The sequence below is a fragment of the Diadema setosum genome, chromosome 11, assembly GCF_964275005.1.
Source record: "Diadema setosum chromosome 11, eeDiaSeto1, whole genome shotgun sequence".
NCBI lineage: Eukaryota > Metazoa > Echinodermata > Echinoidea > Diadematoida > Diadematidae > Diadema > Diadema setosum.
In genome coordinates this window covers 14,926,505-14,998,593 of record NC_092695.1, presented here as the reverse complement: position 1 = coordinate 14,998,593, position 72,089 = coordinate 14,926,505, and the positions used below count along the sequence as shown (strand labels likewise).

At 38.2% G+C, this 72,089-nt stretch overlaps 2 protein-coding genes across 2 annotated transcripts; one reads left to right on the top strand and one right to left on the bottom strand.

The window, feature by feature from the left end:
- Positions 1-16,546: 16,546 nt before the first annotated feature.
- On the top strand, positions 16,547-68,039 carry LOC140235301 (prokineticin receptor 2-like). Its single transcript, XM_072315329.1, has 2 exons — positions 16,547-17,079; positions 67,295-68,039. The coding sequence occupies exons 1-2, from the start codon at positions 16,547-16,549 to the stop codon at positions 68,037-68,039; spliced, it is 1,278 nt and encodes a 425-aa protein (XP_072171430.1).
- Positions 40,696-41,196, bottom strand: LOC140234879 (uncharacterized). Its single transcript, XM_072314925.1, has one exon. It carries the CDS (start codon positions 41,194-41,196, stop codon positions 40,696-40,698), a length of 501 nt encoding a protein of 166 aa, XP_072171026.1.
- Positions 68,040-72,089: the final 4,050 nt, after the last annotated feature.

Below are 72,089 nucleotides of genomic sequence, written 5' to 3'. Positions count from 1 at the left end.
TTTTGCACCCCTAGACATGTTGTTTTTGATTTGTCTGAATAAAATACAATACCCTTAACATACGTCAGTAACAGGTCGAAGAATTTTGCACTTTATTCAGAAAGAAAAGTTTTGTGAAATTCTCTTTTTATTTTCCTTATATCGTTGTACGCGTGTGACGTCATACACTGTAGTAGTCTTCTTAAATATCCAGCAGTGACTGCGCAGATACTTCAAAAATTCATAAGTTTTGAACGGATTGTCCGATTTTCCTCAAACTTTCACTGATGTGTTCTACTAATATTGCTGCATTCTCTCAATCCTTATGTATATGAAGGTGGACTTGTCCTTTAATAAGTACCTTTTATTGATCCATTCCGAAGACTGAGAGCGAATGTACTGATTGACTGATGTGATAGATGGTCTCAATTGGCACTGCATATGAACTGAAATTGCAGTCTTTGAACGATAAGTATGACAAATTTTAGAATTTAGAAAATAAGAGAGCGAACAGAACAAGGGGAGGGGAGGAGGACGAAGAGAAGAAAATATTGCATCTACGAAGGAAAGAAGAAAGTGAAGTATGGAGACTCAGAAGTTTTGAGATAACCATTATCCCACTTACTATTTGTGTGTGTGTGTGTTTGTCTGTGTGACATTTTATGACCATGACGACTCTTATAGTGGCTTGCGCATGATGTTACCGATAAGTCCACCTTCGAATGAAACTTAGTTTTCTTTTTTTCTTTTTTTTTTTTGGGGGGGGGGGTGCTGCTTTCACAGTGTTATGCGTTGGTGTTACATAACAAAGAGAACATGGCGAGGGTGTTTATACCAACAATATACACACCGTCCATATTGACAATTTTTCACTTTCGTTACCTCAGTACCCATTGCAATGTATCGTTATTGTAAGTTTTCAATTATTGTTGTTTTCTCTGTACAAATTTAAAGGCATTATTTCTGTCAGTGAAAAAAGTGAGATTTACGTTTATATATCATTTCATTGTGTAAAAACGAAATAGATTTGAACTTGAACAATACGTGCACTACAAAGGTGTTTATGTGTTGAAAGTCCAGCGTAGCATTAGCGAGTGATTAAAAACAAAACTACAAAACTATCTCTTCATTATTAATTGAATTTGGTTTTGTTATATTTGGCAGAAATATAATATACTGTTTGAGATGGCCAAATAAGTGGACTTTCCTTCACAGATTTCTACTCTTCTACTTTTCTGCAGAGGGATACGTCTACACCCCTTCCCTTTATTTTTGGCTTGCTCATAGATTTTTTTTTTGGTTTTTTTGTTTTTTTGTTTTTTTGAAAGAAGTCAGTAGAACTAGAAGATCTGTAAAGCTTCATCACCACAAAAGGAAACACATGGCGTCTTCTTGTCACCAGGGAGATGAGACTCAAGACAGGAAAAAGAAAATGGTAAGACAACGCACGGTTGAGAGCTGACCGAATCCCGTCAACACGTCTGGATGTATCAATAAAGTGACATATTAATCAGAGGGGGCCACACGTTGCTTAGCAACTACAAGTCACGCTTCCATGCAACAATGGAATTGATGCTGAAGATGAGACGTAGCACCATCGGATATCCACACGCAGGTATTCGTTCTGTTTTAGAAGAGAAATATTCGTTCATATATTTGACAAAATGTCATGTCGCCTCCTGTTTCAAAGGTCATTAAAGGTGGAGTCACTTAAGCAAACACCAAATTACAAGTACTTCCTTACTGAACGGAATATAGATGTGAAACGTTCAGATGTTTTGCCGCATAATTCTTATACAACATTGATTCAATCAAATTCTTGGTAATTATCGTTGTGCATTGCATTTTGGCTTTGCTTTAAGACATAGCATGATATGGCTATCAGCTAACAAATTGATTTCTCAGGGAATTCTACCGTGAATTCATTTGCGGAGAGAGAATCTGGGATAGAATTGTCCGCTGGTCAACACTTAGCGTTATGCCTTGCTGGCCTCTTGGGGCATTTCAATTCAATTCAATTCAATTCAATTTAATTATTTCTTTTCATAAGAGGTTATATTGAAAATAACATAAGCACAAACCATTGTACTTCGTCAGTTATAAACAAACAAATATATACATATACACAATAGTCCTTATGGTAATTTGTCAATATTGAAATTTCGGTGAGTGTACAAATAATAGCAAAATGTAACGCGACCTAGTTACCTAAAGGCAAGTTTGCATGGCTGTAAGCCCCGAATAATCGGTGGTTGTGAAGAAAAAAAGGAGAGGCTGATTTTTTTTATTTTTTTTTTTTAGTTTAGACCAGATTGAAGAATAATAGCCAATTGAAATAATGATATTTACTGAAATTAATGATTATATACGTATATCATGTATATAAAATATAGGTGAACCTGTGTGACCTAGCTGTCATTTGCATTCAGAATCAGATTATTGTATATCTATGTAGGCTACTTTGGCATACATGTTATTCAACAAAACTATTACAAGTATTCAGTATAAACACCAAAAAGTTGAATGTGCATGCTAGCATCGAGCTTTCAAGGGCCGGTCGTCGCGCTCTCGGTAGAGAGAGAAAGAGGAAAAATAGCTGTAGCTTTGCAAATGATGAATTCTGAGAGCACGAAGGCAAGGTCCAGATTGCGCTCACCGGCGTAATGACAAGTCATGAACAGTAGGACACCAATTATTAATATAATACTTAAAACACTGCAAACCTATTCATTGTCTACTACATATCCATTCAGTAAAACTCTTTTAATGTGCGTTTAACCAAGGCATCATTCAATATCGGCAGGAGTTACTTCAAGGTGATCATTCAGTTTGGTACCGCGATATCGTAACCAGAATTGTCACCGTTACTCAATGTTGGTTTTGAAATTCACTGACGTGTAGCAAGAAAGGAGACTTGCAGCAACAGCCTTTATTTCTACAGGCTTATTTCCATTCCATGCGAATGACATGACCGCGTTCGAAGCGACTCTGCTCCCCACAGCCCCTCCCTTTTCCTAACAAACGAGGACTATTAAGTCTGGATTTCAATCCAAGTCTCGTTCGGGGACCCACTTTTAGTCCACTTCCCTTCCCCTGGGCAAATCGTAACAGGCTTACCCCGAATCGTCTGTCTGTGCACTTTATCCTCTCTACCTGTCACTCATCGATATTCCCCTTCCCGCCCTGCCCATGGCTTTTTGGTGGGGAAGGAAATTCAGCTAGAAAAAGAAACAAAAGAAAAGAAAAGAAATCTCCCCGTACAACCTACCTGCATTTTTCTTGCTTGTGTGTTTGTTATTTTTGTTATTGTTTTTTTTTTCGATCTGTTCGAAGCCAATCAAAAAACGTTTTCTAAACGATCTAATTCGGTGGTACGTGTCCTGCATGTCGCTGAGTATGGTTTCCAAGGTCAGTTTCGCACTGTCCATTATACATTTCACTCTTTGGTCTTTCGTTACTGCAATATAAAAAAGTTGACTGCATTTTCTAAATGTTGATTTACTGTCTGAATCAGGGAGGTGGAAGAGGTCTCTCTTCCACCTCCCTGGTCTGAATGCACCCGTAATTGCCTCAGCAATACATCCGATATCTAAACGTTTCATTATTATGATCATCATGATGTGACATGGAAATTTAGTAATTATTCTCCAAAGTATGTATTTGATATTATCTCCGGCTTCTTTGTTTGTTTGTTTTTTTGTTTACCTATGGCTCTTTTCTTCGTCGTCGTAGTCATCATCATCATCACCATCATCATCATCGCGTAGACCGTTTCTTTTCGATCGATCGATCGAGAAAGAGAGAGAGAGAGAGAAAAAAGGCAAAGAGATAGAAACTACGAAAATGACCCAAAAATTAAATTTTGAGGTAGAAAATAACTACGAAAATGGCCCCCCCCCCAAAAAAAAAAAAAAATTATTAACGTCATGATCATCTTATTCTCCTTAGTCAAGAACCAATATCACAGGGTCCCACAGGGTCAGCCTGTTCACAAAGCAGTAAAATCATCAAGGTCAGCTGAATGTTGTTCATCGTGAAAAGAATGCACGATTTATGATAATCTTAGTTATGCACAGTAGATCGTATGCAATGAACCTCAGTGTTACCATCGTTCGAATCCTTGAACTTATTTCTCAGACCAAAATGGAGGAAGTATATGGCAAGGAAGTCATTTCGATAAAAATTGAATGATTCTAAAACAAAATACAGAATTGATTAGCTTCTGGAGCAGTCTTGGCAATGAATCAGCAGATGACTTTCAGGGACTTGGTGATGGGAATCACGTGTCATATTGCATGGTTTGGTGTTGCCATATCTCACGAGAGTTAGGTGTTGGTCGAACCAGTGAGGAAACCTCAACCGAGGAGTGGATCAAGAGCACCTGCCATACGGGGTCAAGATCATGGACAGTTTCGGGGAAAGTGTCGAGTGGAATTAATTCTTGATAACTTGTGACATGGGCTGATCCAAGATGTCCGCTTAAGCCCGAATAAGCCAGTGAAGCCTTTCGAAAATCTTAGCATTTACATTTTCTCATTCATTCCCTTATAGAAACAAACCGAAACAAACAAACACACACACACACACAAAAAAAAAAAAACCAACACACGCATCCATCTGGTCACTCTTTAAAAGGGAATTTAAAATAAAAATTACTGAAACAAATTAATCGACGGACAGGTCAATATTGCATGGTTTAAACGTTGTGATATGTGATTGAAAGTTGTCAGGGTAGTGTTGTAAGTTTACTTGACAAAACGTCGTATTCTTTCTTATTTTATTGACATATTCGACCTTTTTATATCATGATAGTTCCTATTTTTATTAAAAGCACCCTTACCTTGATTTTTCATCATAACATTTGCAATTGCTTTAAGTGGTATGTTATCATTACAACGTCTGCTTCTAATGCTGTCATGATGATGGCTATGAGCAAGATGAGAATAATATTATGATTATGATAATCAATTAACAATTGCCGTTTTCAAAGGCATTATCATCATTATCATCATTATCTTGTCTCACAGGTATAGTATTATTTCGGAACAAAATAATGAGACCATATAAAAGACTGCAGGTCAAGACAGGTTCAATCCAAATATCTCAAAAAATGTTGATTTTAATAATCAGAGATGAAAGAATGTCACTTTAAGTAGACATGCTTTAATGATTTTATTCCTCTTATGATTTGTTGAAAAAAGAAATGTTCTAGAATACAATCAATATTCGCACACATCACCCATCCCCACCTTTGGACACACATGTTTTTATACTATCCTTCGCTGTCTGGAATTTGCCGTATTAGTTAGTGCTCGCAAGACTGACTGCGTTTGAACTTGAGAACCGTGTTTGGTATTACTGTCTTTCCCTGCTGGCTGGCTCTCTCAACATATCATAATTTTGAAAATAAAATGGAATATTGATACATATCATTAGAAAACTTAATGTCTACAGATGTTCCTCTGCAAGGGAATATCATTATGATATACATAGGTTGCTTTTTTTATATGTATATATATACATTTTTTCTCTTTTTTTTTTAATATGACGTGCAGAAAGAACCTGACATAGCCTGTGTTAAAAAGTTACGCTGAGAGGTTTGGTAGTCCGCCAGTCTCTACAAGGTATGAAACATATGAAACATTTGAGTATGAAAACGTAATTCACGTGCTTTCGTCACTCCGTGTGTGTATCCTTGGCGAAGTACCTTCTTCCTGTCTCCGTAGATGTGATGAGTGTTGTTGGGTATCCACCGGCGGACTAGCCATACACGTCTCGGCAGAGCTTCCTTCAGTCTCCACCCCCCCCCCCCTTCTCACCCCCTCTCTCTCTCTCTCTACTTTTCTATCTCTCGTGCTACAGTACGCCAAAGCGGCCGTTCACACTGTGCATCTGACACTGGTTTATTTTTACATATAGAAGGTGATATGCGTTTAATGCTATATAAATGACAGCAACGAGCTCGTATATCTCTGGTTTCGTGGTAATTTGATTCGCTGCAGCTCACTTCAGCTCCCTGCTGCCACACTGGAGGGGATTCCTCTCCTCTCTCATTAAGTCCAGAAAGTAGCCAGACTGTAGACAGACAAATATCTCAAATTGATTGTTACTTATCAATTCACTCCAAGTCCTCTATCATAGTATTACCATAAATAATTTCGGCGCAATTCCCCGCTGTCTTCTAAGCCGTCGCTAGTCCTAATCTATTCCTGTATGTATTGTTGAACCATCCCAATGTCCACTCAGCGGACTGCTGCTTGCCTAATAAAGGTTTCTGATGTAATGTAACGCAAAATTGTACCAGTGTGCTTCGAATCACCGTTCAACGCTTCGTTCATTCTCGCCGATCGCTTCCCGATAAATACTGCAATAGGATCCCTCGGAGAGTACTCCTCGAGTCACTCGCTCACACACAGGCCGCGCCACTCTCCAAGGTGAAGATAAATGTTATCGATTGACGTTTGCAAAGCGGTAGGATCGGCGGAGATGGAAAGCGAGAGATGGCGGTGGCGGAATTAACCTATTATCTGGATCGAGACTTTCAAAAGAGCCTTGGCATCTCATCTGGAATGGTTGTAGAATAGCGTCTGGAAGTAACAGAGTTAATTTACGAAACGGCGTGGAGAAGCCCATTTATTGTGCGTCTTGGCGGGTTGCATTAAACCCTGAAATGATGGTATCCATTACACCACTTTAACATGACCCAGGGTTGAGAAGCAATACGAGGATCTTGAAACGTAACGGTAGAGTTTTCCAATGTCTTATGATGGATGCTCACAAATATTCTTTCGTTTGGTTAAAAAGGTCGCAGAAGGTCACAGAGAGAGAGAGGAAATTTGGATGGTGTGCCGATAAATCGAAGGAGACAGCATATCAACAAATATGTCATGGGTAAATGGAGGGTGGTTTTTTTTTGTTTTGTTTTCTGCCTAATCGTTTTATGGTTTGCCATGTACACCTTATAAGAAACTTTGAACCAACCTTTTACAGTATTATACTTAGTGCTAGAAAGCCTGTTTTTATCATCCAAACCCTAAAGGGAGGGTATATTATCGGTGGAGATGAGGATTGGGGTTTTAAAGTTTTTTGCGAGATACTAAGAAACCACTTATAAAATAGCACAGAGCATACCATTCTAAGAGGAATTCAAAGTTTATATGATAAAAATCGGTTTTGGAATGGCTGAAATATCCAAAAACAAAGTGAAACACAGAGACTGTAATAATTGATAAATGGTCCCACCTTTTATTAGGATCACTAAGTTTTGGATATCTCAGACATTTTAAAATCAGTTTTCATCCAATAAACAATCCTCTTGGAGTTACATACTCTTTCATATTCATAAGAGGTTTCTCATTATCTCACCAAAAGTGTTAGAAACCTAAAGTTAGGCATCCACCAGAACTACATGTACTATAGTGTACGATCCCTCTCAGATATCGGTTACTATGACGCCCGAGGTGGTACATCTGGGTCATACTAGGTTTCGTGGATTAACTTGAGCTTATTTCAATATAGCAGTAAGTCTGACCTCATTTCTTATATTTATTTTTCTTAAAGCAGTAAATATGGATTGAAATGTCTCACTGATGTCACTGTTTCTTGGACAATTGTGCCTACAGATTCTTGACCTGAACTTGGGATGCACTTGTCTTCATCTTCACCTACTCCTTTCTCATTTTCTCCTCCTTTTTTAATTTTCTGATTCTTCTCTTTCCTCTCAATCTTTTCTTTTTTTCCTCTGCTTTTATCTCTCCCTTCTTATCACGCACCTCCTCGCTGTCTTTTCCTCATCTCTCTCCTACGTGTTCTCTTCCCCTGTTCTTATTTCGTCGTCCTTGCTCTTTCCCTTATTATCATTATCTTCCTCTTTCTCAATCATTAGAGTAGTGAACAGGTCTTTAATTCTTATTCCTTTTGCAAGGTTTATATCTAACAGTAGCTCCATGGTAGGACGATGAGTATTTTTCTGTCGTGTTATTTTACACCAGGTGGAGTATAATAGTTTAGGTACGGAATAGTTGCCGAGAGCAACATGCGTCCGGCATGCGCGCAAACACAGTTGAAGCAACACGCGCTCGCCATGGGCCTTAAGTTGATCATCATGGCAAGGAAACGATATTAACTTCCGGAATTTCATCGGAGAGAAATTATGAGGCGAAAATCGGCGTAGTTCTACCTCACTGATTCGATTGTCAACCTATATTATTGCACTCCATTCATATATATTTACTTCATGTATGGTATATTCAAGAAAACTGAGACTCATGTGACAAAGAGTGATGATGCCTTCCATCGCGAGACAGCTGCACATTTTACACACTAATTTACTCATTAGTATTTTTTCAATTAGTATTAACATTTCTAAAGTATGGATATGACTGAGAGAGAGATACATTGTAATAAATTCTCAACAAACGGAACATGCTTCTCTTGAGTCCATCTTCGGTTGAGATTCGTAGGCACTATACATATACCGTATACTAAAAAAATGTGTGCGTGTGTGTGTCTCTGTGTGTGTGTGTGTGTGTGTGCAAGGGTGTGTGTGTGTGTGTGACCCATCCACTTACAGCCATCAAAAACACAACCAGATTAAAGGAATTATTTCAGTTATATTTAAAGGAATTAGGGCTCGTTTACACCGAGCACGGTAACGATCCGTTTGTTTTGTTTTGTTTTGTTTTGTTTTTTTTTTTGCTATGGTGCGCCATAAGCAATCATTTCTGGTTCTGCTTTAAAAAAACAAATAGTAATTCAGTAAAAAAAAAAAATAACCCAAAATGTTATTCTTATGTCAAAATCAAAAGCACCAAAATCATCGGTTGAAGATTAATTTCATAACAAAATTATTAGCGGGGAAGTGATATTGCTACAGAACCATGCCAGACATGGTTCCTTTTGGTGCACCATAGCAAAAACCGGACCGTTGCAGTTACCTACCGTGCTCGGTGTAAACGGGCCTTTATTCTTTTATGTTTGTACAGTAGGGCCTAATACCAAAATGATTTGATGTTTCTTGTATTATTTAATTGGAAGTGAATAAATATTATTTGAATTAAAAAAAAAAAAAACTTCAACCAGACTAATAAACCAAATAGGAAACTCGAGAACGAAAGCATGAGTAAACGAGAGAAAGAAAACTTATTCTGGGATGAGAAATTACGTGTTTCATCACTGCTTTAATGCCATTCAAAATTATGCATAATTCATTAAAGGGATGGTACAGTATTGGTGGAGATGAGAATTGGGCTTTTAACTTTTTGCGAGAAAACACTTATGATATAGTACAGAACATACCATTTTAAGAGGAATTCAAAGTTTATTTGATGAAAATCGGGTTTGGAATGACTGAAACATCCAAAAACAAAGTAAAACAAAAAAATAAAGGCAATAAAGTGTGGATCCCACACGTTATTTGAATTGCCCTTTTTTGGATATCTCAGCCATTTCAAGACTAATTTTCATCAAATAAAGTTAACGTTGAATTCCTCATAGAATTACATGCTCTTTCATATTTCATAAGAGGTTTCTCATTACCTCACCAAAAAATGTTAGAAACCTGAAATTAGGTCTCAACTAAAACTATACAATCCCTATAACGTCATGGCATCCGATATACGACAAACATATGTTGCATAGATGCGGTCATCCGAAGATTGTAACTTTTTAAATAAGATAAAAAATACCTAAACCACTGTTGAAGTCTATACCAATAATACACAAGGTCTATACCAACAATACACAAGGTCTGTACCAATTTGCTTGTTCTCACTGTCGTACGAACTACTACGCACGCCACGATTGGCCATATTTATAGCAGATCGTGGAGTTCTCATGTATATCTATCACAATCTGTTGAAATCGTGGTCTGAATCGTAGAGTATTGAAAATCGTGATGATTGTATCAGATCTTATCAGATCTTGAGGTCGGTCGCGCCAATCGCGTTGATCGTGGACATTTTTTTTTTTAACAGTTGAAACCCTTTCCACCTTTCTACGACTTCCATGACTGACTCAAGATCTGATAAGATCTTATAAGATAATAAACTAGCACGATTTCTCCACGATTTAGACCACGATTTCAATCATGGCGCAAATTTTGATGCCAATCAGCTACCTATGGCCAATCGTGGCGTGCGTAGCGTACCGCACGACAGTGGATGGTTTGGAATTGTATATCTGAGGGATCGGCTTCGAGACACGGTTGCATTTTAACACCGTTTCAAAATAGAATGCAGACGTCATCTGCACGCCAGTCCTGTTTGTTTTGGTGTCAACTCCTCGATTTTCGCAGAACTCATGATCTTGACGCAGAAAATGAAGTCCCAAGCCCCAGCAAGAAGCTTTTACCACCACATTCAAGCTTTGTATACCATTGAAAGATGTTCTTACAGTGCCGATTCAATTGTTTGCGTGACGCTATATCAACATGTCATTTGGAATACTGTGACAGGTGAGAGAGAGAAGTGAATGCACATTTCGGTAAAACATCAATCTTCCTTCCAAATGTATGAATCACCCAAATTTATTGCCACCTCGTCGTTTATATGTAAGTACACAGTCTGAGACGGACGTCTGAAGAGTAAGAAGCGATAGTACAATAAGGCAACTCTCACGGATCTTGTTTCATGCTGTTTTGTTTTGTTGAGCGACGTCTCCATGGTTTTGGGATACGTTTATTTATCTGTGTGTTCTGACAGTTTCGAATGCGGCTAAAGAAAATGTGGGAAAGTATCTCTGAATCGTCCGTCGGTATTAGCGACGAGGGAAAGAGTGGCAACCGGGTGCCAGGTACTTTACATGGTCTGACAATCGATGTTTGTTTCTCGTGGTTTTAATGACCAGCTTGTTAGCAGGCCTTTTGAACCCAGTTTCAAGGGGAATGGGTTAACAGGTGAGAGTAGATGGCTATGACTTAGTACCTTCCCTATGTCTCTTCCCACCTCCCTGGTTTATCTAACAGCTCCCTATCCAAGTGCTTGCTGTCGGCCATTGTGGTTGTATTTACAATTGGTAGCAAAAGTGAGAAAGTTAATCTGGGTAATGTTGCTGGTATACGGGAGGAGTACATGATAATGATAGGGTCGCCAAGCGACTGAGGACAAATTAAAACAGCATTTCCCTAAATATATATCCCAAGTTTGAAGTATCGCAATCCTCGAGGGCTAAATAGCTGGAAATTCGACATGTGCAACATTTTAGTAAACATTTTAGTAAAAAAAGAAAAGAAAACAAAAAACAGTGTCAGCGCAACTATTTTCTTCCACCAACTAAACGCACGTGTACGCGCGTATAAGACCCTTAGCGTGCACGCACGTAGTGTGTTTTGTTTTGTTGTATAATGCCTGTGTATCGTGAGGCCTCAAAAGAATAGATTGTCATTGTCGCTGTACCTGGCCGGGAAACTGTACGAGGCCAGGAATGTGGCCAAATCTCATACCTACCTACCTACATACATACATACATGCAACAACCACTCACCTCTACCACTATACGGCAACAGCATGCTTTATTTCGATCATTGCCTGATAGGACTTCGTCAGATGAAAGAAAAAGGAAGAACAAGTGACAATCATTTTAACTAGACATAGTGACGGTTTGATCATAGTTTACGACATGCATCATACGTGTATCTTCTTTAAATTCCCCGCGTTTATTGATGTATATTGTTCTATAAATCGAGAAGATGCAAGGTGCAAGATGCTCTTTTTGTGCAATGAAATGTACGCTCTGTCGCCCGTCTTAGAAGCCCGAGATAGGACTTTATTTTCCTCTGAAGAAAAATTGAAGGGGTCGGTGCAATATAGTGGTAACCCACACTTTTGTCAAAATTGAGTTACATGCATTTTCATGATCCTTATCCTTCACTCTAACCTCCGTGAAAATATCATATTTGAATTCAACCAATAAGATGTTAAAAAATGTATGCATTAATGTTTTATTAATGTTCAATGTATGGACTTTCCAAACATTCAACAGCGATTATGTCAAAATGACCATTGTGTGGGTTAGCACTATGTTGCACCGACCCCTTCAATTGTCATAACCTCGTCAAGGTCAAACTTCTCTTAGCAACATCCCTCTACTACTAGTACAGTACTCTCCGCGTAATCGGGTATCGCTTAAACGGGTACTCCGTTTAATTGGGTAGTAATGCCAAAATCACTTCCAATGCACATTATAATTACCTGATAATCGGGTTGTCTGTCCGCATAAATGGGTAAATCTAATTTAATTTTTACCCACATTTTATCGCAGACGTATCACTTTAAGAAATCATGAATGTCAAATTTTCCATGGCTAAGATCGCATTCTCTGCTTAATTTGCAAAGAAGACGCGAGTATTTGGGGAGTGATTAAACATGAAAACACATGCACACGTACCGACTTGCCACACGTAAACGAACATCACACATTATTGTAACAGGCACTCACAATTGCATAGACAGACAGGAGTTGAACACACTTGCGCTCCTCCTTTGCTCCAACAACAACATTCACCATACGAGAAGTTTGCAACGAAAATCAGGCCTTGCACCATGCAGCTCCATAATTTTGCTTTTCCCCAGTCACTTCTCGAAAAGTAAGCCGACGTTCTACGTGACTAATGCACGCAAAGAGACATGTTAGTTTCGGAAAACGCATGCGTGTTAGCGCGGAGTCTATAATCAAACTACAAAGTTTTCTGAAGACATATTTGTCCACAAAAAGAGTGTAAATTATTGCTCGTGAATGAGCAAGTGTAAGGTATGTATAATGTGCCGTGCAAGCACGCGTTTAAGCATACAGTGTAGGTGTCTGGTGCAGTGTACAATGCATGTAAATACACATTGTGTGTGTCAAATGTGAATGAGACTCGTTCTTCTGTTAATTGGGTACTCCGCTTAATCGGGTAAGAAACGTTCTGCCATAGCCCACCCGATTATGCGGAGAGTACTGTACTAGTAATTTATTATAATAATACACACACACACACACACACACACACACACACACATAAACATATACATGTTGTCACTCAGCTGATTATCATGTACTTTGCGTACAATCGTTTTAAAATTATTGGGCTTGATTGCTCTCAGGAATTTGGGCTAGAATATTGCGGTTGATTTTGCGCCGTTAACGTCCAAGCTCAATGCGTTTTATACATTGGCAAGATGCCGGTTTCCCGCTGTGCAATTTTTCATGTAGGATTGCAAACGCAAAATTAGGTCAGTAACACCAAATGCTCTCTCTGGCCGAAGAAAATGAATTTCCAAATTGCTTTACAAGTTGCCCAGTGAGCCCGATGAGACTATACAAAGTGAGAGAGCGAGAGAGGGTGAGACCCCTCGATCAAGCCAAGTTATGGTGAAGAATTGTGGGAACGTATGACTTTAGATGGACAATAAATCACACTGCCTTATCCTCATCATCGTTCAAATAAAACAAAGTCTGTATTTTTCATGTTCAGTAAACAAACTCGCCCACGACTGAATTGTGATAACACGCTCTATGCCTCACCGTTATTTATGTCAGGTATTGAGACAGTAAACCCCAATGAAAGAAATACGAAGTGACTACAAAGGGTGATCATTAGCCTGGCAGTTTTGGTAAACCTTATAATACACGGTGCATTTCTCAACAAATTGAAAAGAAACGGTAACAATGCCTTCAAATCTTGAAAGACTGGTTTGATATTATCGGATTTGATTTTATCTTATTCGATCTGATCGCGACGGTGAGATTTTTTTTTTCCATCGGGGGGGGGGGGGGGGGTACATTGAACCGAATCATTTCACTCTGCCGCCCAGGGTAAATTCCATACCAATCAATCCGCGGTGGGGCAGGTAACCGTGTGTTTGTGTTTGGAGATAATGGCGACTAGCACTAACTTGGTTTGTATAATAAATTACTTTTACACAGTTACGGTACATTGAAATGGACAATAAGAATGAAAGCAAAAAAACAAAGCATAAATACACTTTCCAATCAAAGGCCTATTGTATGTCAAGGAAGAAATGACAAGTTGCTTATTCTAGCGATATATATTTTTCTATAATGCTGTTTGCCCGCATGTAGCCGACAGATGTCACGCTTCTCGCTGGTTATCCAATCGTCCATCCATTCCAAAATCTACCGTCAGCAAGATGTGATGCAGACTTCTCACTATTAGGCCCCATTTCATGAGCATGCACATTTCCTTTACTTGTTTCTTTCTCATCAGATAAATATCGGAGGATCCTTTTCCTGTGCATTGCGACAAAGGAATTAGTTCTGTCTTGAAATTGCGTAACAATGTAATAGATTATTTCGTGGACATAAATCACAAACAATTTCAAACTTGAAATAGATAATGAAACAAAACTTAACGTAAAGATTAATGATTAGCACTCCACAGATCAAGTATCAGCAAGATGTAATACAGTAAAGTTTTTCTTTTTCACCAGTTTCCACGTATATTATATTCATTTACGTTGTCTGCATCTTTAATTTGATTTGGACAATTTTCTCCATAAATTAAAGATTAATTTGAGATTAAAAAGGTGATCCATTCCTCACTCGCCGTCCGTTGGACCAATTCGATGAGAGCGTTCATTCTTATGTATGTATTCTAGCTGCGATTGGACACGATAGCTGCAGATATCCCTTTGCTTTTAGCTCAGATTCCCGGCTTTTCGCCTCTACTCTTTCCCTGAATTTCGGGACGTCTGTCAGTCGATAATCTCCTTCGAACGAATTGCAAAGCTTATGTATCGAAACAGGCAACATACGCAGTGCTCGCAAAAGACAAGCTGAACGCGAAAGTCTCATTAGTTTACCACCCGTTTTTTGATTGGCTACATAAATCTCGTGTTGTGATTGGTTGATTATTGTCCCTCGTTCATTCATCGAACAGCCAGTCACATCGGCGGTGCCTCTACGCGGTATTCATCGTCTGTGTACACAACTTGTACTTTGTGCTCCTTGCTTTGCCGACAGGGAGATAGTCGCGTGTTGCAGGGGATATCATAACCACATCATGCGGGCTTTTGATATTCTAGCCTTCACCGTCACCATTATTATCATAAACGCAATAGCATGTGGATCGATCCAGGGGTATAGCAGCACCGACGGTAAAACAAGGAACTTGTGTACGTACTCTTCTCTTCAATTGTGTGGCCGTGTTATCACAGGAGATAATGAGCTTTAATTTTTAATTGATTTAATCTCCTAAAAAAGAGACAATATGTCTGATAAGGGGGATGCATAAAAAAAAACTGCTCATTTGACGATTTCAATCCCCCCATGTTTTTTCTTCTTTGGTTACTCCCGTAGTTAATTAATCTGTCAAGAGCCTACGTCATCTAATCCAGGGCAGGCGGAGTACCGTTGGAGAACAAGATGGTAGAAGGTTTGATGAGGACATCAGCCGACAGTTTGCCCTAGTTGCGAGAAGTCAAGAGACGGGGAGAGAAGGGGAGAAGAAAGACAGAATGAAAGGGGTCACCTTGCGGTTATCTCGCTTTCATTTGGAGATTTCTCGTTTCTTCGGGAGCATGCTCTAAGTGCACCCCATCGCTCAAATCGAAGAGAATCACCCGTGGAACGGACGCCCAGCAGAGCGTGGTGCCAGGATATGGCCTACCAGCCGTGTTGACGACTTGAAACTAAAAAAGAAGTCTGGCAGGGCATTTAAATCAGATGCAGCACAAACTGCCAAATTATGACATAGCAACTTCCTGACGTTCTTGCTCACAGGTATTCAACTATTCTATTATTACCGCATCCGGTGGATACAAGCAATGCAAGTATTTTCCATTCCGTATAAAATCAGTGAACCGCTTCAGCTATACGCATTGCACATCGTAAAGACTCGACATTAAAATTACCATTGAAATACAACAACGAAAGATATCGATACTGTTTGATCGGTTCGGTCGTTCGATCCGGGATCGTGAGACCAGACGTGGTTCGCGCGTCGCAATGAGACAACCCAATCTCGCGCGCTTCTTTGGAATGCTGTGTTCGCTTTGATGGTTATTTTTTAAGCTTTAGGGTTTGATGATATTTGTCATTCTCAGTGACAACAGTCACTGTGGAGGGATTGGGCTTCGAAGTTTGTCCCATCGTCGACTACCACAAGCGAGCGATCGTCTAAGCGAGTGCTAGTCGCATCGACTCACGACATTCGCACAGCTGGTGGACCAGCTGGTTGTCTTCCGTAGTCTGCCAATCGCTTCCGTTAAGAAATTTGTGGCTACAGACGCTGCGCGCCAAAAGTGTGTCATTCATCAGTACCGTCTGCTCGTTTCTAGCGCCGGAAACTTACTTGCTTGAAGCTTTTCTTCATCGAGACGAGTGCGCAACGTCGATAACCAGTTAGAAACACTTCTAAAGTTTACACTTAACAACTGCTTCGTTTTATGTTAACTGAGCCTCTTTATATTGATTGTAATATATAGCTCTGGACATTAACGTGCTCAATGTGTGCGCTTTCAGATATTCTGAGATGTAGTGTGTGATATCAAGATATTTCAAAAATATTGTGACAAAAAAAAGTCTTTCTTCTCACGTTTGCCCATCTGTGATCTCCGTCCGATCCATCATGTTTCCACGGAGCGTTCCGTATCCAAGCAGCGTGGACACCCCCATTGCCGGACTCTCGGGCCAGGTTCCGATGTCGATGGGCTCCATCGACACGACGTCGCTCCTGGAGCCGTCATTCGATACGTCCATCCTCTGGGACAACATCACCGTCGACTACGACTACAGTTCATCTCTGCCTTGGCAGAACAACACGCCTGGACTTCAGTGCGAGATTTTGCCTCACATGACCGGCATGAAAGTGTTTCTCGGTATCGTCTTCTCGCTCGTTACCGTGGTCTGCGGTCCTGGCAACTGCCTTCTGTGCTTCTTGATCGCTCGCCACAAACGACTACGCAGCGTCACGAACCTCCTGATCGCTAACTTGGCAGTATCTGACGCTCTTGTTGCCCTAGTCTCCACACCCTTTGCGCTGCACTACTACATGAAACAGAACTGGGTGCTGCCCGATTTCATGTGTCCCTTGATGAACATGTTGAAGAATGTGTCACTCTTCGTGTCCGTCAACACACTGCTGGTTATAGCGGTTGACAGGTAAGGACTGACGCATGAGAAATCCATTTTCCTCAAGATTCCTAGTCTCATCACCAAAGAGGGTTCTCCCGTTTGTTATTGATTTTTCTTAATACTGTCTCTTCTAGTACAAGGCCTGATTCTGAGTGTGATTTACAGACTAAAAAGCTAGCGGCTGACTAGCACAATGTACGAAATGCATCCTAATCATGAAAAATCGCTGGCTTTATCATTATTATTATTATTATTATTACTACTACTACTACTACTTTTCATTGCGGGTAAATCTTGAGAAACAAAATATTTGGAGGGGGCTTCACCATTAAAATCGCATCAGTGTCAAATGCGAGAATTCGTCTTGCAATGATAAAGATGTCTTGACTTGTCAGCGAGGTTTGTTTATATTCACGTGGATGTGCAGCAACAATGAGCTTCAAACAGTCTGAAACGGTTTTGGGAGAGGCACATTTATCTGTCTATCAAGCTGACCCATATTTTAGGTATCATAGGGTCACTGTCTTATCGAGAAACTGACACTTCTCGTCTACCATTTGACCCCAGTTAATGGGAGAGGTCAGCAACGTTTCTCAGGTCAAAAGTGTGTCATATTAAGGTTTGGCACAGGTATTTTTTTTTTTTATTTATACCACGTGGATCTCCTAAACCAGGGGCGGATCCAGGAATTTTGTAAGGGGGGAGGGGCGTAACTAATATTTCTGGTGCCACTTCCGGGTTTCATTTCTTTTTTTTCTTTTTATTTATTTTGTTTTTAACGATAAATAAACGGGGGGGGGGGGGCGTGCGCCTCTTGCGCCCCCCTCTGGATCCGCCACTGTAAACCATGGGCCCTACCACAAAATGTGGTAGGGTCCATGGCTAAACGATCTGAGTTAGTGCGCAGTGATGACTACTCAACAATACTACGAAAAAAAAAAATCAGGATTGATGTGAAATCTCATCCACTGATGAATTGTTTATGTTTTCAACTTGCAGCAGATTTCCGTAGCGTTTGTGGTATTTTTGTTTGTTTGTTTGTTTTTACAAATAAAATGTTGCATAGTTGAAATCTAAAAGAAGTGTCTGTAAAATTAGAGAAGGCAAAATGTTAGCTGGAATATGTTTGCAAACCTTTGCAGTTTCTGCGTTGTCTGTTTTTCCTTTATCTACTGTCGTTTCCGTCAAAATAGGCCTATAAGTTATTTTCATCGAAGTTCGGCTGTTGTGACCGTGTAGCTGTATGTTTTATCACTCTGTATTTTTATTGGTTTGCCACTTTGAAAAGTTCATCATAATAGCCATGGAGCTGATCTCGAAGTTCTTAGAAATATAGACATAGATGTTATGTAAACAGCCGGCAAAAGACGTGCACATGCGTCTTGCTGGAAAGAAAAAATGCGCGAACTTGTTGCCCAGGGATACAAGATGAGTAATGCCTCACGAATACCATTCAGGCTGACGCGACAGTGTCGTCAATAGTAAGGTCGGTGAAGAGCGCCCGCATTCGATGACAGTGCTAATAGCACGAAGCCAACCAACATCTGACTCGCTACAGCAATGTTGAACTGCATGCATGGTGCATGTTCAACTCATTAATCATGAAATGGATTAACATCCCAAACGGGTAGTGATGAAATAAGATAAACTAGTCCAGTGTTAGGTAGAATATGTTGACATCAAGTGCACTGAAATTTGAAGAGTAGCACTGTTAAGAAGAGTGTCATTACATTCATAACTTTTAATGATAAAAATCAGAGTAACGTGGCCAATTAATGTATTGAACAGGAGGTCCAATATTCATGCTAACGTCATACATTTTCCAACATCTTCGAGAGTTTTGTCGAGTTCAACAGCGTGCGACCACTAAACAGAGTTTGAAAAGGAATTTACTCCAAATACGTATATGTGGATTTAGTGAATACAAATATAAATATTAGTAGTAGACATCGATGAAGTTTGGGGGAAATTGAGCGTGTTGTTCTAAGATTATAAATCTCAAACAATTTCATTAAATTTATGTGCCGACATCGCTGGATAAGAAGACTACAACAATTTGTAAAATATGGCGGCGATGTAAAGAAAATACGAAGAAAATTCAACATACATGTATCTTCATTTTTCTATCATAATGAAAGAGCACGTACATTATCTCTGTCAGAAGGCAGGGGAAATACTAATAACATATGATTTGTCAGTGACAAGTGAAAGGAATCTACACTTTTCAATTGACTGAGTGTACATTTCAGTTCATAATTAAGTTCAATTCGAAATACAGTTTCAAGTTCTAGTTTTTTTTCCCCTCCATCTCAACATAATCAATAACATATATCATGCACACAAAGTGAATAAAAGTGACGAGATATCAACATGAGTAATAAAAAAAAAAAAGAAGCTCGGTACGTTATATTATTGATGGGGATTGCATAAGTGAGACATTTGGGTGATAAATAAATTGGAGAATGGATACGGGAGGACCCACTAAAAAGCAAAGTTTAAAAGCGTGTTTACCAAATCAGTACATATCTGCTTAATCAATTGACCAGACAAAACAATTATATTCATAAATGTATATTGCTTAGGGGGTTGATAAAACTAAAATGTATAAATCCAGCTGAGACGAGACAAACAAACGAGATACAAGACAAATACATGAGCTAAGACACGCAGAAGTACGAACAAGGACACTACAAATGCAACAAATTCGGGACGGGTGTTGGGAAAGAGAAAAGAAAGAAGAATGGGAGAGTCATTTAAATGCGCGGAACAGGCGATGACTTAATGGTAGAAATATAAACAAATATTGATTATCCTTATCCATAAGATTATTACACACTCACGCTTTATTTACACATTTGCAACAATATCCAACTCATTTTTTTCTTTTGAATGCATCTAATGACGAGACATTTTCAATATCATCACGTAATGCATTAAAAAATCGTGATCCGTCATATGCAAATGTATTTTGTGTTTACATGGACCTCAACAAAGCTAAACGAAAATGATATTATCCGCATCGTCTGGTAGGGTATTTATAAATGGACAGATTTTTCATGAAACATAATAGTAAATAAGGCAGGTAATGTCCCGGTTTTTTTTTTTCAAATCAAATATAAACTGACTTAGTTGAAATTGATATAAATCTCTTATGCTCAAAAAACAACGGGTCAATGTGAGTTCAATATAAAAGAGTATTTTATATTTTATATTTGCATTTTTCATTTTATCATTATTATCATTATCATCATTATTTCTTCTTCTTTCTTTTTTTTTTCAGAAGGAGCTATCTATCTAGCAGTATTTGATAGTGTTTTCCCAAGCATACAGGCCGTAATGTAAATAGGGTAAAATCAGGGAGGAATAAAGCATTAAGTAACGGAGTAATTGAGAAGTTAAACTTAATTCTGTTTATAACATCGATATTTCGAGATATATTGTACTGTTATAAGCAATATGATATTTCCTGGAGAGTTTGCTATCAATAACCATCCCTAGAAATCTATAGTGAGTTTCTCCAGGAATCTCATAAAAAACATTATTTATTGGTAAATAAAATTTAGTCCACGCAGAACACCAGTAGAGGGCCAATAGCAGCCGCAAATCACAAGCAGTTTGCCCGCGTGAAGTACGTAGGTTTCCCATGGATCTGTACGTATATATGCACTGGACACGCGTGTAATCTGCCGGCTTTCTACGAGCAAAATGCGGGTGTTTCTGGCAAGGAACGGTGTCGATACTGCCAACATCCGTGTAGCTGGTCAGTTTTGCTGGCGTGGGGCGAGAAAATTGCGTGCAGGCTGAGTGTCATTTACTGCTATTCTGCGGGTAAGTCGAGAGTAGACTGCGGCCAGTGAATTTGACATTTTGTGGACCTCTGCCATATAAATAGAGTCCTTCAGATGGATTCCTTTACCGAGTTGTCAGCCCTCACGCACCTGACACGCAAGTAGAACGTAAGTAGCACGGGCCCAGCAGGTATGACGCATGCGAAACTCGCCCAAATCCTTGTCTCCCGCAGAAATTATCCTGCATGCTGGAAAATCCTACATGTAACAAGCCCGCGTAGCTTGCCCGGAAAGGTGTGACAGGGCCCAGCGAGGTCACCTCCCTGCAGGACCAAAACTTGCCTGCCGGTTAATATGACTTGCGTGCGCACCTCCGGGCAACTACGGGCGAGATACGTGCTAGGTACTGACATGTGCGGGTCATCTGCGGGTAGCAAAAATTGTTCCCCGCAAGTCACACGCAAGGCTTGCCCGGAAAGGTGTGGCAGAGCCTTTGCACAGAGCTGGTGCAAAGGCATCAGTGACGGTTAATATAGGGCCTACCTTAGAAGTGCTCTTCGCGTTCCTTTAAAAATTCACGTCGTTGTTAAAAAATAAAAAGAGTATAACAACTAATGAATGCACTTTTATTCATTCCGTTTTCTCGTCGGCTGTGTGATGTAACGGCACAAAATTTAGCTAGCAAGTGGTCATTATGCATTGTCTTAGAATCTTGCAGTAATTTGACTGATATATCACATGAGTGACTAATTGGAACTTAGATAGGAAATGATCGATCTAAGACGCCACTTTGTTATCTGATATTAGTCTTTTTTACGACAAACCAAAATAAAATCGAAACGTAACAAAACTCAATTTTATGGCAATGAAAAGAAAACACTATGGATATCTAATTTCATGATTTGATGTTAGAAAGATACATACAACCAAACATTCCTCCTAGGATGACAAAAATGTATCATAAATTTTATAAGTGCTTCATACCCATGTATACATCTCCAGAAAACTACAGTTTCAAAGCATGCAAGTCAAAATCACTCGCATGTCTATTATACCCTCTTGTGCTAACTAGAGCGGCAAGTTTTAACGGATATATACGATTAAATGTTTTATAGTGCAGTTAAGGAATAATAGTATTTACAAACGAAGTTCAACGCTGCCTCACGTTGCTACGTTTAAAAGCCTTGACAGTAGGCCCTACTCAGTACTTGATCGCTCATTTGGATTGTGGAGCGTTGCTCCTGTAAACTCCCCAAGAAACTTTGATTCATAGTTTGGTAAATCCCCTTAAAGCAATCGTTGACCCCGTCCCCCCCCCCCCCCCATCCTCTCTCTCTCTTCTTCTCTTTCTTTTTTTGTGTGACTGAGGCAAAAATAAGGTGAGCTGTTAGCCATGGGTTTGACTTTGTGGACTCTTCAAAGTGCGACATTCTAGATCTGTCTTTACAATAATCATTTACCTCAATGCATGACAGAAGTCTTGTGGGCGTATAAACTTGGCAAGCACAGCGGGTCACAAAACAACTGTCTGCGGATGAGCTTTCAAGAAATTTGAGGTGACGAAAGGGAAGTTGGAGCTCCAACAATGACATCAACTGGGCAAGGAAGTCCCTAACGTCGTAAAACACAAACAACTATGAAGTATCCGACTTTCTATGAGCCAGCCATATTACTAGAGAATATTTCATACGATTTGCACCACAGTCCCTGAGACAGCGAGTGATTATGCACCCTTGGGGGTAAAAACTAACCGTCCCGTCTCGCTTTACTAACTCAAAATCGACACATCACAAATCAAATCAAGTTCTCGAATACAGTGTATCATGCCATTCAAAACAGAACTCACCAATGTGAAGATGATTATGAGAATGGCAGAAAGAGCGCGAGCATTTGATGGAGGGAAAATTCAGATGCTGCCATTTGAACTACAAGGAGACTAATAAGCACATGACAAACAGTGACCAGGAAATACAACATCTTGATTTAGTATGCACAAATTAGTTATAGCTAAGGTTTTGAAGATTAACGTAATATTACAGGAATGAACATCCTTGAGAATGCAGGAGTGCTTGGATTTAATTGAATCTAATATAGTTACACTGGGGGCATATTTCTTAGTGTAAATGATGTAAACAATTAACTTCAGTTGTACTTCTGTCAGCTTTCATTTGATTCCATCATAATTTTGTCTTTAGCATCGCATCGATTAACATGCGCACAATTTCAGCTCAAAGCGTTCACAGTCATGTGTGCTAAATAAACATTATCTAGAACTAGTCGTGCAACTGATTATTCATTCGCCTTAAGATTCACAGACTGTAGTGAGTGTCATATTCTTGTCCCATTCCGTGTACTTAATGTTAATAATCTACCAATTATTTATCTCTAATATACCTGTTATTGTTAACACTTACTGCTCAGCAGTATAAAACTATGAAAATTATTGAGCTTAAACTTGGACATCCACAATTCTGCCATTATTAGCGCATCACAATTTCTTTTTTGAAATGAAGTTTTCGCAAAAGAACCAGAAAATATGATAACATTTGACATTAGCAGTACCAGGCAAGCGGAATAGCATCACTCCATTAACGAACTGCATTTCTGTCGCATAATGCCTCCCAGTTCAACAGTTGAAAATCCATGTATAGTTGTCATTCACTACCGGCGGTATAATCAATTCTTCACCTCAATACCCGTAGTGCTGTTTGCTACATTCTTTCTTTCACACCTTGGAGGTTGTTAACGGTTGATGGTGCCGTGTCCTTTGCCGCCTCAATGCCCGCTATCTGTCCGCACATATTAAAACTACCATTTGCTTTCTCTCTCTCTCTCTCTTTCATTCTTTCCTTTAATTCAAAGCACGAAACCGGCTGTGTATAAAGTGTGCGTGTATTTTGTGTGATTCAGTGCATCAAATGGTTTTTACCAAAACAACTTAATTAAAATTGAAAGCGAAATTGACCCAAAAAAACCAAAAAAAAAAAAAACCAAAAAAAAAAAAAAAAACCCGCTGTCTGCGGATACAATTTAACTTCGCGCATCACCCCGCCATTGTTTGCAAACTTTAAATGTTTGAGAAGCTTGATTTTTACCGTACAGGAATACCAGTGGCAGAGCTTGACTAACTTCAATAAAGCTACTTCAGTTAATGGCAATACTTCTTATAATCTACTTCTTTGCAAGCAACCTAATGTTACAGTCGTAATAGGTCCTAAGTGTTATCGATTGCCATGTTTTATGAACCCTAGATCTGACCGGTCGCCTTTGAAATATTGAAATCACTGGAGAGCTGGTTATATCTTTGAAGTGTGCAGATGTGTAACTTAGCCTCTCGATTGATCATTCTCAAACATAAATAATGGAAGAAAGAGAAATAATCGAATAGAGAGGTGACAAATCAAACAACTCTCTGGTCTGGTAAATGCGTGGCGGGAAAAAAAAAAAAAGTATAACAAGTGACACCCGCGGTGTTATCTGCAACACTAACAGGTTTTCTCCTCTCAACGAGTTGTTCATCTCAATTACATTAATTAGTTCCGACGACCCCTAAAACTAGGCCCCTATTAGACCAATTAAACGGGGGCAAGCGAAAAATTGCCCGCTATGTAGTTGGAATCCAGACAGAACAAAGAACCCTCATACCAGTCGTTGACCTACCCGTCACATTGGCAAGACCTTCTTAGCGGACAGTGATTCATTTTACTGATGTAAAGAAGAGTCCCCTCAGAAAGTACGCCAGGCGAGAATTTATCGCTTTAGCAGTGAACCATATCGTCCTAGCCTCTCTTTCGCAGACCTCTTATTTAACGATTGAAAGTGAAGGTGAAAATCTTTGCCATCGCATCGACATTGTGAAAATGTGAAAATACTGTAGGTAAAAGCTCTGTCTTGTGAACTCAGTAATAAGCGATATAGGATTATTTCAACTGAGTCGTTAAAAAACACACACACATGTGAGGCATGCATGGCATCATTCGTTCTGATTTGAGCAAAACACAAAGGACAAAATAAGCAATCAGCGACAATTCTTCTGATTAAGACACCGGCGAAACACTTGCTTAAAGTCTGATGCTGTTTATGTATTTGTAAACACATATTTATAATAAAGTAATTTGAGAATCTGAGGCCTTTCCTCGTAGCGGCTATGAAATATTGTTTTATATACATTAGCCCTCAACAAAAACAAGTTCAACAAATTTTCATCTGAAAGTGACATTTGATCCCAGAATATGTCAGTATTTATTTGAGTGCTTCCTATAGTCTCCCTATTCCCACTTGGGATAAAAGGAATACCATTTGAGAGGCAGTTAAGTGCTGAATATAACTACACATATCAATTATTATACGAGGTACATGTTTTGAAGCGCTGATTACAATATCCATGCACACATCCAAACAACACTTATTCATACACTATTGTAGTCTAATACATGTCTTTCTTTTCTGATTTTTGATTTACGTCACTTTAATGTATTAAAGCAGGAGAAAATAGTCACCAATGATAACAATATTGTGATAATGATCTTTGCGATGATATCGAAAGCAATAATGCTGATGATAATAATGATCAGCGTAATTGTAATCATCAATAATAATCATAAATAATGATTACAATAACTAATAAAGAAATTAAAGTTTTGACATGATGATAACAGAGTTGTAAGGAGATGACACAGGAGGCCTACCTCTTTTAATTAATGGCATGAGAGGTTGCGATCAATATCAGTGATAATCATTATAAAATATGTTGTGAATATATTAGAAACTTTAAAAAACTCCATGGTTGTCCATGATAATTACGTCTGATTCTAATAAACTTCCGTTCGTTTGCCTATTAGTTTGAACTAAGTGTTTAATTGCACTTTGATGTTTTTGCAATAATTTGTAAAGAATGCGCTGATAGAACCTAATGCATCATTAAAGCTTCATTTGAACACAATGTCATGAAAAGGGTTAATGTTATAGTGGCATTGATAGCAAGTCGTTGAGACAAAACAAGGAGGAACATCTCGACACATTTCATGCAAATACTCTCTTTGTTTTTCATATCTGGCGTTTTAATCCGAGGAGTAAAGGGTAAGACTGGACAAAGTTCCTCGCCCAAGAAATAAAGATCTATTTCATCGTAAAATGTTAACCTCCCGGCCAAATAACACGAAGACAAGATAAACTTGGAGCGCAGACTAGCCTCATTCCAGCGGAAGTCCCGTGGATCACGTCAAGACTGTCTCTTCTGCAAACCCTCTGATGAGTGATGCCGGACCGACGACGGGCTACGCGTGGCGGGGGTCAGGTCGGCGCGTGCCGTCACACATACCATCGCATTCTTTGCCTTCCTCCGTGGCATTCCACGAGAAAGGATCTCGGCTGAAATCCCGAAGATTGAACTCAAGGGAGTCGGCATCTTCCATAGAGATCAAAGGGGTTCGGTAGAGTTCCGCTGAGGCTCGGGGAAGTGGGCGGGGTAGGGCGTTAAGAGACGAGGGTAAAAGCACACGCCCACCTTCTTTTCGACTCATTGAACCGATGCAATTTTCTACCTGTCATTAACACACAGATGGATACAGTTTGTGGCGAAAGTGTTATGTGTACATTTTAGAGTTGTTAAGTGTAGCAATGTATACCACACGTTATTAGACACTGTCCTTCCTTAGCTGCACAAACGAAATCCTAGTGAGATCTGCTACGCGCAAGATGGTGATATAAGATGATTTCTTGGACATTACTCTCCATAAATTTCTCTAATGGAAGCAGAATGGAAATGTCTTCCATATTGGCGTAAATTTGCCACAAGTCTATCTGTCAAGCAGGAGACCGTCCTGTCAGTGATACCATCGCATCCCTTTGCATGAGATAATTATTTGTATACTTTGAGGGAAAATATCAGGTAAATATAATAAAAACCACCTTTTTGTTAGAAAACTTTTTAAATGTTTTTTTGTGTGTGGTTTTTTTTTTTTTGGGGGGGGGGGTGTGGGGCGATATTATACGCGACATAGTCAAAATGACTCTGTGATGAATATTAACGTCCTCTGAGAGTTCCTATCTAACAGTTGCTTGCATGAAGTGAAACTCCAATTACACACAAACACACACGCACGCACGCACAAGCACACGCACACAAAAGAAACGTCGAAGATCGATCCAATGCCTACTCAGACTTCAACAATGGCAATTTTGCGGGGTTGTATCAAATTCACCAGTTCATTTCGTCATTTTCGGGGCAGAAAAAAATGCCAAGTAGCAATGTCATACTGAATGCCTACTACAGATCCTAATTCCACCATGTTTGAGTGCTACGGCAAATTGTATAAAAGCTAAACCCCTTCCGCGGCAAATGTAGATATGTGCGCGATAGCAATATGAAGGTTAATTTGCACGGTGTGATAGGAGAATATTGCAAAATACTTGAGCAATATTGCGCGAAAGTTCCGGTCACTTTAAATCGTAATTTACAAATTTTAGTTCAATCTGTACCCTCTCCCTTCTCTCTACCTCTCTCTCTCTCTCCCTCTCTCTCTTCCTTATTTTTCTGAGGTGGAATAAGAAATGAAATTAAAGTAGGGAGTAAAAAGTGCATTGCTTCTGGAGAGGGCGTTTTCATACGGTCGCTTTTGTGACGTGATCAATATATTTCTATTATTTTGTGGGTAGATATGTTGTAAAACTAGGGGTCGTCGTCGTCTACTAAGGAATATTCTACGATAGGACAACCCCGAATCAAACAGATTAAGCTCTTTGAAAGTCAACATTTCCTTATTTTTTTTTATTTTTTTTTATGTATTTGCAGATTTTGTAGTCATTTGATACTGATAAAAAAAGGGCGATATACGCGACATAATCAAAATGACTCTGTGATGAGACTTTTTTTTTTCATGGGAGAGGGGGTTGCGGAGGAAAATGATTAAGCAGGCAGAATTGAAAATACATGTGTATGTGCAAATATATTTGCATAATACTACCAATGACTGTAGGGTATAGGACCTACATTGACATGCTTGTTTATTTATCCATCTATATATTACGTAATCATATATCACTGTTTTGGGAGCGCTTACTGACTACCTTTTTTCGTATTGTATTTCATTATGATGAGAACTACGTATAGAAGAGAGGTGATGGGAAAGGGCGGGAAAACATTTTGCCAGCTTCTACCCGCCGTCATCTATTGAGCATGAATAGATTTATTCCAGGATGTCAAGACAACCAAGTTGAATTTGTTTCACAGTACACAAAAAGACCGGTTTGACTAAAATTCGGTGACGGATGGGCATAATCGTATTGTGAGTGTGTTGAGACAAAATGGACAAGAATTTGCGTAGCGGGACTGTATAGTTAATGCTGGGCATCCCTTTTTGCAGGGAAATGTATGTATGTATATATATATATATATATATATATATATATATATATGTGTGTGTGTGTGTGTGTGTATGTGAAGAGAGAGAGAGGGAGAGAGGGAGATGGATCGATGGAGGCAACTCAATCATTCTTATCACTGTTTATCTGTGTATGATTGCTCCTGACAAAAGAATACCAGAAAAAACATAATTCCGCAGTAGGCATGGTAGGGGCACCTTTTAAGCTGTTTTTTGTGTATGTGTATGCACTTCCACTTTGGTAGGGCAAAATGTGTAGAGGATGCATTATTCGCAGCCCCTTAGGGCACACAAGTGAGAAATTAAATGCGCTATTTAAATTTTAGTCGTTCCGATTCCATCTACTAAAGCAATATTTTCAGCCTTCCCAAAATGGCGCACGTTTTGCCATTATTTATTTCAACAATTCACTAAAAAGACTAGTGTTCATGCAAAAACAAAGACAAAAACCGATAACAACAACAACAACCTTTTAACAGACCCATGACGGAAACATAGATGAATCGTTAAGAGGCAATACTTACAGATGAGCTAGCATGTCTGAACGAAGCTGATATGTAGTTGTGAAGTGTGAAGGTATGTATCTGTCCACTCATGGATGCAAAAGTTCAGAGCAATTAAGGGTGCGGCGAGCAGGCGCTCTTCTTCTGGTTTCAGAGGTTCAATCCTCAGTACTTCGTGTCTTAATTCGATATTTGCCATTTTTGTGTGTTTCTTTAAATTACCCCACTAATGACAAGAAGATGTCTACAAAATTCGTCAAAGATTGGAATAAAAGGGGCTTAAAATGAGTACATTTGACGGATTTCGTTAAGTTGAGTTTCCAAATGGTAGTACAATGATTTGGTGTTCTTCTCCTCCCCCTGGCCTTCGTCTCTACCTTCTCTTGCCATTGCCATTAGACTGACTGTATGTTTATTCCCATAAATATACGATCAGCTGATTTGGAGTGTCATCTTACTGCTGCAAGTGTGCTGCTGAATTACTGAGTGAAGACGTTGTACTTGTGAGCTAAACTGTGACAAATGATACTACAATAAAACAAGCCTTCTATTTCTGACAGGTGTACTTTTTCAGAGAGACACATCCACCAACTTTATAATCAGGAGTCGATGCTCCCTGTAAAGACCATAGTTGATTCACCTTCAGGTACATGTAAGAATTTTCATGAGTTAATGACGTTCTGAAACGTTCTGGTTGATATTGTGGTGCTACCTAGCAATCATGGGACTATGATGAAAAACAAATCCAGTTTTCACCGCAAACAATGGACGCTGATATCTAGCACTCGTCCTTGGGTCATCCTCTCAAGAGAGTCATTGAACCCTGTGACTCTCCGCCGTCTCAGCAGGGTCATATGCACTTGTATCTCATCCGTCCGCTTAACCTTTTAGCACTTCACTCCATTGCGTGCCATGTGATCGATATTGAAAGGTTTCGAGATCACTGGCGAAACAAAGTACGAAAAAGTGGTGAGGGAAAGGCATTCGAGAATACTATTTGTAAGGGGATAGGGTCCTGATGTGAAGTATAAGACTCTCCAAGGAAAAGGAAAAACTTAACTGTAGTGTTGACGAAAATGGTAATTTTAGGTGATATAAAAAAATTCTGTTTACAATAATCAAATTCGCAGAATGGTATAATGCATCTGTGCTCATGTAGAGTTGACAAAGCAAAGTCAGAAAAACTTCCTGAATATACCAACAGATGTATGGAAGGTGTATGGAATAGTTATGATCACTTGCAAAATGATATGATAGTTTATACTTTGTGCAGTTATTTTTATGGCCCAGGAGATGATCTCCATCAATGTCTGACAAAAAGAAAAACTGAGTTTGATTTACATTTTTGTTTTGATTTTGTTTAGCCGGTGCTCACTCACTTCACTCTTTATGATGCTAAATCTCGTGTCAGTTAGAACTTACGCTGTTTTTCGAATGCTAACAGACTTTCCTTGAAAGCCCTTTAAAGTCAGTCGACCTAAAAGACAACATGCAAATAATAATGGCAAATATGTGGTACTGGGTCCATTAGCAAGAAAGAATATACACGTATGTATAATTACAGGTAATTGCTCGAGTACCAATGCTACAACAATCCCGTTTCTACCCAAGACCCTCAAGATGGTGAGGTATATTATGCTTCCTCCTTGCGTTTACCTGTTTGATATGTCATGTCTACCTTCATTATTACCACATTACGCGGTATACTACTTTCACTTTTGCTACTTTTACTACACATTTTTACCTGCCTTTTCACTTTTGTTTTTGTTTTATCAATGAGATTGGAGTTCTGTGATAGGCCAACATGTTCAATGTTACCTTGATTTCGAGCCTGGATGAGACCTGGAAAGTCTCGAGCAAGTTACCTACGTATGCACAGACATACAAACCGACAGACACAAACAAACAAGGATACACACCCACACCGATAAATCCGCACAAACAACTAAAAGCATGTTTGCATATGATAATAATAATAATAATAATAATAATAATAATAATAATAATAATAATAATAATAATAATAATAATAATAAATATCATTTATAAAGCGCTTATTACAATGTTTCTAAGCGCTATATGATAATATGATATGATATGATATATAATATGATAATAATGATATTGAATAAAGATGAAACGCTCTCACTTTTTTGTGCAAATGCACTCATTTGCTCGGTGGCGAGATTGAGAAACATATATAGTTACAGGCTGCATCTTGTTTGTTATCAGTTAGCGGGGCCATCTATAGTGTAAGCTTTGGTCACGTGATCATCATCACTATAGCACAGTCTGATATTATCAATGAATGATCTGCTTGCAGAAGATGAGATTACAATGTCTCGGATGAATGTATATAAAGAGGCGGAGAGAAAATGAGAGAGAGAATAAAAGTGAGAACGTTTCATCTTATCAATAGTTATATTATCACGTAGTCAATCAATACCGGTATGTTGAGTCTTAACGGCATTCTCCCATTATCTGATCATCGGTGCAGTACTGGGTTCTTCCTTAATAGCTGAACGCCATTTCTCATATAGGTGCGTCAGTGTCTATATCACGGGCCTTGTTAACCTTGTGATTTAATCAACGCCATCTGTTTGAGGATCAGCAACGGAATCCTTGCATTGCTCTCCGCTGAACTCTCGTCTGCTTGAAGTTCTTTGGTGATGAACCTGACTTTTAGAAAAACCTTGTGTCGTCATTCCACTCAAGCGTGAGCTATGACTTAGTCTGAGATAGGTTTCACCCTTCTATAATGCAAAGATATGTAGACACAGTAGTCTTATAACGTCAGATATTATTCCATATTCAAGCTGTCTACAAATATATGGATTAGACGATGATGAATCGCCTCATAAATCACACACGAGATTTTAGAAACGGATGATATCAATAATTTGATGGGGGGGGGGGGAGGGGAAGAGGAAGGGGGTTACAGTGCGACTACAACCACTTCTTACTCTTAAGTCACTTTTGCCAGTTTATCAAACGCAACAGTAACTTTAATGCGAAAGACAGAATTCATTTATTTGAGGTTCAGTTAAAAAAAACAAAAACACGAAGTTTATTGAAAGTTTGCTTGAAAGTGAATTGCAGACGTTATAATCTCAACTATGACTTTGTATATGCGATTAAGGGGGTGTTGCAAGAAAGTTGCAATTAATTGCAAGCTCCCTTCTAGCAACGGAACTTGCGATTGCTTGCAAGGTGCAATTGATCCGTCTCTTGCAAAATTTACGATAGATATTTGCAATCGACTGCAGCTCCAATTTCTGGCAACGCCTCAGTAGACTCATGATAACTATCACTCTGTCATGCAGACAATTTCACCTGTACAATTCTTCAGCCTTTATTTTTATCCGACTCTAATCACATTTTCAGTTCGATAGATCTTATGCGAAAAGATAAAGATGTTGTTGTTTCGTACAAATTATAACGCTTCCATACCACTACGTGTTGCTCAAGGCGCTTTACAAATTTTTCTCACTTTCTTTCCTGAAATGATACAGGAACTCGCTTAATATACATGTAAGCCGTCAAGTTGCCCATAACCAGGAATCTAGAGGCTAGTCCTTAATTTCTTCTCTGTTCACAGAAAGCTCTTCGAGTGAAGTCGTATTGGCATGCGAGAGGGCAAGTATTCCTTCCTAACTGATCTCGTTTCATCTATTTTAATGTTCTCTCCACTTTACTGCATTTCGTGAGAAACTTGATTTTCTTCACTCCGTTTTTTCATCTGGAAAGGTGGCAGCGCGGAAGATCGACTAAGCTTCACTGTATCAAGATAATGCGTCTCGCACTGACATGACCGGTGTGCAACTTGCTGTTTCGATGTAATCAGCCTCCAATACATCCTTCTGTGATCTTCTTTTCTTACATGCTCCCCTCTCTCCATCTCTCCATCTTCCTCTCTGCCCATCTTTTCTTCCGTTCTCTCTCCTGATTTGCCGTCTGTCTATGCTCCCACTATGAAGCATGGAGTGGCCAGAGTGGCGTACTTCCTTCTGAACTTTTGCTTTGTGTAGACCTCTTTGTGCCTTCTTTCTCCACCTTTAAAACATTTCATCTATGCCTTGTCATGTTGGCGGATTAATCCTTTAAAAAAAGATACAGCTGTAACAGACAAATCAGCACCACATTTGCCCACGTGTAGAGTTCTTTTTCAGTTTTTACTACCCGTAATACCACGTACAGAGTTTGGCTGCTTTATTAAAATGTCAATGATCGCCTGGCACAGAGTGTCAATATCAACCTCGTGTCATCGTCTCTATTTCTTAGGTTGTGTGTCTTTCGATGCACTCATTTAGCGATACAGACCTACTTACATAACATATTAAAAAACTCACATCGCCATCAATATGCCTGACCAACAGATGTTTCAGATTTTCCACAAGAATGATTTGCTTTAATGTTTTCTTTTGAGAGCAATGAATTAAGTTTAGGACGACCCTCTTAATTGTCTACGTGTAGTAGGTTCGTTGCCATTTTGTCCTACTGAAGTTGGCGACCTATCATAACAAGCATCGACTGCCCAACTGCATTATTGTCATTAAGTTTGTTTTTTTTTTCTTACTGAGTGCAACCTATCGACGTGTTTTTAATCCAGCCACAGGTAAGGATATCTGAACTTCGGGGGTTGTTTAATTCTTCAGCTCTAGAAGTGGATACGCCATCAGTGATTCCGATAGTGAGGTACGACCATTCTAGAGATTTCCGTATCATATCCCATCAAACTCCGCGGCGGCTTAGGGGTGATTTCTAGATAGATATTCCCAAGCAGGTGAAAAGCAGAGCACTTTAGATCGCCGAGATGAGTAGAGGATGAACCAACGAGCGGAAGAGGACAGGGTGGATTACTCGACCTGTTTCCACCTCAGCCGAAAGTGATGTTGTGTCGCTCCAGAAAAGATCAGTCGTAATGAAATACATGTATTCGTTTTGATATATTTTCTGTACACGACAGGAGCGATCGAACATATTGTTCATATCCCACGTTCTGTGTTGACATTAAGCGTCATCTCGGTGGTTATCGTACGATGATGGTATTCCAAAGGACATAGATGTAATGCAAAAATCATGAAACATATCACCTCAATATAAGGATGTCGGCAAAGATGCACACTTACCCTCATTTCATTTCCTATGGCCGCATAACCCAATCTCTCCCATCGACGAGGAAATAATGTAAAACACATTGCGACATGGTTGAGGTATTATCTGCAACCTGCTGACCTGATTCACCTGTGATGGGAAAGCCGCTAGGTAACCCAAGATAAGTCAGAGAATAAGCAGCTTCAATAATGCCTTAGCAATGCTTTGAAGGATTATTTCACCGACTGGTCGAACCCTGTCTTTATAAGATGTGAAATAACCTAGTGCTTGTATGTAAGGTGAGAAAATGAATAAATACATCTTGGGTTAGATTATAGCAAAACTGTTACTGTCAGTTCAGAACTTCATCGGACCTCGATTTTGCTGAGTGAAATGATGCCACCATTTTAATAACGATTTGTATTTTTTTTAATTGAACTAGATTAATGATAAATAGAACTCTATTCACTAAATGTGTAGTAAATGCCTAAAACCAGGAATATACGAAATTTGAAAGCTGGGTTCTAGGTGAACCCAATATACAAGGTACTGTATGCCTGGCTCCGGAATTTTTCACCAATCATACTGTTCTTTTACTCCATTAGCACTTTTAGTCAATTTGTGTAGACGATTAGTAGGTTTATGTGCCCCATTACGAAGCAATTAATTACCCTCAGTCCAATAAGAGAATAAGCTTTATCACTCTTTTAAATTTCGTTGATACGTAGAGAGATAAAAACAAAGAACCAGTAGCAGTAGCACGCCTTTTGAAAATTATAATATACATAGATCGCGGGATTTTCCGACGAGACCGACACCCAGTAGTCATACAGCCCACGAGTTCGACATTGAAAACAAAACAAAACAAAAAAAAAAATGGTCCGTGAGTCATACAGCCAACGACTCATACAGCCAATGAGTTTGACATTACAACATAGGGCTAAATGTGTCGGTCTTTTGGGCCTTGTTTACTTAGTGTCAAACTCAAACTCGTAAGCTTCATAACTCATGGGCTGTATACTCGTGTGCTGTATGATTCGTGGCTGTCGAACTCGTGACGTGCACCCATAGATCGCTGTCATGACCCTTTATAAATCACCCAACACTATCGTGGAAATTGCTGGAACAAAGGAGATGGGATGAGGCTTTCTTTGTTATCCACACATGCCGAATGTTTTGAACAAGATTTCTAGCCATGAATCTCCTTTTCACACATAGGCCTACTGTACTAAGATTGTTTTCTGCAAGAATTGCCAAAAACCCTGAATCAACTTTAATGATTATAATGGTGTTCTCTTTCGCAATTAACAGCGGTACTTCATTTCTTAGCATAGCATCAGCAATGGAAGAGGGCCCTTTTTTCTCTCCTTGGAGGCTCTCAAAGGATTTTTTGTTGCTTTTGTTTTGTTTTGTTCTGTTCTGAGGAGTACAGGGTAACTGTGTGCTATTGACAGAGGAGTCCGATGCCCTCCGAAACGATCAGCCTAAAATTACCCACGGGACTTCCGGGTGCAGTGTGGGGATCAGTCAGCACAAGGCAGTTCCTATGGAAGCGACCTTCAGTTGAGAACAAGAACAATAAGGGTTCGACTACTATGACGCGTATACTTTTTACTAAGATGAAGATGCTCCTTGTGCAGGGCTGCTGTCAACGATCTTTCGAGATAGTTTCAAGTTTCATTTATTCGTCAACACCGGAAGAAGTTCACCGGGAGATCTTCCAAAGGCTGCCAAGTCAGTGTGCTAAAGGACGAATCAAATTATCCTGGTGAAAACCATCCCACATTATTCGCAATCTATGTTTCTGGCGGCAACGTGTATTGAACATGTTGAAAAAAACAAACAAACATTGGTTTGATTTTGCAACTGAAACGTTCATTGAGTCTTTCTTTTCCCTTTCTATGCGCGATATATATTCCTGTTGTTTGTGTTCTGGCACTCACATGCATATTTCCGTGTCATTTGTAATGTTTAAATCATGATTATTCGTGAGGTGCCAATGATGCTTATATCGAGAGTACTTTGCATGTAGGGGATTTGGACCTTTAAGACACACTGTCTAAGTCTCATCCGGATCCAACATCAGTGCCGTTACAATCCTTCTGCCGTTTAAAAAATAAACAAAAATATTCATCAGTGATGAATAACACATCTATCTTACAAGGTCACAACTTTGGTCTTTTAACATTTGTCTCAATTTTAAGAAAATATTCTATTTCTTATGTGACTTCCATCTAATATTCTTACAAAGGCACAAAGAATCTGTCCAGCAAATATGGGTTAAACTTATGCGTTTGTTGGTATGCTTGCTCATGTTTTTTTTTTTTTTTTGTTTCTCTGTGTTCGAGGTAGTCATTGTAACCTTTCTTGCTTGTAACATTTGTTTCTTAGATTGTTGTGCATGCCTGCACATAGTAATAAGCTGCATTATATATAACCCGTTGCTCACCAGAACCTCTGTGCCTTGTACCAATTCTGCTGGGAGTTGCCATAATTAGTCTGGTGATAGACAAAGGATAAACAGCTGCAATTATGCAACATGATGCATATAAACCACAAATATAACAGGAACGTTACATATGTTTTTACAAACTGATTTCTTTTTTATCTGAATGACAGTTTTTGCGCCTATACATTCAACCCCGTTTGTAATTTGTGGGATTCCCTTAAAATTTATCTAAATAATATGCAAATGTTGATATCTGTATCATAATTGCCGTAGAGATAAACAATAGAAAGCACGAGAATCCCTTCTGTAAACGAAGGCACCAATCAACATCACATCTGCAATCATCTCATATGGAGGTACAGGTATAGGTTGGTGATAATTGTGTCACCATGGTAATCCACTTCTCTTAATGACAAATGCCACTCCTCCCTCCCGCTTCTCCACAAAAAAAGGGAAAAATCAAATATGCAACATATATATTTTTACTTGGTTCTCCATTTTGCATGCTCCTATGTCATAACATGTTATTGAATGTGATACGTAATATACGCTCCTCAGAAAAAAAAAAATATGCAAACGATCAATCCCACAAAATTGCGAAGTAATTGATTGGCTATGAATTGTAAATTTGATTCCATATTTCTCAGTAGGTTTATATATATATATATATATATATGTATGTATATATATATATATATATATATATATATATATATAATGACGAAGTAGAGTGGTAATGTATTTTGACAGTCCAACAGTGCTATTTATTCAGACCAAATTTTCGACGAATACATTCGTCTTCCTCAGGGTCGACAATGACAATTCTGAAAGTAAACAAGGTGACTCTATTCTCTACATAATAATACATACAGTAAGTGGTAACCATATGAATGTTTATGGCAACAAGCGTGTGGTATCTAAGAAGAGCCAAAGTACGCGTCTTATCAGCATGATAAGATACCACACGCTTGTTGCCATAAGCATTCATATGGTTACCACTTATGTATTATTACATAGAGAATAGAGTCACCTTGTTTACTTTCAGAATTGTCATTGTCGACCCTGAGGAAGACGAATGTATTCGTCGAAAATTTGGTCTGAATAAATAGCACTGTTGGATTGTCAAAATGCATTACCACTCTACTTCGTCATCGTTTCTATACTGGTACCAACACGCGGACTACAAGTATCATTATATATATATATATATATATATATATATATATATATTGAATTTATCTATTCAGCAGAGAAAGACATTGATGAACAATCATGACAGACACAGAGACAAAAAACATAACTTTGGAATACATAAAGCTGAAGGGAAGCAGCCAACGAGGAATTAAGTTTTCTTAAAATCTGGCCGACCCAGAAGATCAGTTTTAAAAAATGCATTGGTGGTAAATCATTTCATATTTATAAAACAAAACAAAAAATGAGATGAACAGATATACCGTTGCAAGAACAAAACATAAAGCAATACAGCATGATACACAATACACTACATTTACATTACGAAGACAATATTATACGAACAAAGTGAGTTACAATCATTAGATAGAATACATGTAATGCCAGCCAAGCATGTCAAAAACTTAGGAATGATAATTTTGTATAAAATTCTCCTTAAGTTTACGTTTGAATACATTAAAAGAGGTAACTTTATGAATATCATCTGGTATTGAATTCCATATAAGCGGACCTTGATAAAACACAGATTTCTGAAATAACGATGTTCTTACTTTTGGCTTGTGAAAATTCTCAGCGTTTCTGGTATAATATGAATGTATATTGCAATTTAAGGTGAAATAATGCATCACAGAATTGGGTAAAAGCTTTTTATGCCATAAAAACATAAGATTACCTAAAATATACTTATATCTGTCATACAACTCTAAAATCTTTTGGGAATTAAAAATTGGTGAAGTGTGAGCTAAATAAGTTGAATGGTTAATAACCCTTATTGCACGTTTTTGTAGTTTAAAAAGTCTGTCTATGTTCATATGTATATATTTGCAGCACAACCCCAAACAGAAAGACCATATTCAAAAAAGGGCGCAATAATTGCAATATATATCATTTTAAGAACAACAGTGGGTAAAAATTAAGTCGAAAAAGTATCCCAATATTTTTTTTTTGAAATTTTGTTCCATATAATATTTATGTGATCTTTCCAAGTCAATTTATTATCAATTGTGATTCCTAAAAATTGCAAAGACACTTCATGCTTAATTTCAGATCCTGCTTAATGAATAGTAATATCCTTGACATCAACATTTCTATTGGTGAATATCATAAAATGCGTTTTACTTGTATTTACTGATAATTTATTCATAAATAACCATTTAGAAATTATACTTAGCTCATTATTGACTATCATTTGTAATGTTTGGGGATCATTGTGAGATATTAAAATACTGGTGTCATCAGCAAACAATATATATATAAAAACCTCAGACGCATTACGTTAAGTCATTCATATATAAAATAAACAAAAGAGGTCCCAAGATTGACCCTTGGGGTACTCCACACTTCAATTCTTTAGATTTAGATTGAAAACCATCCACAACCACATATTGCACTCTGTCGGATAAATAACTGCGGAACAAATCTAAAACAACTCTTATACCATACAAATACATCTTACTAAGTAAAATATCATGATCAAGACTGTCAAAAGCCTTGCTCAAATCCAAAAATATGCTGATTAAAATTTCCTCATTTTCTATTGCACACATCACATTTTGAAAAAAATTGATTAGAGCATGAGAAGTGGAGTGTCTCTCCCTAAAACCATATTGGTTAGAGGTGAATATATTGCACTCTTTGATAAAGGATAATAAACGAACATAAATGCATTTCTAAAAAATCTTTGAAAACAGAGATAAAACAGATATCGGGCGGTAGTTACTTAAAATCTCTTGTGAACCTTTTTTAAAAACAGGTATTACACGTACTATTTTCAGTTTATCTGGGAAGACACCAGCATCTAAACACTTATTTAATATTGCACACAGAGGTTCACATATATAATTAATAACTCTTTTCAAAACACAAATTGCAATTCCATCTGAACCTGGGCTAGTATCATTCTTAAAATTCTTCACAATATCAACAATTTCATCAGGAAATATTGGTTTAAAAAATGCAGATTTCTTATTTTTAATAATATAGTTTACATTAGGTGACTTCTTATCATCATCAAACTTACGTTTCAAATCATAACCAACATTAACAAAATACTCATTAAAAACATCAGGAATTATATTCTTATCTGAAATCAATTCATTATCAACAATAATCTTATCAACACAGGATTTCTTATTATGTTTTCCCAAAGCCCTATTAATAACTTTCCATGTTTTACTACTGTCACCATGTGCAGCTTGAAATTGAATCTTATAGAACAGTTTTTTTTTTGCCTGCTTGATTTTATTAACAACTTTGTTTCTAATTTTCTTATACACCCATTTTATATAATCAGTTGGATTTTTTAAAATATAACTTATACAAACGGTTTTTCTTTTTTATAATCTTTCGAATTTCATCATTAAACCAAGGTGCACTTTTATTGCTTTTACATACCTTTAAATCAATACGTTTTAAAGGAAAATATACATCATAATAATCTGAAAATACATTTATGAATTCATTATAACAATCATTGGCATTAAGAAATGTGATATTCCATTGGAAACTATTCAGATGCTGCGCAAATCTAATTATATTCATCTCACTGATTTCACGTTTATAAAAACATTTTTCTTTAAAAACATTAGAAATTTTATTACAAATACAATATATGGGAAAATGATTGCTTACATCACATAAAAAAAGCCCCGATGAAGATACATTCACACTATCCTCATTTGTAAATATATTGTCAATTAACGAAACCGAGTCTGGAGTAATCCTTGTAGGATATTTAATAAGAGGAAACATATTATGAACAAACAACATATCAAAAAACTAATTTACGTATTGCTCTTTGTCTATTCTTAAGAGGTTAATATTGAAATCACCCATCAAATAAAACACTTTTTTCTCATTTTGCACAATTTGTAATACTTCACTTAAAACTTTCATAAAATCTTCGACACATTGATTAGGTGGTCTATACACAAGTCCAAATAAAATTCTTCGATGATTCATTTCAATTTCAGAAAATATACTTTCAATATGATTATTATTTACATCCAAATCAGTCCTTCGTTCAAATTTAACATCATTTTTAATATACAAACCAACTCCACCACACCTCTTAAATCTACGACTATTTGCAAAGAAAGAATAATTGTCAAGCCTGTACATATCAAAAGGTGAGTTAGCATTCAGCCATGTTTCAGAAATTCCTATTACAGTTGGTGCAATATCAATTGAAGTTGAAAATGAGTTTGTTATCAAAATTACGAGACATGCGCCTACAATTAAAATGAATACAAAAAAGGGGCACCCACACGGTGAGACCTGTCAATCTCATGTCGCTGCAGCTTCATGTTCAGCTTCTCCGAGGCCAGATCAAGCATCACCTGGTCTGTATCCTCCTTTGGGTTTTCGGGGATGCCATACAGCCGCACGCAGTTACGACGAGAGTATTGCTCAGCATCATTCATGTCTCGTTTGAGGTTGGCTATATCGGCTGAGACAAGCTCGTGTTGTTTTTGCAGTGACGTGATGACACTCGCCTTTGATTTCACTTCAGCCTCCAATTCAATCACCTTGCCTTCCGCGATTTCTAGCTGTGTTTGAAGCTTTTGCATTTCGTTGCGGACTGCTTCCACAAGGGAAACTTTGAACAACTCCTTGAACTGCTCACTGCTGAAGAATTCTCTGACCTCTTCACTTATCTGTTCATAGAATTCAGAAGCATCAACACCAGGGGGAGAAACAGATGAACACGATTTCTTTTGACCCCTGGTCCCTGGCATACCGATTGATGAGCAAGGCAGTTCACCACACAGTAAACAATGCAAGGTGTTGAATAGCCCCTGAAGTAATCACCCCTTTCAGAAATACTTGGGGAGTCTCGGGATGCCCGGTGCTCTAACACCTAAACAAAAGAAGTGATCTGGAAGAGTGCATTCACACAACACTGCGCGGGGAGACTGAATAGGTAGACACGTAATGTGCTGTACAAAAGTCAGAGTCCAGTGTTCTGTGACATACTGGATGGCAGCTGCTAACACAACTTAGTGAGCACGGGACTGAGGCAAAAAGACAGTGAAACTGAATCCAAATGAGAAATAAGAAAACTGAGCAAGTCTTTCCTTTCCTTGAACTTACATCCTCCCAGTTGGTTCTACTTCATTCCAGAAGGTTCACCATTCAGTCATACAACACACAAATATCCAGAAGGTGGGATTTCACCTCAGAAAATACGCAATTTGTGCCAGTAGCTCCTGTCTCCTTGCTCTCCGAACCTTGTGGCCAAGATATATATATTATGCTCTCACCTGGTTATGTTCCGTAACATAACTTCCACACTGCTTCCTGTCCAAAGTTCAATGTTTAACGATGTGTTTAACTTCTGAAGATATTCATATGTTCCATAACATAACTTCCATACTGCTTCCTGTCCGAAGTTCAATGTTTAACGATGTGATTAACTTCTGAAGATTTCGGCTTTCATGAAGCTTAGTACGATGGCATATGGAAGAATTGGCCTATAATTGTGTTCAAATGACTACTTAAATTTCCCGCACCCCTGGTTGCATTTTGAGCTCAAAGCTGGTCATCTCAACACAGCGTTATTTGGGTTGTTTGGCTCATCTTTCCTGAGGTACACTTTTGAAAATAACGTGGACGTATGTATATAACGTTGTATGTGTCTGGATATCTTTGTGTGCCTTTAATATCTCCCATGCTGAGTTTCTCCCAAAGAAACATATTCTCAGTCGACTTCTATATCACATACCTCCTTTGGAATATTTGCCTCTTGTGTATAGACAAAGGCAGAGTTTAGAGATGTAAAAGGGAATAATCAGGTAGGAGAAGAATATTACGAGAGGGATGTACATTAATGTAACGAGGCGAGAATGATTTACGATTACTATTATATACAATGCTATAATAATAGTTGATGTTTTTATAACACCTTTTCCTCTGGATACAAAGCGCTATGAGATGTCATCCGTGATTGCAATAGGAGATGAGATACAGTTGTATATACAAATTACTATGCAGTGACAGTAATATTTAGGTGCATTTCAGAATAAGGTCTTCAGATTTTGTTTAAAGTGATCCAGTGTTGGCCAAGCGAATAAAAATCCCCCCAAAGTGCGAACGTTGTTCACGTACCATTTTTTAAGTGTCGATGGTCAAATTATATTTAAAAAAAGAATTGAATTATATTCCAACTGTGGTCCAGTCATAACTCTAACAGTAAGATTCTATAATATCACCCATGTACATTACCAAATCAAAACACACACCAAACTCATCTCCACTCAACTTGTCCGTGTGAGGTTGATGTCATAATCATATGTATAGATGCGCTTAATGCTGATATAACAAATAAAAGTACACGAAGACAGAGAAACCCGGTTATTTTCTCAGTTTGTCGACAGGAACAGTCCGATTACAGTTTCCACAGTATGACAGCAATCGAATAAGGCCCTTTAATAGTAAACCGCACATTGTTTCCGCTGGAAATTACGATGTCAATTATAGGTCTACTGTGACATCAGTGGCCCATGACTAGAACACTTTTCTAATGGACCATACAGGCTACATTCGAACGTAATGTAATGGGATGAGATATCACATTAATACATTGCAATAAAAACTCAGTGTATTTATGATGTCATGTACAGAAATTATAAATTTATAACAAGTCCTTGTCACAGACTAGAATTATATTTGCGTGGGATCGAGATAAGGGACTAGTACACATGAGAAGATGCACAAAGTTCTAAGAGACAGGTGAAAGGTAAAATTATGAAGGCAGAAGGAACAGAGAGGAGCACATAAGATGGGTCTTCGAGAAAGAAACTGTCTATATCCTCACTATCGTCAGTTATAATAAATTATGAACAAATATAAAGTGACAGTGACAGAAGATAATGGAAGCGTTTGAAAATTAGAGAATGTTTACTCATGTATTCATGCACGCATTTCTTCATGTAATCCTTTTATGCAATTGAAACGATTTCTTTACACGTGGTCGCTTACGAATCAATAATAGCATAACAACCACGGGACCGACACGACGGCTTAATGTTCTCCTTTGGAGGACTACTGTTAAACTCCTTCATAGTAACAACATCAACTGTAGGCTGTTTTTATTTCTCTCTTTGCTCCGTGAATTAATACGGGATTGAAAAAAACAAAAAACAATCAGCAACAGCTACTGGAAAACAGAATTGGTTTGGTACAATTAACAGTGGAAGTAGAAGATGTGTCTTAATTCCTCTATTTTCTCCCATTATGTCCCAATACTCGGCTATTGGAGAAAAAAAAAATGTAAAATGTGATATGCTTTTTTATCGCAATCTTTGATTATAGTATATCCGACATGAAATAGTCTGTTCTGTGTTATGACTGAAGCTATCATAACCTTTTGTCTTTTTTTCTTCACAATTCCTTGGAAATGATAACAAAATTATAACTTGTACGTAACGAGAAAAGAAGTAAATTGCAATGTTGTTTGTACTTTGATTGCAAAGGGATTTTTCAAGGGTGAGGGAGGGAGGGGTGGCTGCGGGTAACATCTGGAGAAAACGGTCTAAAGAAGACATGTATGTAAGCAATTTTTTATTGATTATGTATCTTTCTGTGTGCTTTAAGTACGCACACGACACACCGATTGATTTTCATTTCAACTTAGATTTTGTTTTGTGCTCAGCAGTGTTTGCATTTTGCCTTGACATACATTCCATGCACGCAACATCAAAATCTGTCTTACCTGGATGTATCAATTTGATTTTTCACAATTGTGCCAAGTGCATACTTATGAACGTACGTATAACCACTTGTATGTTTAGATTTGAACAGAGAACTGTATTACCATATCCACTATGTAAAGAACCAGTACTCGGTATACCTTTTTACATTGTTCTATGCACGCTCACTGTGCTTTCTCTCCTGGCGAAATTCGCAAAAATTTACATAACAGTGTTAATGAATTTCCTATTGTGTATGCAAAAATGTGTTATGCCGGCGCTTTCGACCGCTATTAACTTGTCATCAGCTTTCAGCAATCTGTCATCCTTGTGTATTCAAAAATGCATTATTCCGGTGTTTTTGACCTCGCAAATCAATTCACTACCTGTTCTCAGCTATTTGTTATTGTATATCCAAAGACGTGTTACCACGGTACTTCCGACTCCTCTCAGTGATTTGTCATCAATGTTCATGCAAATATGTGTCACCCCGGTGCTTCTGACTCCTCAACGTAATTTGCCTCCTACCCTCTGCAAACTGTTATCATTGTGTATGCATAAAGGTATTTCTACGGTGTTTTCGTTCACCCCCAATTATTTTTTGTCTGTTTGCTCTGGCATTCGTTTCTTTGAACTGTTCAGTGCAATTCTGGCCCCATACAGCCTAGCAACAACCTCATTCCCTACTTACTATACTGGTGCAGTTACCTTTGAATTTTCGGCATGCTTTGTTTTATGTATAGCCATTGGACATTCTTTACCCATATATCATCAGGGTGAATGTTCTCCCACTTGTCTCCCTATAAAACCAAGTAGCAGATGTGTTCTTAAGCAGTTATTTCCTGTATACAGCCTGTCTTCATATTCACCTGCCTTGTATCATTCACAATGATGAATCCAAATACTACTGTAAACTCGAATGTCGCATCAGTTGCCACCCTTTATCCTCAGTCATTTGCTGATATGACACCAGTAAATTCAGTAGACAGCGAAGAGGGTGAGGATTCCGACATCGTCACTTTCTTAAATATGCAAACTCCTGAATTAAGACTGGATTTTGACTCTAGCGATACAGCAGTCCAAAATGTATTTACTCACTACCACACAGAGGATGAGCTTACTTCACTCACTCATACCGATGCAAATCAACTCTTTATTTCACATTTTAATATCAGAAGCTTAAACAAAAACTTTGATCAATTCCTATCTTTTGTGAGTATACTAAAATCTAAATATAATATCATCGGGCTCAGTGAAACTTGGTTGAAGGAGACATCACCCTCTTCGCTGCTTATTATAGACGGTTTTAAACTTATAACAAATAACAGAACATGGAAGAAAGGTGGGGGAGTCGGATTTTATGTGTCACAGAATTTAGATTGTGTCTTCTTAGAAAAATACAGCGTGATGTCAGATACATTTGAGAGTGTATTTATCGAGGTCAAAACTCCAAACAAAGGTAATATTATAATTGGGGAGATTTATCGACCCCCAAGCTCAAATCCTGCTGAATTTTTAGAGTTATTCTGCGGCCTTATCTCGAACACTTATTTTGACAGTAAGACATGTTTTGTCATGGGTGATTTTAATCTCAATCTCCTTAATTACAGTGATAATCCCTTATGCGCAGATTTTCTCAACCTTATGTTGTCGAAATCATTTATTCCCCTTATAAGAAAACCGACTCGAATAACTGATGATGTATCTACTCTTATTGACAACATTTTTGTAAATGACTCATTTTCTAACATCACATCTGGTATTATAGTTTCTGACGTCACTGATCATTTTCCAATTTACGCCCTTGTGTCCAATTTTATGACTGCTAATGTTTCTCACACCCACAACTCAGGTATTCGTGTAATGTCTGAATCCAACCTTAATAAACTTAGGGAGAAATTAAGTTCAGAGGATTGGTCCACCGTATACAGTCAAAGCGACATTGATTTAGCCTTTGAAAATTTTATGAATATTTTAATCGCTAATTATGATTCTTGTGTTCCTCTCCGAAGACCTCACCATTCTAATTATAAAAAAGTGCCACGACAACCATGGGTTACAAAATCTCTTCTCAGGTCCATTAACCGCAAGAATAAATTTTTTCATAAGTATCGTAAAGATCCATCCCCTTTAAACAAATTGAGATATGTTCGTTATCGGAATATATTGACATCCACAATACGTATAGCCAAGCGAAATTATTTTTCCCGACAGTTTGTTAAATATAAATCTGATGTGAAGAGTACGTGGAAGGTGATTAATGAGGCGCTCAAACATAAAAATAATACCGATTCTCCTAAATATATTTCAGTGGACGACCGCCAGATTAACGACCCGGTCATTATGGCGGAATCTTTCAATGAATATTTTGCAACTCTTGGTCCACATCTTTCCAGTAAAATCCCGAAATCATCAATTGAATTCCATAGATACTTAGGTAATAGGAATTCTCAATCAATATTTTTTGAACCTATTGCTGAAGAAGAAATTATAGATATTATTAAGAATTTGAATGATAAAAAAAGTTCAGGATATGATGGAATTACAAATTTTCTTTTAAAAAATGTTTTAAGCGAAATCATTACTCCTCTTACCTACATTTTAAATCAATCCTTATTTAATGGCAAAGTCCCCAATAAGATGAAGGTCGCAAAAGTTGTCCCTATCTTTAAGAAGGGACAGAAAGATTTGGTGAATAATTACCGACCAATTTCTTTGCTGACTTCAATCTCTAAAATTCTTGAAAGGGTGGTTTATACACGATTATTAAAATTTCTCACAAATCATAACATTCTGTCAGATTCTCAGTTTGGTTTTAGAAAACATTACAACACAACCCATGCTTTACTTACTTTTATAGACAAGGTAGCTCATGCTATAGATAGTTTTGAACATACAATTGGAGTTTTTCTTGATTTTTCTAAAGCTTTCGACACGATAGATCACGAAATCTTGTTTTATAAATTGTGTCACTATGGAATCCGCGGGACCCCCTTAGAATGGTTTAAGAGTTATTTAACAGAAAGAAAGCAATTTGTTAATATCAATAGCCATGATTCGCAATTAAAGCCTATTTCATGTGGAGTCCCGCAGGGCTCCCTCTTGGGCCCACTTTTATTTATCTTATACATAAACGATCTTCCAAAATCATCGCAAATTTTGTCATTTATCTGTTTCGCCGATGACACTAGCTTGTTTTTTTCACATCGAGACCCTAATGCATTAATAAATATGATGAATACTGAGCTTAGGTCTGTGCAATCCTGGATTTATGCGAACAAATTATCTTTGAACATAGAAAAAACTCATTATATGGTATTCAGTAATTCCTTGAATGTTGTTCCATATGATATCAAAATAAATGATTTATGTTTAAAGCAGGTTAATAATACAAAGTTTTTAGGGCTTTGGATTGACCAAGAATTATCCTGGAAAACTCATATTAATTTTGTAAGTAAAATTTTGTCTAGAAATATTGGAATCTTGAATAAGCTCAAACATTTCTTTCCTGTTCATATTTTGCAGAGTATATATTCTTGTTTAATATCTCCACACTTTAATTATGGAATTTTAACGTGGGGAAATGCAATTCACTCATTACTAGATTCCCTTCTCCGTATTCAAAAGCGTGCAATAAGAATCATAAACCACGCCGGATATTTTGCCCATACAAATTGTTTTTTCCATCAAAACAGAATTCTGAAAATTCCAGACCTATTTTATTACAATCTCGGAATTTTCATGTATAAACTAACAACTAATGAATTACCATCTGTTTTTATCCACATGTTCAAAAGGAATCGTTCTATCCACTGTTATCCCACTCGCCAGAGTGACGCCTATCACCTTCCCCGTACTCGCACTATTTTTGCAAAGAAAACAATTATATTTACTGGACCCAGATATTGGAATGATCTCCCTCTAGATATCACTTCTTCCTTATCTTTATTCACCTTCAAACGCAAACTAAAACAGTTATTACTTAGTGGATACACACTACCAAGTTTTTAGCAGCCCTTTTATGCTCCCAGTCTTTTGTCCTTGTCCGCAGCACCAAGTCATTCAAGTTATTTCATGGTACCGATACATCTTTTAATAATATAGCATTTTTGTTATTCAAACACTGCGAGATTTGTATGCAGTCTGGATTGTGCGATATCTATGTGGTTCATTAGTTTATTACTCATCGATTTTTTGTACTTGTGTAATTTTAGTTGGTCAAGACAAACATATCCGTTCTCCTTGTAAAATTATATGCCTATGAACTCGGGAACCTACAGTTTTACAAGCTTTAAAGCTTTTATGTAGGCCCCATCATATTTCTTATACTTACTAGTGACATTTTCACACAATATGACCTTGTACATTTGTGTCAAGTATATTTTCTTTTTCTTTTCTTCTACGATCAAAAGACATGATTGTATATATTTTGTATTCTTGTTTTGTTGTCAATAATTTTGTAATGTCATCATTGAGAAATGGAAATATGAAAAATAAATTTGAACTTTGAACTTAGAAGAGGGTTCAATAAATTGTGCATGAGTTCTCATGTATAATACAAGTATAATGACATAAAAGATGGTCTTTTAAAAGAAGCGTACGAGATTGAATCAACCAAAATAATTTACCTCATACGGAAGGAAATATAACTGAACAATCTATTTAGGCCTTCCGAGAGAAAATAAGAGGTAGAGCAGATCGAATTGATTTTTTTTTTCTCCAGTTGATCCTATCGAAGTAGGTGAATTATGAAGCTGATGGGGGGGGGGGGGAGATGAAGAATCAAGAGGGATGAAAAGAAAGAGAGCGCAATACCCAGTGAAACTGAAACTGATTGGGCATGTCCCCATCCCCTCACACACACACACACACACACACACACACACACACACACACCCTGCTGTTGTTCATAACAAATACAAGCGGGACATGGCAGCCAGACAAAACAGTCAAACTGTAGACACTAATGGATAGTGATGTAAGGCGGATGTAGGACGGGAGAGGTTCATCACATAAAACTCCCCGAGTCCCTCTCAAAGTAGTTCGGCATTGCAGTCATTCCATGTGACTATACAATGACGGGTTGACACAAAATATAACAACCCCTTTAGATTCGGAAAAGAATGACTTGTTTTAACTATTTTCCTCTCGTTCTTTTGGATGGGTCATCTTCTATTTTTATTTTCTTCTTTTTTATCAACTTATCATACCAGTTGCGTTATACCGCAGGACAACATTTTGGAACCTATTAAGTGATGATCTAAAAGATGCACCGAGCCTACCTGTATTCAAGAGAAAATGAAAGACAGTTTTGGTTGGTTATTAAATGATATTCGAAAATATATATATGTGACCGTGCACCACAAAACAAACAAAAAGTCCCATCCCTTGATTTTAAGTGAGGCCTCAAAAAGGGTGAAATGGTTCAACCAAGTCAATCTTGAGTTTTTCATATTTTCTGAAAGAACTATCCTTCTACATTATTCTTCAGTTTGGTATCATAACATGAATTGGAAAGTGTGTTTTTAACGATTTTTCTATAACCCTTTTTGGGGGAACAGTAGAATGATCAGGCTTGTCTTGGAGGCCGTTTTTCATGTCTTGAAATCCTGTACACACTCTTCACTTTCAAGTCTAATAACTTTTGAAAGGATGACGCTACTGCTTTAAAAGTTAGCAATAATCATGGGCAGAATGTTTTAATAGAACATGCTCAATTTCAGCTTAATCTGATAATTCCTTCATTGTTGTTGCTCCGGTGGTTTACATCCTGTGTTTTGTCCCTTTCATGGCACAGCTAGCACGGCTTGGTAAAGATTACAGCGCTTGAATAGACTGCTTACTTCAGAGCCTCTTTTCTCAGTTCACACTTTTCCAGAGTGTTTGCTTTCTTTCCAGTGTTGAGGTAGGTTAGGGTAGTCCATTTGTATTGAATCATACATCATTTTAAAGCTTAGAGTCTGCTCTTTCAGAGTCTGCCCTTAACTGAAAGTCCATGTCGGGCGACTTTTTGTTGGTTTTGTGGTGCAGGGTCACACACACACACACACACACACACACATATATGTATATACATATATATTCCATTTTGTTTCAAAACTTCCTTTTCAATTATCTTGTCCATGCCAATGAACAGGGTCTGGCAATAGTTCAGCATGACGTGTGATGTGGACCCCTGCTTTCTCTCGATAGTCTTCTTCTCCTCCCCTCCCTTCATTCCTTCTTTTTCCTTACATCCTTCCTTCTCCCTCTAACCTCCCTTTGTCTCATTGTTTGTCCTGTCTACGTTCTTTTTTTCTGTGTGTTTATGTTGCGTATGTGTGTGTGTGTGTGTGTGTGTTTCCGTGCCTTTACATTTATTGCAATACATTTTACGCTTTGTTTTCATTGAATTTGTGCGACAACAAACATGTGTTACTGGAAATACAATTTCATTTGAAATGAATTGAATTCCACAGTGTTACGGAAGGGAAGGAAATATTGGTGGCACAACATGTCACACATTCTGATAACAAAACAAATTACCACCACCAATGATATCAGACTTAAAGTAACAAGAACACTTTATTCTTCCCTTTTGCCTCCAGTCTCGATCCATTTTTTTTTCAACGTTATGGGCTTAACAGGCCACACCAACTTTGTACAAATACATATTCATGACAACAGATTAGGAAAAAATCGATAATTATCTTGGTATTTGCAGTACATACCCAAAATTACTAAACCAAGTGAATTAAATCATTGTTGATTTGACGTCAAATGTCATAAAGTGCTTGGAATACTACGGAGCCTAGTAGCATTTTTTTTTTTTTACTCATGTCAATTTCCTTACCAGAACAATAAATGTTTAGGAGATTAAGTTCTTGTTTTTCTTCACAGAATTGACCAACATTTGGAGACTCAGAAATCTTGCGCTTGATCATTTTTCTTTGACTTTTCCAGCGCATCCAACGTTTCCATTGTACGTATATTCTTACTAGCAAACTGTTGAAACTCAAAAGTATCACCCAAACTTGCTCTGATTCCGCACAGCTTCGTAACTGACAGGCCACAATCAAATCAAATCACCTCACATTGCAGTTCAAGAACTGGAGTGTCGGAAACACCCCAGGGTTGTGTGATTTTCCAACTTTATTTTCGCTCTGTCAGTGACTGTGCAGTGTCAGAACCTAGTTGTTCCATAATCAAACATGCAGATGATACTGTTATTACTGGACTTGTAAAACTATCAGTGATGTTAATGCTTACTTCAGCACCTTGCAGTCGTTTAAGGTTTCCTTGTGTTGTCCAATATATTACAATGTTACTCTACATAGTTTTCTAATTCCCCGAGCGACCTTCCTCGGCCCACTTACACAAACATAATCATACCAAACATGGTTTTTCCAGCAGTCGTCTCATTTGGTCTATGAGTCCCCTCATCTGATCTTCCCGTTTAACATTCCCTTTTTGTTCCTCTTTTCATACTTCCTATTCTATCGATTATTTGTGCTTACTCCTCACTTGCTAAGTAAGTATCCCATGAGCTAATTGGCCTTTTGTCTCTTAAATTTTTAGATTTTTAATGTATTTATGAAACACGTGCACGGTTTTCATACGTACAAGTAATTATATCTCATTATTTCTTATGTTCGTGTATGTAACTTATTGTAACTAACTTATTTCTAAACCCCGCTGAATAAAATAATGCTATCCACGTCATTTTGAATTGAATTGTGGTGTGTAACGAATTCTGCACTTTTTGTCAAGTGTAAAACTACATACCTAATACTAGTGAAGGAGAAAACGCATTTCCATGTACACAACGATGGCTAACTCGAGCATGAGATAAACGTGAGTTCAATTCTCCAGCTTGTTTTTCTTGCTATAAAAACACATACGCTGTGAGCACCGTAAAAAAAGACCGGTGTCAGGAATAATGTCGACGCTACCATGGTAACCGAGGCACGTTCCTCTCCCATCATCAATCTTGATAAAAGTACCTCGTTGTTGAGATTGTGAGAGCAGCAATCGTATACCTCAACTCTTGGAGCTGTACATCAGACGAAGTGCTCATTTATATTATTTCTCTTTATCAATGTATTAGGCTAGTGGTATTTCGCATCAAATGATGACAAAAGTTAGCATCCGAACCACAGTGGAAGATGTGAATCTTTCCCCGAAGGACATGCGAAGGTCACTCTATGGCTTCACGACGTTGTATTGAGAGTACGATACATTCGAACCAGGTCACTATCGCGTCACGTGACCTCCGATGGTATACAACCTTCGGCCGACCATTTACGTTGGTGATTCAATTGCTGATGGGATAATGATAGTTTTGGGAGCAGAACACGCAGTTTAACGTTTACATGCCACCTAAGGCAGGGGTAAGAAGCTGGCTGGTGTTATTGCTATAAAGTATCATTAATGCAGTTATATCAAACATTATCACCAGCACCATCAAAATACCACTGATTCTTTAAAGACTCGTTACTCGCTTGTGCAAAAGGTTGTGTTCCCTATAACTTACAACTGGATAGCAGAAGTTATATGTAAAAATAATATGATCATGGAGAATAAAACTATTTTGTTGCTGTTGTTAGTATTGTTTATTTCATGATAAGGCTAAATTTGTACATTGCTTATGAAATGAATTACTTTTGCATACTTATTCACCTTTTTTTATGTAGGACCTACTCTGTTTTAGTCACCGAAAAAAGACGCCATTACTGACGATACTTGAAGTGGAAAAGAAAAGGCTTAAACATTACAGTTTGTCCAATTTTGACGTTTTGTGGGTTTTCAAAATTTTCCAAAGCGATTAGATCATGTAAATTTATTGTAATCATTTTTTAAGCAGTCATTCCTCTTCGTTATCTTTTCTTTCTTTTCCTTGTTCTTCTTCTCCTCCTCCTCGTAAGCCTCCTCTTCCTCCTTTCGCCTTAATTTCTTTTCGCTTCCTTTTCATTTCTTTACCTTCTCCTTCGATTTGCTTCCTCCTACTTATCCTCTTCATCCTCCTTTTTACTCTGCTTGTTCGTCATTGTCATCGTCTTTTTTTTTTCCAGAATTGTATTTCAATGGATGAAGCATTCATTTCTTAATCAATCAGATTTTATTTTCATTGCATAGGTCTTATAGAACGGAATGAGAAAGAGAAATGGATAAATTTAAGTTATACGAGGAGGTGCTGGGCCTGTGAAAATTACTCATCGTGCGCTAGTGCATCCAAAGAAGAAATGCTGCTGCATTCTTATTTCTGGTTGTCTCGTCATCGCAGTACGTCATTCTGCAGGAACTGAATTGTGATTGGGAGTTACACACGCCTCTGCACTGTGACTGAGGAAAATACTCACTGGCTGTCCATTTACGTTTAATACCATGACAAACGGGAAACACTTGAGCGACTCAAATTAGGCTGAATGTTCACCGACATCGTGGTCCGATATCGATGTCATCGTACGATGGCTACACTCCGTCATCGTAAGGACTTCACGTAGTCGTGTTGCCAATTGGGGAGCTTCTTCTTTCTTTAGTATTTTCTTTGTGAGGCGAAAAATGCCCGATTGCACCGTTGATCACACGAAGAAAAGACGGAGATGACACGGTTTAACCTGTTGTAGGTCCATGGCCTTGCGAAAGTCAAAACGGAGTGGCGAATTCAATACGGAAACAAGCCTTCGCAAGGTCTTCAAAGATTTTTGAACGTGCTAAAGATTTTGCCACAAATTCTAGTTCATAGTTGCTGGCAAGCGTCCCAGTTTTCCCGCATGTGTAGTATAAAAATGGGTTTAAAATACCACGTTTGAAAAATGGGATGTGTTTGAACTTTCATGGACCTTAAGATATGATTATTCCTTGCCACGATGGCCTATGACCACATCCGACAATTTCCTTCAAAAAGACCTTGTTAATGTATAATTTGTGATTTTGCCGATAAATTCCCGACTTCTCTTTCAATCATTGCTGTGGAGATGTAAGGATGGACACGTACAATGCGTTGGTACAAATAAACCGCAGAATGTTTATAGCATTTTGATGAGGTCGTTCAAGTTTCGTTCAATTTTTGATAATGGTGTTTGAATGATTGACATCCACTTTTTGTTTGACAGCAAAATTTGGAATGATAAACTGTATTCAGTGTAGAAAATTTTATTGGGAACTGCAGATTAAGTTTACAAAAAAGTCTTACGTGTTATTTTTTCCCATATCAATATCAGCAATTGTTAAAGATTTTGTGCCATTTAGCTGTCAAGAGATGAGTATGAAATTGTTACAACGAGCAAAGATATACAAGTTTTAATCTTTGCGTGAACAAGTGAATATAATTTATACATATCAAATTATTCCTATGATAATAATTCACTCTAACAAACGCAGTAATCGAATGTGATTGTTGCTATGCTTCTCATTATTTTGTTTTGTTTTCAATTTTGTTTATTTTTTGGCACTTTATAAAGCTCCCTATTCTTTCCGGTAAAGGGGTAAAATGTACTTTGTCACATGATTTTTTTTCCTTGAAATTCTTGTCACATTCTTGTCACATTGTTTTGTTTTCTATTTTGTTTTGTTTTTTCGCACTTTATAAAGCTCGCCATTCTTTCAGGTAAAGGGGTAATGTACTTCGTCACATGATTTTTTCCTTGAAATTCTTGTCACATTCCTGTTCACATTTTCCATCGCTGACCCAGAAATGTGATTTCTCTGAACGGTTTGACCTTGGAATGTCTAATATTCTATCTTAATTTTGAGGGAATAAATGGCCTTTTTACGACCGACCGTCATTTTATTATCAATATAGGGACATGTCTTTCGAGTAAATTACTACAGCCATTTCAAATAGAAACGACAAATCGCCCCACGGACTAGTCGATCGAAACTGAAATGAATGATTTAAGATTTTTGTCAGTGTAAGCGTAGGAAAAATCTGGGAAATGCTTACTGCGATGATTTATCCACTCATTCTCTTTGCCTGAGACCTAGACCCCGTTTACAGTGCGAGGCTCGGCCGCGGCCGAGCCGCGGCCGAGCCCTCTTTCATTTCAGTGTAAACGCGCAAAAGGCCAAATGCGAGGCCAAAATTGGCCGCGCATTTGGCCACGCTCTGGAGGTGGTCTCGGCCGCAGCCGAGCCGCGGCCGAGCCCGGCCTCTTTTTGGTGTAAACGCAAACTGGGCCAAATGCGCGGCCAACTTTAGTCTGGCTTCTAGACAATCTGCCCGTACTATTTCGCTATTCACGATATTAACCCCCTCAACGTCGAAAACTAGTATAGTTTAAGGTGGTTTTGTCCTGCAAATGATTTTTCATTCGGCAAAGGCCTTTGCCCGAACGGCGACTTCGTCGCCACGGAATCCAGTTGGCAAAGGGTCTGAAAACCAGGCTATACCAAATTGCGTTTGTTTACAAGCAGAGCGCCACTACGACAAAAATATTGAAAGGTTTGAATTAAAAGCGCGGCCGTGCCCGGCAGTGTAAACGGACAAAATTGCGGGGCTCGGCCCCGCAATTGAGGCTGGGCTCTGCCGCGGCTCGGCCGCGGCTCGGCCCAGCCCCGCACTGTAAACGGGGTCTCTATATAGGCAGATTTAGAAATAAATGGTATAATAAGCTGGCTTAAGAATGTTCCATATAGCACGATTTTAATACAAAGGTCTTTGCCGTAACAATCGTTATCATTTCAGAATAATGATTTATTTTTCTCTCGGAGAGACTTCTTAGAAACCCTCTTTTGTCCAGCAAACAGCTCTGGGCAAAATTCCAATCTGAACACGTTATCAAACACCGTTTGCAATGACATTAGGTGGCATATTGATGGAACAGCTAAACCTTTAGCGTGCTTAGTGTCATGGAAAGTGTGTGCTGTACTGGATCGAAGGGAATATTTTTTTAGCATTACAAGATGTTAAAAACACCTTGTTCATATCTGCTTTTAATATACGATAAATATACTTATACGATAAGATCTTCAGCGATGTCCTTCTACTTTGTAAACATTGTCATCTTTTTATCAAAATTCTGAAGGCTTCAGATAAGGTATATTACCTTCAGGTGAAATAAACTTTTGTATAACTGTTACTATGCAACACTATAAAGAGTTTCGACATTTTCATAAAGCTTTTTCAGGACCGCCGTATATTTCAGCTTTGAGAAGTTTGTTGAATGAGAACATTTTCTATTTGCATAACTACGTTATTTTACAGCATCATGGGAGCTGCAATGCACGACTTCCTCAACTTCCTGAGCATATCGCATATTCTCTCCGACATAATTGAGTCGATCGAGTGCATTACCTCTTTGTCTTTTTTTATTTCAAATGAAACATACAATAAATGAAACAAGTAGATGTACTGTCAAGCGTTCAAATGACATGCAAACCTTTAACCCTCGGCAAAGTTTAACATTTTGAGAGTAACTTTTTATCACTATTTGGCACAATACGAGCCCAATACGTCATTTACTGCAACCAACTCGTCATCTGCCATGTCTGCAAGTCCCCCCCCCCCCCGTATACGAAGAACACGTTTAGACCTGACTGCGACAACGACGGAGAAAACTTCCAACGTTGATCAAGTGTTATTGAACGGCGATGTATAGTAGTTACATTCATACGATATTTGTAATAGTTTTAAGCTTTGATGATTCATTCATCGCAAACTGACAAAAAGCAGGGTGTATAACCCAGTGACGCGATCCCGTCCACATCTAACTGGACCTCATAAACGAAATATGGAATTACGAACTATGACGTTTCAAATTCCTTTCAAAGTTTGAATTTCTTTCTAGTTCCCTAGCTAAATTTGAAGCTTATCAGTTTATCAGTAGCAAAATGAGAAAAGAAGATTCTATCTGCTGACTGGCTGTCAATTTTCGCCATAGAAGGACTGCCTTGAGCCATGAGACTGTAAATATTTCAGTTCATTTTCACGCAACATAGCGACAACAGAAGTTCGACTTCCTCTGGCGATAAGAAGGAGCGTAATGAAACATTGAGCACATGTTTTTTATTACTGTATATCAAAAACGGATGACATGATTTAAATCTTTATGTAATTACCAGCAATACAATTTAGAATACTGCTTTACGAAAGATACTCAAAGAGTAAAGACAGAAATCATGAACCTCTTGAATGAATGAATGAATTGCTTTATTGTCCATTAAGGAAATTCTCTTTTCACTGGTTTTTTTTTTTTTTTTTTTGCATGTAGTCCACATAGTGAACAAGACAAAAAATTACAATTACATATTATTACAAATTAACGAATTCATCATAGTTCAAAAGTACATATTGCATAACATAATAATTCTGCTTGCCCAATGTATACATAAGGATAGCATATGAAATAGACCAAGTATGGATAATATACAACTGTCTTGTAAATCAATTTTGGCCAAAAAGTTCTGTATCATATAAGTCATAAAAAGAAAACTTTCAATAATTGCTCATATAATGTTTTCGTTTAAAGAAAAAAAAAACAAAAAAAAAACAATATAATATGATCTTTAATTACAACATGAGTTTAAGTTACGAAAATATATATATACATGGTGAGATGTATGGTGAGATGTATGTGTGTGCAAAAGCATTCTTTAAAACTAGAAGACTACCATGATTTGTACGCTGCATGACAGGATTCAAACGATCCATCAGCGAATGTGTCAAGGAGCCGGAGCCGCTGGCGGGGTCGCCTCTCGTTGCACCGTCTCGCTCTCCACGTTCCTCGCGTGCCTCTCTCGTGAGGCGTGACGTCAGCACGAACTGTGTACTCCTGACAACACGCCACGTGCGGCGCCAAAAGACAGATATGGTGCACGTTTTTTGTTTGTGTATTTTTTCCGGAATGTCGCAAGTGTGGTCTCGTTAGGTAATACTGTGCCATCATGCCGTTGTGCAAATTTATCAAAAGGCTTAATTTTGATTTAGACGTACAAATCAACTCTGTCAAGAGTACATGTTTTGCTTTACAGCACACAAGGGGCATAACCATACAGGGCTATCAAAAAGAGAAGGTCTAATAGCTGATGTCCCTGTCCACTGACAGCCTTTGCTCTTCAAATCTTCTTTCTTCCTCTCTTCTCTTTCTTCTGTTGGGCTAAGAATACAAACACGCAGGGTCTATCCTAGTCCCCGAGCGACTGCCAAGCGGGCGAGTTTGCCAGATATCATTTGACGCGTACTAAAATAGACAAATGGTGAGAGCTTCTTCTCAATTAAAGCTGGACGCAGCTCGGTTGTCGTGGCACGATCCATATATTGTTTGACTTAAGCTCTGGTATAGGCCTACGTGCAAGAAGGACCGGATGAAAAAATATGACGTTGTCTCGATAATCAACGTAGTAGGTAGGCCCTGATTGAGAATTACAATGATTCACTAACGTGTATAGCAAAAAGACATGGTAGATGAGATATTGGATAATATAGATGAGATAAACACAACAGCGGTGTGATGAACATAGTATCGCATTTGTTACAAAGCTCAAATTGCAGTAATTGCTTTTGCAAGAAAAGATAGAATAAGATAATTATGATAGCAAAATATATGTGTTGATAAACAAGATATGGCTCAGCACCACACAAATGGAATAAAATTCATAACCTGTTATTTCCTTTGTAATCACTCACTGTTATCTTTATTCCTGTCAATAAATTTCTATATTCTCCTGTTTGGTGCAATTTTATTAGAGACTAACATCAATCAGAACTCAAAACTGAACAAACTTTCAAACATTTGCAACATGTTTACAGATGCACATACCCGTCCTGATAATTATAAACATGATGTTGTAGTTTCTGCAATTAACACAATTCTCGCTATCGCCAATGACGTAAAAAGTACCCGGATGTGACTTTTTCGTCAAGATTTAGTGCACTTCCGGGACTGGGGCACTTCCGGCGTGGGGCATATTTTGCACAGCGCTAGCGTGCGCGGTTGTGTACCTTACCTATAGCGCCGCGCCGACCACGGATACTAGTACAGTAGGCGGCTGTACCCGAGCCAGCCATGGCCAGTGGCCAGGCCTGTGATACTCGTACACTGTAGCTATAGACCCCGCATTGCCCTAGGCCGGCCTTGCATGAGCATGCACCAGCCGCACGCATAACAAGTTAAGCTAACACATACCGGTACATCGTACTGCGTGATCATGCGATCGATGTGCACATCACTGATGAGTCATCTCTGCATAAGCTGAAAATATGCAGGAAAATATTCACCCACCTGGATATCGTCATGGAATGCCCATCTTTTTTTATTTGTTCTCTGTCGAGGTGTCGCGAACACAATCAGGAATGAACCGTGATCTCGAACTTATCCTGTCTCCGAAGCAATTTCTTCCAAGCAAGTACTACTACTAGTAAGTCGCGCGCGCACTGCGCTGTGGAGTCACCCGCAAACTTCACCCACGCGGCCACGTCACGTCTCGCATGCCAGTAAGGGACCTATTTTTGTAGAATTTTTTTCATTTATTGTCGTGCGAACAACACATGGCAGCTTCGCAGTAACAACCCATAGTCGTATTAACAGCAATTTCTTAAGAATGGAGAAATTTCAAATCATATTAAAGCTAAAATTCAAGTCGAGAAAACAGTAAGTACACGTAGAGTACAGTCGGTTGTATGTGTAAACGTATCACGCGCGTACGAACGGAAGTGACTTTGCTACCGGGCTATCCATAATGCACCGTAAATGACGCTTAAATCAACATCCGGGTACTTTTTACGTCATTGGCGATAGCAAGAATTATTTTATCATGTAAGTTTTTAAAACTTGACGCCCATGCGTCACATACGGCCCACTAGCATTGACTAGCTAGACATTGGAAAAAAAAGAAGGTCTATGAGTCATACAGTCCACGTGCTATAGACACCGAGTAAAACAGGTCAATTAGCTAGACACGAAGTAAATCAGACCCATAAACTTGAACCTGGACAAAAAAAAAAGTCCCGAAATGTAATACCGAGCTTATGAGCTTTTCTTGCCTTGTGTCGAGCTGGTGGACCTAATTTGGCTTGCGTTTAGCTCATGGGAATTACAATGTATTTGCCTTGTGTCGAGCTGGTGGGCCTTTTTTGCCTAGTGTCGATCTCGTTGACCGTATAGCTCGTGTGCCCATTTAGTTGCTGTTAAGTTCGTGGCTTTGTTCATGGTTTCATGTGTAGCTCGTGGGCTGTATGACTCGTGGGTGTTGAGCTTATGACATGCACCCACATTATGCATTATGCCTCGACTTGTGTCATCGTTTGATATTACTATGTATGAACGAATGCTTGATGAAAAGATCTTCAGGTACTGCTATCTCCTGTGGCTGCCAGCCATTAGTTCGGTTCACACACTGTTCCTAAACGCACTCGAAAGTTAACAATCTTAAAGTTTAGTCGATGATTAGAACAACGAGACATCTTAGGGTTAACGCTCTATTCACGAGCCAAGTTGGACCAAGACTTCCGAGAAACGATTTGAGGTTGCCAACTTGCGGTAGTGATCTCACAACTCTAAATAATGCAGGATTTATCCCATTACTGCCATCCAGCTTGAAAGTCGCATTCCTTGTTCGATAGAGGGAGGTAGAGAGAGGGAGAGAGAGGCAAAAAGGGAATGAGGGCAGGGAGAGAGGAAGCGGAGAAATGGAGGGATGAGAGAGGGAGAGAGATGGGTTAGGAATGTCTTCCTAGCCCTCTCCTTTCTCGTCATACTCCGTTCATGACTTGAACCAGAGCTCGTATTTATTTTCTAGCGTACGTCAGGGTTCTGCTGACCCCTTATCATTATTTAATATGTAGCACATTAAAATCAAAGATTGTACCCCCCCCCTTTACTCATATTTTGCTTGTATATCTTCTTCCAAGTGGCTGTTTAGCCCATTTCATATCAAAGTGATCGTTTTTCCAAGCTTGCCCAGCCTTAAAACATTCTTCTTTTCTAAATTAGTAGCGATTATATACCCTTACATATTAAGGTTATATACTAATACGTTATACATTTGTGTATTTCCTTTGTTTTCTTTTGGGAACTCAAAATTGGGATTAAAGTACATACGTATATTGCTTGTAATGAGAGTTCAAGTTTGAAATCTGGGGTAGACAGCCCCGCTCCCCACCCACACACATCACACTCAACTTATTTTCAAGAACCAATTTGTACGTTTTGAATGTAATCGAAAGGACCATCTTTTGTGTGACAATGCTCTTGTTTTTCCCCACTCGTTACATTTTTTTTTATATTCCTAAAATCCGCTATACACTATCAGTACCGAGAATATTTTCTTTTTCTTGGAAGAGCTAAATGATTGATCACACTATGTTCTTGATATCGTGCTTGTTGGTATGGATTCTTGTTTCTTGTGTTGTTTTAATTAATAAAAATGCAAAACCAGTGTTTTATTTTATGCTCTTCAGAAAGAAAAAAAATCGTATTCCCTACGCACTTTTTCGTTGAAAACCTTTATAGGAAACTGGGTTTTGTCCAACTTAATTCTTTATTAATTTTAGACAAAAACAACTGGGATTATGTAGCCAAAAAGATCTTTGTATAGATTTCCGTACTGATTTGAGTGAATAAGAAAAGCGAGTGCAATCATAATTATGTTCTAGATTTAATCATCCACTGAACGAATTAAATCGACCAAGAAACTTGTCCAAGTGGCATGTTGTCAGCAACGAAGTTGACCTTCCTGAAAGAAAAAAAACTTACCTTCCCCGATGTTACAGAGCTGGGGCTTTGATCTTTGTTTACTCTCTTTCAGTTCCGGTAACAACTTTTGATTTTTTTTTGTCATGTTTTTTAACCTATTCGCTCGACTTTGAGTAATCACCCAGTAAAATGCTTTTCGTCAATCAAATCGAGAAAGTTGTCGAGATATTAAGAATATAAAGCATCGTAGAATGGGGTCACACCCTCTTCCATCGTCCCTCTTAGAAGCCAGTATGTTCATTTCGATAGAATTTCATCAGTCATGTTGATAGACTTTCATGACTACTGTGATGGAAAACCAGAGTGATTATTATTTGGGGCGTTTTTTTTTTTCTTTACAAGACCTAGGGAAATGCTATTCATCTTACTTTAGTGGATATATATATATATAATATATATATATAGAATCAAGAAATAAACTGGTAATGCATTTTTTTTTTTGCCAATAAAGAATGAGTTTATTCGACTCGAATTTTCGGTGGCCTCCACCTTCTTCAGGAGGCCACCGAAAATTCGAGTCGAATAAACTCATTCTTTATTGGCAAAAAGTGCATTACCAGTGTATTTCTTGATTCTTCGTGGAGCCAATACGTAAATTCTCAACATATATGACTGACGAGTTTACACAAGTATAGCTATGCATTATTTTCACGTCAGAAGATCGATGTGTCTCTCCGACAGTTTTGTGAAGTAGGGAAGACAGACAGAAATAGTGCGTAGTCTGTATGTGTGTGTGTTTATGTCTGTGTAGTGTGTTAGATGGGTAATATTTTGCAAGAAGACATGCATGAACTTATCACTCGTTACTTGGACTCCACCTGAACAAATAAAACTTCCAAACTCGCACGATGCTAGCAAATACGTACAGGGGGCATCTTTGGAAGAAAGTGCGCGACTGATAGCACAGAAATCACGGCACTGACAGGCGGAGTTCGAACTAGCTGATGACGTGTGTTTATTGGTCAATCTGTCAATCTATATTTCCAGGGCATCTGACAGCAGCGATAGGCGGAGGATACCAGAGGGCATGTAACCCACCTACATGTTGCGAGCCCGTCATGCCTTTACAACTCGTTATCACATGTTTGCCGTCTAATAATCTCGAAGAACGATGTGGGGATTGCATTGAAACTTGACTTTTCTGCCGCATGGAAAAAATGGTATTCTTCTTTGCCTTCTTCGAGTAAACAAACTATTTAAAGTCTATAGCAAACTATGCCAATAACCAGAAATCATTGATCTCATTATGTCACCTAGTAATCCTAAACGATGTTAAATATTGAAATGCGCAGATTCACTCTTGCATTATTAGTTCTGCTTCCATTATGTTTCTTGTCATTTACTGTCTGTCCCGTATCCACCATTTAAAAACTCCGTATTTCTTTTTCTTTTTTTGTTGTTGTTGCGACATTGCATTTGTTCCTATAGGCATTTTTCTTCATATTTTCTAGATTTTTCACTTGATTGATTTCTTCATAACTGTATGCGTATGTATGGTACTGTATGTTCTCGTCCCAAAATTGTAAGCGGTATAGAAGGCCTGAAGGGACACTGGAAAACACTTTTCTCATTTCAAAATAATTCACAATTATTTCACAAATAATTGAGAAGCATTTCTGAATTTGTCGAAAATTCACAAATCACAGAAAATTGACTTTTCATTGAAAATAGATTGTGAATTTATTCAGTGGCAATGTGTAATACTTCCACGAATAAAGAAATGCTTCATGTAGTTTCAGCAGAGAAATAAAAGAAGAACTCTGTGACTACTATGTCATTACATATAACGAGACTCAGATGACAAATATAGGACATCATATTGTTGAATCTAATGGAATTCTGTGACGATATTTTGCATGATTCTTAGGTCTTAGGTTTTTTGTTTTTTCTGATAACTGATAATTGTCAATTCTATGATTGACAAGGGTGTAGGGATGTGAATGAAAGAATAAAAATGTCTCGGCAGAGAGAACAAACAGTGCACTCATGCACAAACTGTGATTGCACTTCGAGATGACCGGACTGTAAGATTTTGTAAGATTTGTAAGATTTAATTGACTCTATCGACCCCCTCTCGGGGTATGAGAGTACAAACATATTTACAATATATGAATACAAAAATATAAGTGATAATGTACATGTACATGTGAAAATAACAGATATAAATAAACATGTTTACAAAACAAGGCGTAAAGGACGTTTAACTACTCTACCACTACGTGTACACACATTCACATCTACTTTACTTTCTACAAAACTACTGTCTTTTTTCTTTGGTTTTGACGAAAACTGAGACATAATCATTCTTACAAATTTGGCTAGTTTTTTTTTTTTTTCATATGGCAAACATTAGCTGAATTGAATAGTTTGGCCATATGTAATGCACTTGGTGTACTGGTCGTCAAGCTACTTGGTAAATACAATAGTCTCTCTTTGTGGAAAAAGGGACAAACAAAAATACAATGAAATTCATCCCCTATTTATTCTGCAGATGAACATATAGTACAATGCAATTCATCTGTCAGGCTTGCATCAAACCTGCTCTTATTAACGGGTAATTCATTAGATCGACATCTGAATTTACTTAATGTAATATAATCTTTCTTACACAAGACCTGTAAATACTTCTCAAACATCAAATTATCCTTAAACATTCTATAATTTGTACAAATTCTATTTGACCATGTGGCTGCTCTCCACTCTTGACTAAACATATCAAAAAGTCTAACTTTTGAAGTGTGTGAAATCCATGCAGCACTAAATCCACCCCCTTGTGCTAACCACACATTCCCTAGCCCTGCATAATCAAAAATATTTGCGATAAATAATAACCATTGTGATTTTGACGGGGAGTGTTTGTCTCCTTGTAAATGCAGAAGAAATTTGACAATTGTACATGAGTGCTTGGTTTCTTTTCCCTTAACTAATCTCAACCAGAATCCAATCATTCTACATTTAATATGGTTCAAAATTACTCCACGTCCAGTTTCACCATAAACCATACAATCAGGCGTACATTTGTTCACAAGCAAAACTTTTCTTAAGAATTTCCTGTGGAAAACTTCAATTTGGTCTATGCACTCATAACCCCAGACTTTACAACCATAGAGTAAGACAGGTAAAACAAGATGATCAAATAAATGGCACTGTGTGTCCACAGAGAGCTGTAACTGATAATGGAATGTGTTTCTACAGGAATTTGCTACAATGAATACATGTGCAGTACACTGTGTAGATGTAAGTGCAGGGGCGAGCACTACTGACTGTAGACCTACAGTATCATTAGACTTTATAGTAGTGCTTGATGTTTAACCAGTGAAATGAAGTCCACGGCTACGCACGACTCTAATATCACTCAGGAAAAAAAAAAAGAGAGAAATATACTCTCGCTATCTTGTCTCTACTGAATGGTTCTTAATAGTGCACATAATATACCACTGGGCTTTGACTATAAATGGAGAGTAATAAGAAACAAAACAATCACTCTTCAAGAGGGTTCTGATTACTGACAGATTGCAAATGGTGTACATACTAGGTGTTACCTTGGTTTGGTTTGTTGCTGTTGTTGTTATTGACAATAGGATGATAGGACGATAGAACCGATGTCAGAAATAGACACATTAAAAAATGTCTGAATAACTATGCCGACTTTTCTCTCTTTTTTATTCAGTCTTCATATGCCTTTGCTTTCTTTTCAATCTCTGCACTCCTATTTTCTCTTCTTGTTTTCTTGATACCTCCTCCTCCTCCTCCTCGTTTTCCATCATACTTTTTATCGCCATTCTGTCGCAGTGGTTCTGTGTCTGTTGAAAGGCTGATAGAGATAATAGAGACAGCAATGGCTGGAATGCAGGGCTGACCAATGCTGATGACATATCTCATTCGTCACTCCGATTTTTGTCTTTTATCTTGACCTTTCCGATTAAAAAAAGTGTGTGTGTGTGGGTGTGTGGGTGATACGACAAGGATACCGACGCATGTTTGTCTCCCGATGTCGAGATGTTCAACAGTCGAGGCAAAGTCACCGTGTCACCGTGTCCTGTCACCGTGTGCTAAAACAAGAATGGGGTTGGATTGATGTGACACAGATCGAGGAAGTTCACAGACGCATAGATCTCATCGGAGTCAACAATTTGCAAAAGAGAATTAAAATAGAATACGAAAATTGAAACCAAGACAAATCCTGTGAAGTAATGTGCTGGTCTTTGTTGTTGTTGTTGTTGTTGTTGTTGTTGTTGTTGTTGTTGTTTTTGATTTGTTTTGTTTATCTTGGGTTGTTTGTTAGTCGTTTGTTTGTATACAGTTGAATGCACCAATGTGTAAATGCATTGTTCGTGAAGAAAAATCATAATTATCTTTTTTTTTTCTACATGTATTGATGACGTACATTAACGTGATAAAAAAGATAGTTATATTGCATGTCACGGAATCAGCATGATTGATACTCGTATATATCTTTGAAATCATAATATGGAACCCTCAAAAAATTGCTCGCATTTCGTAGTGATAATGGCGCGTTCGTCGTGTGGTTCAGTGATCTTTACAGTTATAAATCAACCGCTGTGAATTTATTAGTTCTTTAGCCCAAATGGGTCAAGAATCCTTGTCATTCATAAACGTGTTTGCCTCTCACGTCAAGTGAGTCCCACATTCACTTGCCATCTTTGTTCACATGCTTATTACGGATGACTGTTTATACGGAAAATAAACTTGAGCGAGAAGGGAAAATGTTTTATTGATGCCACGTTTAAGCACTATCGCCTGACCTTTAACGAGAAACATCCTCTTGCTTTCTAACACAGGTATTTGGTCCCACCTCTACACCCACCGGTTTAACGGGACATAAAACCATCACACGAGTAATAAAAGCGCCCGCGAGACAAACCGTCATCATCAATATTTGCCATTGAGAGCACAACAATTTCCACTTCACGATAAAGATCACATTGTCGGAAAGTTCTGTTTTGATGACGTCAGTGGGGCAAAATAATATGGGACTGCGCGAGAGTGATTGATTGTGTGAACTGTCAGCTATACGACGGCGTGGTACCTTGTCATCGTTGCAATATGAGAATATCTACAATTAAGATGGGATGGCGAGAGGGGAAGAAAAGATACAAACTAAACTAATTTCATCAACAGATCAAGGTGATAAATGGAAGAGTACATTCCTAAGACATTCACTCATTGCCGCCGAGAATGAGACTAGGTATGAGGACCAACCCTCGTATTGACTTTGAAAAATACTAGTAACACTGGTAACGGGTAGCATGAGTTTTACGATATCCAGATGCTGAGTTTATACTGACTTTTTGATAGACCACGACTCACGAGGAATTTGTACTATACAAAAATAAGTTTATGTGCATGGATTTTTAAAAGTCTCCTTGAGATGGTGAATAAAACCGATACAGCTCAGCTTTAACGTTTTCCCTCCTTTTTTCTCTTTCTCTCTATCTCACTCTCCTTTCCAGGTACCATGGTATCTTCAATCCTTTGATGCCACGCATGAAGAAAGCAACGCTCGTTGTCATAGTTATCATTACGTGGTTAGTGTCGATCCTGGTTGCCACTCCGACGGCTCTCTACACGCGCGTACATGTTGGCTACTGCCGAGGCAAGACCTTCCGCTTCTGCGCAGAGTATTGGAAAAACATTCACGTGTCAAGGGCCTACATCCTTTCACTGGCGCTAGTGGAGTTCCTCGTTCCCATGGTTATCATGGCCTGCATCTACCTTAGCATCGCTACCAAACTTTGGCTTCATCGCCATCCGCCGGGCCACGTCACCGCTCGCCACCGCGAGATCACGCTCGTGAGAAAGCAGAAGACCATCCCTATGTTGGTTGCATTGGTGGTTGCCTTCTGCTTTTGCTGGGCGCCGTACCATGCCTACAACATCGCCTTTCAGTTCTATTATGATCAAATGGAGCGTTTACCGTACTATCTTGTGATCATGTATATCGTCGAAGGGTTGGCCATGCTGAATGCTGTGGTTGGAACCATCATTTACTTTGGCCTCAGCCCCGTATTCCGCAAGGAGCTGGCCCACCTGTTCCGCAAGGCTTTCTCCTGTTGGCGCCACCCTGCTGTCAGTACCTCCCAGACCCGCACCTCTCACCGGTCAGCAGGCAGCCAATCCTCAAACATCCCGAGGTTGAACGGGTACATGAACGGCTCGCGGAAGCCTACCGTGGAGACAATCGATACCCGTATATAGGCCAACTTTATCTACTGAACCTCAATGGGAAGCCGCGTTGATTTTCCAAGTAACATGAACTGGCACCAGAAATGTAACGACAAAAAGAAAACAATGCCTGGTGGACAATGCTTGACAATATTAACATTGGTCTTGCTCTACGAGGTTCTCTAGATATTTTGTTTCAGCGCCACTCCCAGCGTAAATCTATACGATCGCTGTTGCACATTATGTCTTCATGTTCCCTCGAAGATGGCAAGATCTACAGACGTTACCCATGCTGATTTATATCCTGACTGATGTTAGCTTGACAAGAGTTGATCATCTCCAAAACAGACTGTACAAGCAGAATTAAGTGTCAAAATTATGGATGATTTTATTTTGATGACAATGCTTACACGCAGGAAGCAGCAGTGTAAAATGAGACAGAAGAGTACGAATACGCAAGTGATTCAAAAAACTAATTTGTCATATCGCGGAGATTTTAGTTTTGTACAATATTGTATGACGTGTGGAAGTGGAAAACGATTACTTATGTGGAATCCATCACATACTAGAATAGACGGTTGTTACTATATGTGATGCTGCTGAGCTGACGAAATGCTGGCGTACGGGTTTATTTGAAAGAAGACTACGTATCTATTTATATATATAAATAGCCATAAAAAGAGTCAAATGAAAGAAAGCGAAAAAAATAGGATACAAAGATATGTGTGCCTTGTAATGAATATAGTGGAAAGAATTTTAGGTCGAAAAACATGGTAATACTTTGGGACTTGTATATTCTCTGTTGTAGACATATATTTTGATTATGCTACGTTTCTTCATTATACGCTGTAAACATTGTAAAGCTAAGGAATTTCTTGTGCATCACCGACGTACATGCTGATAATTTATTCTACGGCTGTCATTTTGTGTGATTGTTTGTTTATAACTTAAGTATTTCAGTAACGTATGAATTACAAATTGTACATACCTATATCATATTCAGTGATTTAGATGGTGTTTGAAAGTCATCGACCATGTGTATTCCATTCAGATGGACCTACTGCCCCTCAAACAAACCACTGCTCTACAGCTGTAATTGTCGTTTCTACAATGTGTCAGGCAGTGGGCGATCATACCATATTGTTACTCTGTATGATCTATATTATTCCTTTGCTCCTATCTCAAAGCTGGAAAGCGCAAAATCAAATTTTCGATATTTTGGTTTGTAGCGGAAGCTGTTGTCCAAGTCTGGTGTTTTGGCGTCATCAGTACGCATCTGACGCAATCTTTGCAGGCTTGTCAAGTTTGTCTCGTAATCAAGTAATATTGTTTGGACAGCTTTGTGACCAAGCTTAGTAGATAGCGTGTCTTTGTCATGATCAACATAATATCCACGGTTCGAAGTCGATGGGTCCAGTTTAGTAGGGTCGTGAGTTATCACGCCTTTATTGTACCAGCCGCCTCCGACTTCAGGTAGTCCCCATGGCCTTAAAACAAAGCACACGAGGTTCCCGTAAAGCCTTCAAACACAATACACAATGTTACCGTAGGCAATAGAGCTAAACGGTTTTTCCCTCGGATAGGATCTCAATAACAGGTCCATGTCTGTGGTTTGCCCAAGACTTGGTAGGTGGTGAATTTCTGTAGGGTAATATTGTGAAGACGTGTGAAGTAATTTCATAATTTCTACTCTAGAGAAATCTGTCATTATCTCTTGGGATGATTAGTAAGGGAATCATCGACCTCACATAAATGCGGAAAGAGCATGGTCGCAAGAAAATATGAAAAGTGCTTCTACTGTTTTAATTTACAAACTTGGCTTCCGGAGCTTGGAAAAAAAAAAATGTTTCTATCCTTCCAAGCTGGGGTTTTCAGCTGCGTTCTGTTTTGGGGAAATCAAGAACCTCACAACATTTAATTCCCTCTCTAAACGAATTTCTAATTCTATCAAATAATATTTTGAGAGGCATTCTGTCAAACCGTAATCTTTATGCAAAAACGTCAGACTTCGCATTGATTTGTGTGTCTCGGATATGAGGCTGGGGTGCGTTACACTAGTATGTTACAAGTTCTCGTTCAAAGCCAGCAAAGAAGCCTATGTCCCAATATACTCTGGCGATCCAACAAACATTATTAGAAAAACATGGCATAATGTTCATGAGACTAGTGGTGGCCAAGGACGTTTTTTTTTTTTCCAAATGCAATATGTGTAATAATGTCATGATTATATAATTTCAATGGGCTCTAACCGATCTTTTATCACTCTGAGCAGCAGTTATATTCAAATGGTTGTGCTTTACTTCGTGTTTACTGTTGCTCTGTCGAATCGACAACTCGAAGAAAGGAAATGATTAGATGCATTTACAAGCTAAGAGGCAGTTACTTTTCAATCACAGACAATACAGACGACACCCAGACAAAGAAGACATCGAATTTGTGCCCTTGCACAATCGGGAAAAGTTGTGTGCAGCAAAGATAATGGCGCAATTAGCACGATATATCCACCATGGTATGTTCGTGGAACTTTACCGTTCTGTCTGTTCTTCTTGCCGTTTATTTCTCACAAGTGACTGGTATAGCGTGGTGTTTCACTGACGAGGAAAAGCCACTGTTATGTATTTGTGTTTTTCCCCAAAGATGACTGGACTCATATTACGATGATGCTGTTATGTGTTCATAAAAAAAATGGACCAATACGTTAATCTGTGTTTGCACATATGATCCAAAACGGATATTTCCGTGCTGTATTATGACTGAGCGTAGAATAAAGCTGTAACTCTCCTTCAGTTGTCTCAATTTGGTACAGATCTCTTCTTTATGAAGCGTAAAGTGTGTACTGTATTATAGCTCAAGGCAAGAGGGGATTAGAGAGGGGGCTCAAGATTAAGGGAATTAGAAAGGTGAGCTCACGAGTTCTGAACCTTACAAAATACTATATCATAATCATATTTTCATTTCATTTAAGTGTTTTAATTTACATACCTACACCTGTGTACAGTCATGTGCGTAGGAAATAAGGCATTGTGATAACATTAGGCCCATTCATAATAATGGCAATTTAGGACGCTTCGTAAAAACGAAACAAAACAAAATCACAATTTTTAAAACATTCCAACTCTGACAGGAGGAAGTTGTACATCAAAGATTCGATTGTTAACATATAAGACAATTTCGTTCTTTTCAGCCTATAGGCACTTGCATCCTCCCCCCCCCAGCTTTTATGTGTGCCACTTAAGGCGGGATATCGTATTTATGTAGTATGTATATATATATATATATATATATATATATATATATATATATATATATATAAATATATATATATATATATACAGTTAACAACAAAATTATTCATACCCCTGAGAAATTATTAGTTTTGAGCAGATTTCTTACAAGTGAAGGATGGAGTGATGGTGACTGGGTGTTAGCTTTTTACTCTTATTCGTCCTCTATAAATTGACATTAATTCCAGTTTCACCTCATTTGCACAACAATAGAAATGTTGAGATATAACACCCAATCACTGTCACTCATCATTTACTTGGAAGAAATCTGCTCAAAACTAAAACATTCCCAGGGGTATGAATAATTTTGTTGTTAACTGTATGTCTTAGAGAGAGAGAGAGAGAGGGGGGGGGGGGAGTTTGCATCACAAAAACAAGCAGAAGTCGCCGGGTATAAATAGTGAAATAAAAAGTGTTACATTATACAAAGTCTACAAATGCTACTTCTGAAAAAAGGGAGGAAGGTTTTCAAATTATGCCATGGTCCTATTGAACTCCAGAGTAACGCCTTTGAACGTACCTGAATGCATTACCTGATCATCCAGAAAATTGATATATTAATGCAGCACTCTAAATTTAAAACTTTTTTAAGTTGCGGTGCTTCTGCTTTCGTTCTGAAACGTTGTTGGAGGATTTCATTTATACTTTCATGTTCTTCAAAGGCAGAAATGGAGCAAAACAATGTAAGAACCAAGAAACATGGGTCTATAAAATTGGTTGAAAAGAGCAACGAAGTTCACCCTTAGACGTTACGTTAGATATAAGGACTTTAACTTCAGAAAAGACTGGCATTGGAATT

Excerpts from the sequence above, each read along its gene's own strand:
- LOC140235301 (XM_072315329.1), top strand. The coding sequence starts at position 16,547 with ATGTTTCCACGGAGCGTTCCGTATCCAAGCAGCGTGGACACCCCCATT. Across the intron at positions 17,080-67,294 it reads CTGGTTATAGCGGTTGACAG|GTACCATGGTATCTTCAATC; the intron begins GTAAGGACTGAC and ends TCTCCTTTCCAG.
- LOC140234879 (XM_072314925.1), bottom strand. The coding sequence starts at position 41,196 with ATGCCAGGGACCAGGGGTCAAAAGAAATCGTGTTCATCTGTTTCTCCC.